This window comes from Diabrotica virgifera, chromosome 4 (genome assembly GCF_917563875.1).
Source record: "Diabrotica virgifera virgifera chromosome 4, PGI_DIABVI_V3a".
NCBI classification, from domain to species: domain Eukaryota; kingdom Metazoa; phylum Arthropoda; class Insecta; order Coleoptera; family Chrysomelidae; genus Diabrotica; species Diabrotica virgifera.
In genome coordinates, this window is record NC_065446.1 from 168,666,174 (window position 1) to 168,738,262 (window position 72,089).

The following is a 72,089-nucleotide window of genomic DNA, read 5'->3' on the forward strand; positions in this document are numbered from 1 at the left end:
AGAGTAAAGTACATATATATTTCACAATATCGAAAAGCGTTATTAAGAAAAGTTATTTGGAATTAACAATTATGTTATTTTATGCAATTATATTCTTCTAATTGAAAAAAAAAATAAAAAATTTAAAAATTCTTCTCAAATTATTATCGATATCCTTGGATATCCTACGGATATCTTGTTTAAAAATAGTCCTAGAATTTTTTACAAAATACCATTTTAAAGTAAAGTACACAAGCTTTCTTTTTATGTAACAATGTATATACCTAAATGTACAAGAAGAAAAATGTACACTAAATCTAGTAAAAAAATTGTTAATAGCTTAACGGTGTCTAGTCGGAAAAACTTTGATGGATGGGAACACTGGAACAGGGGAAGTTTTAATTGTGGAACGTGATAATTGTAGAACGTGTCATCCTGACAAGTTTATGATTGTGAAAACTAGCAGGTTGTTTTTAAGTTTATTCAATAGCAAATTTTATATTTATAATATGTGAATAAATGTTTTTCCGACAAATATGTTGGGGATTTTAATAAGTCCGACACGTAGAACGTAGAAAATGTCAAATGACAGGAATTAAGTTGGTGGTAAATAGCAGTTTCATTTTTGCATGAGAGTTTAATGAAAGGGTAACAAATCAATTGGAAGTTCTCTCCGACAAAGTACATGGGACGTTTTCGTATTCTGACGTTCCAGACCTGTAACCTGTTCCACAATTAAAACTTTCGCGGTTGCAGTGTTCCCATATATCAAAGTTTGTCCGACTAGACACTGTTAAGCTATTAACAAATTTTCAGCTTGCCATTAATCAACTTTTTTTTGATACGCGGTATCCAGGCCTAACGACTCCGTGACTATCTGGTGTAAATGTCACCACCTTACTTAAAAATTTATTGACGGATTCGTTGTAAATTATTTATCCATTTCCGGCTACAACTCTTAAAACATGGAGATATGATGTTATGAATTTGTATTTACTAGTAGACAAGACGAAAACGGCGGGTTCGTTGAAAAAAATATTCCCATGAGATTTTTTTGCATAATCACATTCGTGAGATATCCTAAAATAAGGTTCAAGAAGTCGCCCACGCGAAAAGTGGTCCAAATTTTTTAAACAATTTTTTTATTCAAATTTCAAAAATCAGTATTTTTGACCCGGATATTTTTTTTAGTTTTTTTGGATCATTTCGGACAAAAAGGTTTCTTATAATTTTTCTCTAAAGTTGGTCGTTTTGGAGCTATAAGCAATTTAAAATTGAAAAAACGAAAAATTCCGATTTTCAAGGCTTAATAACTCGGTTAAAAGTTATTATTATAAAAGTCAGAAAGTGACTAGGTCAAAGTTCAAAGCCATCCCTAAAAGATTCTGAAGAAACTTTTGTCATTATTTTATTAATAAGATGTTATTTTTAAGTAATAAAAATGAGCGCCATGCACGTATTAGGCAGCCGTCAATGGTGAGTGCGAAAGAGATACCATTCAGGCAGTCCAATCGTGCATATTACTCGCACTCACATTTAAAGGCGCGTCAATACGATCTTATCGATTATTGTTAATAATTAAAAATAACAGCTTAATAATAAATTAATGACACAAATTTCTTCATGATCATGTAGGGGGGGGGGGGGGGCTTTAAACTTTCATTGAGTCACTTTCTGACTTTCATAATAATAATTTTTAACCGAGTTATTAAGTCTTAAAAATGGCCATTTTAGCGTTTTTAAAATTTTAAATTGCTCATAACTCAAAAACGATCAACTTAAGAGATTATTTAATTCATAGGAGATTCTGACCAATAGAAAGCTACAGAAATCTGAATTAAATCGATAATTTTTGATAATCTCCCGTCGTTAAGTATATTACGTCAGATGCCCTTCGTTGCTACGAAAAAATACATTCAGTGACATTAATGACAATTAATGTTTTAAAAATTATAAAAGTGATGACTTTCAATCGTCAAGTATTTATAAAAACTGTGTGTTTAATGGTACTTACATAAATAAATTACAATAAAATTTTGGTTTTGAACAGTTTTATTCATGAAATAATCGCCACAAATTAATATAGAATTTTTGCTCTCGTGACATTTTGACATAATTTCACTCGCCTTCGGCTCGTGAAATTAAAACTGTCAAAGTGTCACTCGGGAAAAATTCAATAATTTCAGAGCTCTTGTGCAATTATTATTATCTTGTGTACCACTGAAAATTAAAATCCGGACCGAAAATATTAATTTTTACAATTTACTAAAAAAATTGTTTAAAAAAATTTTAACTTCGCATGGGCGACTTCTTGAACTTTATTCTGGGGTGCCTCGAGAATGTGATTATGCAAAAAAAATCCATTGGGAATATGTTTTCCAACGAACCCGCCGTTTTCTCCTTGTCTATAGCGTCTGTTCCAATATATAAGATATTGCTTTAAATTGAAACCATAAAATAATAAATATTTATTTATTACTTATTTTATAAATAATAAAATCAAGGTGAAATATTTAATCTGAAATTTGTTTTAGAAATCGCATTATATTTTCCGGAAGTTGTTTGTCTGTGGCATTTGCGTACCTGTTTAATCATTATCTATAATATTGCAACTTTAGAGAAAACAATATTTATTATTTAAGTATACGAATATAATATAAGAAAAACAGTAATTTTAACGTTACTATTATACAGGGTGATTGATTAGTGGGGTAAAGCTCGATAGATCTGCTATAGTAATAGATAGCAATAAAAGTTAATAACAAAAATTGTAGCCAACTTTGAGTTTCACATTTTAAAATTAATTAGAATGTTAGAGGGTGTTCGATAACATCATGGCAGACCAAATTTATGTTTTTTTTTAAATGGAACACCCTATATTTTATCTTATATTCGAAATTTTCCTAACTTCCCCATTACAAAAATATAAAGGTCTGTTATGTTATACAGGGTATGTTCGACGCCCAAATCGGATATCGTTGTCAACATACAAAATATATTGCCAATATTTATGAGTTGCGTTCCTGGGACGACTTTGCTGAAAGATAGTTCACTCGATTACATGAAATCAACCCCAACTCAAGAATATCTGCCACAAAAAAATAACAGGTATTTTGTATTTTGACAACGACCTACGATTTGGGCGTCGAAACGTTAATAAAATAAGTTTTTCAATTTAGTTGTGGTTTATTTCCCAATCAAAATAGTTAATTAAAAACCACCTCATCCAGTTCACTTTGACACGTTGTAAAATATTAATTGTGATAAATGTCACTGAATGTTTATTTACAAAGATTTGAATTTTGTATGTGAGTATTAAAAATTAATCTTTCGAACATCACACGATAGTAAGAATAAATAAGAAAATAATGCTCCAGTTTGTTGCTCAAACTTGTTTCCATTCGGCAATATTGACTCGAGCCCTGCGGGCTCTCGTGTCTATTGCCAGTAACAAGTTTTCGAAAAATTGTCGCATTATTAATTTCAATTTATTCTGACTCTCTTGTGATATTAATGTTGATAATTTTTTCAGATAATATCCCGTCATTAAGTAGCGTGACATATTATGTCATTCGTTGCTACGCAAAAATAACCATTCAGTGACATTAACCCGGGAGTAGTCGCGCTCACTTCTGTAACGTGAATAGTCGCGTGTTAGATTTCATCTCACAATACGAATTTAAATAGGAATTTACAACAAATTTTTATTTTATAGTATTTTTATATACTTGCTATGTTAGAAATATTATTTCTAACAATTATTAAAGCTATTTTTCTCTCCCCAAAGCCATAAAATCCACAAAAAGAAAAAAAAATAACTACGCATTACTACACCCTTCCTCGAGGCACTTAGAAAATTTTTTCAAAATTGCAAAATTTTTCATCAAGTTATCGCTAAAAAGGATAAAATGTGAGATTCTATCTAACGGCGCGACTACTCGCGGGTTAATGACAATTAATTTTTTTAGAACTTGTCAAAGAAAACACCATGAGCATGTTTAGCAAATATCGAGCCGAACATATCAATAAAATATAAGTTAAAATTATTTAAAATGACAGTTTTATTGACAAGATAATCTTACCGTATTACACTCGAGTTCTTAAAAATATAATATTTATGGATTATTGTCGAAGGTCGACATGATCAACCGAAAAATAAGATGAATTTGGTGATTTTTCAAGTGACATTACTGGGTGTGAATCTGTCTTTTGAGTTTACTCCTCCTGGTTTAACATCAGGGTCAGGGTACAGTTTCATTATAAAAATTAACAATATTTTCTTAAACTATAAGCGCTTATAATAAAAATAAAATATAATATAAATAGTACGTTTTTTAACGGTAAAATATTGTAAAACCTCTAAATTTTAAAGAACCGCTTGGATTGACATGAAATTTGGCATACACATAGCTAACAAGTCAAAGAAAAAAAGTGATATTGTGCCGATATGTGCTTTTGCCCCGGGGATGGTTTTCACCCCCTGCTGGGGGTGAAAAAATATTCGTCCAAAGTAAGTCCGGAAATGGATAAACTGACTAATTTTAAGTAACTTTTGTTCTATAGAGTTTTTTCGCTAAGTCAATACTCTTCGGATTATTTGCCAGTGAATATGTTCATTTTTCAACAAAATAACCACGCTTTTAGAAGGTTTTTCGCAAATAACTAAAATATTAATACTGCAGTCACTGAAGGTGAATATGAGCTATTACCTCCGATTTCGTTGAACCTCCATCGATTTGCACGAAAATTGGTGAGTGGTTATATATCTCAAGGAACAAAGGTGACATGGTGCCAACTTGCGCTTTTACCCTGGGGGTGGATGCCACCCCTCCTCGAGGGTGAAAATTATTTAATAAAAAATAACCCCACAATTCGATAGAGCGACAAATTATAAGCAAAATTTGTTATATAAAGTTATTAAAATAAATCAAAACTTTTTGAGTTATTAAAGATCAAAAATTTTAATTTTTCGTGAGAAAAATGCATGTTTTTAACCGATTTTTCATAAATAACTCAAAAACTATAAGTTTTTACAAAAAAGTTATTATTGTCAAAATTGAGGCTAATAAAAAATCAAATAAATTACTTACTAGAAAAATCTTTCATTGTTAACTGAAAGTGAGTTATAGGTAATTGAATGTATATTTCTTTCGTCGAGTACCCAAATCTAAGTATTCAAGCTTAAATACCGGGAAAATGATGCATTTTATAACATAAATTTATTAAACATTTCTCAAAGCTCATTGAAATATCTATCCAATAAGTTCTCGAACAAGTTGATAGCATTAAAGTTTATGCACCAAAAATGTTTCAAAATGTATCTTTTAAAAAATTTTCTAAAAAATGTTATTGTTTTTTTTTGTAAATAACTCCGTTAAATTTTAAAGCAGCAAGTTCACCTAATAACTGGTTAAAATATTATTCCAAGAGCTATTAAAAAACGTCAAAATAATAATTTATACCTCTTACTTTTTTTTAAATAAAAGGTTAAATGGCCCCGGTTACATGGTTCTCGCAGCAAAATTGAAATTTTAAACGGTTCTATCTCGGTTATTTTTTACTCTACGAAAACAGTAAAATAGGTAAAGTATCTGTTACAGAAAAAACTAAAATTTAGTTATTTATCATTTTTTACGTTTATTGAGTATTTTTGGAGTTATTATCAAAAGAAAATGAAAAGTACGATAATTCTAAAAATTCTGATTTTTTTAAATTATAACTTTTTTTCAAAAATATGCATTCTAAACCGGTCAAATTTGTTGAAATAATTAACTATGATAACATAAAGAAATTATTGTGAGGATTACTACAAATTTTAATATTTGCGGAAGTGGCGTATGTTTAGTTTTTAACTTTTTCCTAAAAATATCGAAAGGGTTCTCTTATTTTCATCATAACTTGCTTAATTTTGATGGTATTAACTTCTACTGAAGCTCATTTGATAGGTATTCCGAAGTACTTTGACAAGTGTTTAACAAGTATATTCTATAAAATGCATCGTTTTCCCGTTATGTAAGCTTGAATACTTAGATTTGAGTACTCGTCGAAAAAAAATATACATTCAATTACCCATAACTCACTTTAAAATAACATTAGTTTAGTTCTTTATGTAGGAAGTGTATTAAATTTTTTGTTATCTTTAATTTTGGTAATAATAGCTTTTTTACAAAAGCTTATAGTTTTTGAGTAATACGTGAAAAACAGCTTTAAAACATGCATTTTTTTAAGAAAAAATAAAATATTTGATATTTAATAACTCAAAAAGTATTGATTTATGTTATTAACTTTATTATTAACAAATTTTGCTTAGAAGTTGCCCCTCTATCGATTTCTGGTATTATTTTTAATCAAAAAATTTCACCCTCGAGAAGGGGTGGCAACCACCCCCAGGAAAAAAGCGCAAGTTAACATCATGTCACCTTTGTTCCTTGAAGTATCTTCTAACTACTTACCAATTTTCATGAAAATCAATGAAGGTTCAACGAAATCGGAGGTGAAAACCTTCAGTGATTCCACTATAAGTATTTTGTCGAAAACACATTTTTAGCAAAAATATAGCGCGTAAAAATTTTTAAAAAATGTTGTATATACCACATCTCTATATCTAGTACAAGCAGAGTTATAGCTAGTTTAAAATAGGTTCATATTCGTCAAATTCCAAATGGAATACTTTAACGTGAAATAACCAAAAATGAAGCAGCTTTCGGGGAAAAATCATTACAACTTATTTAAATTGTTTAAAAAAAGCTTCATTTTTGTTTTGTAAAAAAAATTTCTAGCCTCAAAAGTAAACCAGTTACGCTCAAAATAAAGTTAGTCCCTTTTTTTTGGTAAAAAAATCGGGAAAATCACCCCCTAATTAGTATCTTAAATTAACTTAATCGTAACGACTTCACAAGTTTCTTGACTCTTGTATGTATTGTTTATACGATCTGTAAGTTTCATCGGTTCAAAGTCCTTATTTTTGAAAGGGCTGTAGTTAAAAGGGGTTGAACGAGTCACTGATCACGAATGTATGTAAATGTAGAAACACTATAATATTAATAAATTTTTGTCTAACAGAAAAACAAAAAAATACATGATATTCAGAAAAGCAGTGCTGACTTTTTTTGTTTTTCGAAATTTTTGGTATCTCTAACAATTTTTAAGTTATTTTGAAGAAGACCATATTTTTCAAAATAAAAATTTTTTAAAATTTTATTTTAAAACCAAATTTTTTCAAAAATAAGCACTTTGAATCGATGAAACTTACAGATCATATAAACACAACATAACTAAAATAATTTTTGGAGCGGTAACGATTAGTTTCATTTAAGTTGCTAATTAGGGGGTGGTCTTCTCGATTTCTTTTTGCCAAAACAAAAGGGACCAACTATATTTTGAGCGTAACTTGCTTAAATTGAATGCTACAATTTTTTTATAAAAACAAAAATAAAGCTTTTTTAAACACTTTAAAAGTTGTAACGGATTTTCCCCAAAAAGTGCTTAATTTTTTGGATATATCACTTCGAAATATTCTATTTGGAATTTGGTGAATATGAATATATTTTTCATTGGCTATAACTCTGGCTCTACGAGGTCCAGAGACCTAACGCCTACACGATTTTTTTACTTTTTTACATGCTTAAGTTTTGCTAAGAACGTTTTTTTTTCTATTAAATACTTACTTTTTGAGTTATTTGCGAAAAACCGTCTAAAAATGTAGTTATTTTGTTGAAAAATGAACATATTCACTCGCAAATAACTCGAAAAATGTTGACTTGGCGAAAAAGCTCTATAGAACAAAAGTTCCTTAAAATTAGTCAGTTTGTCCATTTCCGGACTTATTTTGGACATATATTTTTTCACCCCCAACAGGGGGTGAAAGTCACCCCCAGGGCAAAAGCACACATCGGCACAATATCACTTTTTTTCTTTGACATGTAAGCTATGCTTATGCCGAATTTCATGTCAATCCAAGCGGTTCTTTAAAATTTAGAGCAAAAACCGTAAAAGAATGTACTAAAAGTATTTATGGATATTATAGTATAACCCTAGAATGCAAAACATGAGTGTAAGAGACTCAAGCGTACATTTACATCTTCGTAAAATGTGAATAAATCCATTCCAATCATTGCCTATTTAGTAATACGTTTTTGACATGTATGACTGTTTTTTAGTATATAAAAATATAAAAAGTAGGCACAAAAAAACAAAAAAAAAATAATTTCCATTCATACCTCTATAATGCACACAATGAGTCCGAGAGACACTTATCGAATTAATTCGATTTTTTATCGAATTATTCGATATAATTTATCCGAAAATTCTTCGAGTGGTGATGCTATGAACTTGAATCAAAATAATTCAACAATTGAAACAGCAGGTACATCATTTATTGACAGAAACAATTTTGAATGAAGATCCACGCCTCCTTTGAAAGGAAGAACAAAAATTCACAACCTACCTATATCGTTTCACGGCTGGACCGAAAGTAAGAAACGAAATGTTGTCTCCGAAAAATGCTTAGGATAAATTTGTGACTGCTGAAATGGTTGAAGAAATAACAGTATGTACCAATAAAGCAGCCAACCGAGTATTGGAGGCCAAGGGAAAGGTATGGCCAAAAATTGAAAAAGACAAAATTAACGCATTTTTTGTCCTGCTGTTACTGGCTGGTGTCGAGAAGAACTGGGATACCCCTGTGAGAGAGCTGTTTTTAGATAAATCATCAAACCCACCGTATAAAGCTGCACTGGCAGTAAATTGTTTTGAAAATATAAGACGATTCATCCAATTTGACGACCGACGAACGCGTTCAACTAGGTTGGAAACTGGCTAATTTACTTACTATGTCCGATATGTATGGGAGTTGTTTGTGAAACAGTGCCGAACAGTAGTTATGGTACTAGAATTGAATGTAGCCATTGACGAACAGTTACTTGCATTTAGAGGTCGTTGTAATTTTATTTAATACATGACATCGAAACCTGCAAAATACGGCATTAAATTTTTTTGGCTTTGTGAAAGTGAAACAGGATATTATGCAGTTGATGGACAGATATATTTAGATCGTCAACCTGGTGAAAATATTCAACAAAAGTAGGGAAAACGTTGTACGGTCCTTTACCGTTTCCATCAAAAATTCTGGTCGCAACTTGTCAACTGACAACTTTTTTACTAGCATCCCTTTAGCACAGCATTTACTGTCTATAGGAATAAGTTGTGCTGGGATATTACGAAAAAATAAGAAAGAGATTTCCTACGAATTTCAAGTTTCAAAAGAAAGATGCGTTTTTTCCTCTATTTTTCGGTTCAATGATAATTTGACTTTGGTAAGTTACATGCCAAAGAAAAATAAAGCTGCCATTCTTCTTAGTTCAGTGCACCATGATCAATATGTAGAGATTGAGAGTCTAGCAAAGAAGCCCGAAATTATAAAATTTTACAACAAAACAAAAGGTGGGGTTGATCAAATGGACCAGATGATCGGTAAATATACGGTAAAGCGTCAAACTAGACGTTGGTCTCTTGCCGTTTGGTACAACAATATGGATGTAGCAGCTCTTAATGCGTTCCTCCTCTATACAAATAAAAATAAAAATTTTGCTAGAGAAAAAACAAATAAAAGATATTTTGTCAAAGATTTAGTAAATGAGTTAGTTTTACCATTTATGAAAGGAAGGGCTGGAAACCCTAAACTTACCAAAAACTATCCGAAGACATATGGGTAATTTTATCGAGATGCCTCAAGAAAATTTAGGGATAGATTTGGCTCATAGAAAGAAAAAGAGATGTTCCAAGTGCCCCTCACACATTAGAAGAATGAGCACACAAATTTGTCAGAAGTGTAAGTGTCCAATTTGCAAATAACAGAGTGTTTTAATATGCAAGAATTGTGTTGAGTAGTTCCTTGCCAGGAACTTTTAAAAACATTTATTATTTGTTTAAGCTTATATGAAATATATTTATGCCTAAAATATTATATCATTATAAATAAAAAATGTTAAATAAATATTAGACAACCATCATTAACCTTTAACTACCCGCGCATCAAGTTATAACATAACTACACGCGTGGCGTACTTTATACGCCACAAAAAAATACACTTAAAAACAGCGGATTGTTTTTTTTTTTTAAATACACTTAGTTTTTTGTTATAAACCTTATTCGGCATGAGTGAATACTTGGAGTTCCTTCTCAGTAAGCCAATTGGGATTTATAACTGGAATCATGGAATAACTGGCTTCCATGATAAATAAAATTACTAATAAAAATTTTTTTGAAATGTAATTTTTTACAGGAGAAAAAGTATTCTTTATAAAGAAAAATATATTTTGTGCCATAATGACTAAAAAACAATTGCAATATGTACTCATATTACGACTTATATCAATATAATCGTGGCGTATTCTGTCCACCACCGGAAACAACAAATAATAAACTGTAAATTACGACCTTCCCAGAACGCCGATTCTAACGAAACTAAAACCAAATTGTAAAGCACATTCCAGTGATAGGTTAGAGAGATAAACAAGATCAAAAATTAAATTTTTAAATATATTTGCAGTAGAATTCTTATATCTGGCGTACAAAATACGCCAGCGCGTGTAGTTAAAGGTTAAAGAAAATATATATTTTAGTAACAAAGCGAGTCTGCGAGACTCATGTTATGCCATATAGTCCAGGAACCGAAGCTTTTCACCTCGCAATTTTTACAAAATCGGTCGAATTGCTTCAAAATTTAAGAATATGTAAGTAGTGGACAGTCCAAGGATCAAAATCTATATGATGCCGAAAGGCGCTCTTACCATGGCGGTGGTTGCCACTCCATCTCGGGATTGGAAATTTTTTATTATATTTTGACCGCAAAAGTTAATAAAAACGTTCATTCTAAGCAAAAAATATTCTATATGTTTTTTTGATAAAATTAATATTTTTTCGGTTTATTCGCTATCGAAAGTGTTAGTTTTATATCTAAAAAATCAATGTTTTTCGATGATATACTCATTTACGATTCACTCAATTTTTGCCATAGAAAAAATTTTTTCAAACCAAATTCTTGGGAATTAAATAACCTACAATTTTATATTTAAATATTTTTTCGTATCTCTGATACTAGTCTTTTTATTTTGAGGAAAATGGCATTTTTTAACAAACTACAGAAATTCGTTATTGGCTTTTAACTCCAGTCTTTAAAAACCAATGACTATAAGCCAGTAAAACTACTAGAATCTATTAAAAATACATAAATAAAGAAGACTGAATAAGAACAATGACTAAGAACACCGCTAACTTACATAATTGTGCTTCCAATTGGATTTCTCTATTTTTTTTTAAATATATTGATTTTTAACCGTAACTTTTTTATTTTTAATCTTAGAAACTTTGGTAAAAAAGAATTTTGTAGACTTTTAAAAGATCTATAAGGCCATTAATATTAAATCCTTTTAAAAATCTCCGTCGCAAAAAGAGGTGACTATGAATGGGTTAGTAAAGTTGGTTTTTGCATGTTATTACAAGTTTTAATTGTTTTTATCTCACCATATATCTCACATATTATATAAAATTTTTGCAAACCATGTTCTTGGGAATAAAATAAGCTACAATTTCATATTTAAACATTTTTTCGTATCTCTGAGGCTAGTCTTTCTATTCTGAAGAAAGGGTGTTTTTCACCAAACTACAAACATTCGTTATTCGCTTTTAACTCCATTTTTTTAAAAAGTAATGATTACGAGGTTGATTACAATCACTTTTTCGCTGAAAAAAATAAGGACTGACATTCTTTTCATTATATGTCACTTAATTTTTGGGCTAGAGACTTTTTTTGTATATCTGGAGATATGTTATTAAATACTTTTTTCTACGAGAGTGCAAAAATGTCTACTTTCGCGCACGCATTTTAGTTTAGAAAGTTTCACTTTTCCGCACGCGTGTTACTTTTCCGCACGCGGTTTTTACTTTTCCGCACGCGTGTTGATTTAGATATGTTAATATGGCATTAAAGCAATTATAATACATGTAATAAACTAATATTTAGATATTATTTACTAATTTATTTCAAATATATCGTATTGTGTTCCTATTTTAATGAAATTAACGCGACAATTCGATGAAATAAAATTATTTTGACATAATATTCGAAAGTCAAATCGGTAGACAATAACAGTCGTTTTGAATCATCGTCATGGAAACCAAGATCGTCGTCATGCTAACTAATTATATTGAAAGTTTGGTTTTGAGAACCTTGTCAAAGAATTAATTTGTGTATGTATTTTCATATTAATTAAATTAATTGATTAAGATTTGGTAATTTTTTAAAGACTCTTAGAAAAAATATTGTTCCTAACTCTTGCAGAAAGTCTCTTTTCCGCACTCGACTGCTTGCCGAACTCCCGCTTCGCGTCGTTCGGCAAACTGCAGTCGGGTGCGGAAAAGAATGACTTTCTGCACTTGTTAGGAAAATAACTATAAATTAAGTTGAACAAGTTATCCTCAAAAAATGCATAGTTTATCCGTCTTTTGACTTTGAAACTACAATATTTAGCATTTGACGAAGAAGAACTAACATAATAAATTATATCTCGATTACTATTGGTCTTAAAAATACTTAAAAAACCGGTTTGTTTATTTTTTCAAAAGGTACCTACATTTTTGTTAAATAAAGTTTTTTTGATGAAACGAAAACTTTTGAGTTATTAGCAGAAAACTGATTAAAAACATTGATTTTTTCGATATAAAACTAACACTTTCGATAGCGAATAAATCGAAAACTATTAATTTTATCAAAAAAATGTATAAAACATTTTTTGCTTAGAATGAATGTTTTTACCAACTTTTGCGGTCAAAATAAAAAAAAAATTCCACCCCCGAGATGGGGCGGCAACCTCCCCCATGGTATAAGCGCCTTTCAGCATCATATAAATTTTTCTCCTTGGACTATCCACTACTTATTCTCAAATTTTCAAGCAAATCGATCCATTCTGTAAAAATTGCGAGGCTTTATCCTATTTTAAGCTTCATTACTTGGACTAATAACGTAGAAATATTTGCTTATGTATCCTAGGGATAAAAAAACCCGTACCAAAAATATTAACAGAAAAAAAAAAGTGGTACTGTAGGCAGTAGATACTGTGTAGACTAGCGCGAAGCTCCATACTACGCTTTCTATATTTTTAACATTTTAATAATATATAAAAATCAAATAAAATAATTTTATATACCTAAGGTTTTATTGTAAGGTCCGATGAGTTTATTATTAGCCAAAGTTTTTTTAAGCGGTAATACTGATAATAAAACTAGCAACTTAATTAGTCAACTAGATTTATTTTATTAATTTTCAAATAGACAGAGAAATATGTTGCAGGATTGGGTTTAAATATTTAAGAATAAGTAAGTGTTATCAAAAATGTTGAGCAAAATTAAATTTAAAACAAATACAGGTTGACCATGTTTAGATAAAGAATAAAATATAAATATGGCTGCTGGAGCAATGCCTATGTACAATGGCTGCGACTATGTACAATTAGCTAGTCAAATTTAATGCAGCAAAGGCTTTACCTCCGTGACTGTGTTGGTCGTCGCCCTGAAAGGCAGGGTCTTCTGACATTGTTGTCACAAATGGTAACATTGCTCACCCCTCCTCTCAAAAATCCTACTTCTCAAATGTTATGTATTTCCGACCTTTTTATATGCAATGAAGGCGTCGACAATATCCGCAACATTGAGAAAATAGTAGATGTCTTCGAAATACGGGCTTACCGACCGTGACATATATTGCGAATATATTGGACCGAGCACGTGACCAACGAGAATGTACTACTCCGGATGTGCAAGAAGGGAGTGGTAGGAAAAGTATAAAAAAGTATAAAAACTATAAAGAAAAGAACGTTGGAACTTGGGTCACGTTATCAGGCACAGTAAATACAGAGTACTTCAGCTAATTATCCAAGGAAAAATAGCAAAAGGGGTCCAGGGAGGAGGTCACTCGTGGCTCCAAAACTTGCAGCAATGGTCACCGGCAAACTATTTAGATACGCCGTAAACAGAGTCAAAATAGCCACGTTAATTACCAACTTTCGAAACGGACAAGTTAAATGAAAAAGGGAGAAGACATAGAAGGAAGATCAGGAATCTCGAGGTAGAAATTACGAAAATGAGACGGCGCTGACACTTTGTTTATTTTTCACATAGTCAGCTATTTATAATAATAACAGCTGTCACGGAGAATCCTAGAATGGAGACCAAAGAACCCCACCAGAAACATGGGAATATAGGAAGTGGTAGACAAACAATGGACTAGATTGGCGCAAGATACAAAAAGATGGAAGTAATTGGGAGAGACCTATATTCAAAAGTGGATGAAAAATGGTTGACGAATAGAGAAGAGCAGTTAGAAATATATTATTTTTAGTTTCGAATTTCAACTCCTAAATCGTTTTTAATATAAACAAGCTGAAAATATGAGCATTATCATAACGAAAACTTTGTTTATTTACGTATTTTAATTCATAATATGGAAAATCGCTATTATGAAAAGTTGTTTAGAATTAATAATTATGTTTTAATGTGCAATTATATCATTCTAATTTAAATGTTATGAACTATAAACGTACTTTACTCTTGATCGATATTCATAATTTTTGACATACCTCGTATAAAATTAACAAAATTTTTATATGATGGTTGCGTCATAAATATTAGAACATTAAGAGCTTTTTATGAAGAATAACTTTTCTTCGTCAAATTAACAATAAAAGAGTTATAAATGAAAATGTTGTTGGTATCCATAATTTGAGAAAAATCTTTAAATATTTTTTTCCATTATAGACAAGGCGAAAACGGCGGGTTCGAAGGGAAAAATATTCCCATGAGATTTTGTTCCATAATCACATTCGTGAGATATCCCAGAATAAGGTTTAAGAAGTCGCCCACGTGAAAAGTGGGCCAATTTTTTTTTAACAATTTATTTTTTAATCAAATTGTAAGAATCGATATTTTTGGCCCGAACAATTTTTTCTTTAATTTTTTGGACCATTCTGGACAAAAAAGGTCTTTTATAATTTTTCTCTAAAGTTGATCGTTTTCGACTTATAAGCAATTTAAAATTGAAAAAAACGAAAAATGGCGATTTTCAAGGCTTAATAACTCGGTTATAACAAGTTATTATTATGAAAGTCAATATATGACTAAATCAAAGTTTAAAGCCCCCCCTACAAGATCCTGAAGAAATTTTTGTCATTATTTTATTACTAAGCTGTTATTTTAAAGTAATAATAATAAGCGCCATGCACGTGTGCGGCCGCTGTAAATTCTGAGTGCGAGAGAGAAGCCATTCCAGCAGTCCAATTGTGCATCTTACTCGCACTCACATTTACAGCAGCATCAATACGATCTAACCGCTCAATGTTATTAATTAAAAATAACAGTTTAGTAGTAACTTAATGACACAGATTTCTTCAGGATCATGTAGCGGCGACTTTAAACTTTGATTTTGTCACTTTCTGACTTTTATAATAATAATTTTTAACCGAGTTATTAAGTCTTAAAAATGGCCATTTTCGCGTTTTTCAAATTTTAAATTGATTATAACTCGAAAAAGATCAACTTTAGAGAAAAATTATAAGAGACCTTTTTTGTCCAGAATGTTCCAAAAATCCTAAAAAAAATTATTTCGGTCCAAAAATATTGACTTTTGCAATTTGATAAAAAAAATTGTTAAAAAAATTGGCCCACTTTTCACGTGGGCGACTTCTTGAACCTTATTCTGGGATATCTCACTAATGTGATTATGCAAAAATATCTCATGGGAATATTTTTCCCAACGAACCCGCCGTTTCTGCCTTGTCTATTAGAAAGATGTAATTGCCATAACAGATCATAATTTTTTATTCGAAACAATATTATTTTATATAGTCGGTTCGCTAAACTCAGACACAACTGGCTAGTGATTTTAGTCAATAATTTTGCCAATTTGGGAAAAATATAATTACTAAATAGTTAACAAGTACTAAATAATTAGTAATTTTGCCAATTTTAGCGAACCGACAATAATAACAATTTTCATTTCATAACAAATGGAACAGTCCATTTATCATTGAAGGGGAGGCCATATACTCATATAAACATTTTTAAAGCTGTTAATAAAAATAAATTATTGCTTTTAAAATATACTTAAATTGTATTTTTTAACATCTTATTTTTATTTTATATAATAATTAAATTCACTATCAAATGGCATTGATATTTTATTAATTCTTAATTTAAAATTTAGTTTGACATTCACGAAGTGTCAAACTCAAATGTAAATAACCTATGCTTTGCTTAACAAATCGAGATTAAAAACAAGCTGAAAAAGCGAGCATTATCATAACGAAAACTTTGTTTATTTATGTATATAAATTCATAAAATGGAAAATTATTATTGCGAAAAGTTGTTTAAAATTAAAAATTATGTTTCAATTGGCAATTAAATCATTCTAATCTAAATGTTGTAAAATATAAAGATACTTTACTCAAAATTCATAATTTTTATATACCTCGTATTAAATTAATAAAATTTTATATGTGATGGTTGCATCATAAATCTTAGACCATGAAGATCTTTTTATGAAGAATAACTTTTCTTCGTCAAATTAAAATGCAAGAGTTATAAATGAAAATGATGATTTAAAATAAACTTTATTTTCGTTTTCAGCACCATCAAAACCTTAAGTTAGACGAAAATTAACCATTCACCACACCGTGGTCAGTATCTTTAGAAATAAGCGTTATTTTAAGAGTGCCACTCCTCTATAAAGTCACATAACTTGTTTCTTATTGCGTACTTTGACTTGAAATTTTCCAAAAAACTTCTTCATGAATTGTACTTTATATGTTGGTAAAAATTATAAACTAAAGTTTGTCACTCACTTTTTTAAGTGAAACATGAAACTAACGAAATCTGACGACAAAATGTTTAAAAATTAACAACTCCTCTTTTAATTTATTTAAACAGTCTGAATAAAGCACATTGGTATTTAAATAATTCAAGTATAACACAGTAAAATTTTCAGAAAGAGATATTGACAGCGAGCAAAGATACAGCGAGGTAAAGTCGAAAAATCAATCAAATTGATTTTTCGCATTTTTGCATAAAATTTTATTTTTTAACATGTACCACAAAGTCTAGATAAAAATAAACTTCATATTCAGATTCGGCGTTATCGTAAATATAAAGAATCACCAAAATTGGTCATTTATCTTAAAGTTGATTTTCGTGGTCAGTATAACGTGATTTTAGGAGTTGCTACCGCTCGCCTAATAATGAAACAGTCTCTTTATCAATAAAGGGGAGGCCGTATACTCGTACAAACCTTTGTTGTTAATACATTATTATTATTGCTTTCAAAATATACTCAAATTGTATTTTTAAACATCTTATTTATTTCATGTAATAATTAAATTCAGTATAACATGTCATTTATCTTTTATTAATAGCTAATTTAAAATTTATTTTGACATTCACGAAGTGTCAAACTTAAATGTAAATACCAAATATCCTATGCTCTTCTTAACAAATTCAGATTTAAACTAGCCTACTTACTAATAGCAACGATTTCAGATGACGCTTAGTGTGGCGAAAGAAAATAAAAGGATTGTGACGTCACATTTTAGACTTTGAGGTCGGTTATCTCAAAGATGGTTAGAGATATCGAAATGCAGTTTTCAGATTTGAATTCAGAAGACAAAACTACATAAGAGTCCATCGGTAAAGGGGCTCTAGGTAGTGGTGTAGTGGAGCCGGAGCGGTCCGGAGCGTCGCTCCGGCACAGCTTTTGAAGGGGGAGCGGCGCTCCGGCTACGATTTTTTCAATCGAATTTTTTATATAGGACAAAAATAGATCTGAAATTGTTTTATTTAGAAAATATTGTTTTGTCCTTTACTAAGTAATTTTTACACGTTAGTTATCGTGGTTAATCAGTTAAGGCATACGCAGCTACGATTAGGTAGTTCGTAATTGTAAGCGCAAAAGTTGAGCGAGCGACTGGCAGACGGGATAGTTGATGGATAGACATGATAGACATCTCAGCGGTCCGCGCCCAGCACTACCGTGTCCGTGTCACCACAACCCTCCCCCCACCACGGAAGGAGGAATAGCCACAACAATATTGAAATATTGTGTCCTTCTTATCTCTCGCCTCTCCCCCTCGATTTCTCTCTAGCTCACTCGACGCTCCGATCACCCGCGCCCCGCCCGAGGAGCGGTAGCGGAGCGAGCTGGCCCTGTACACTGTAGACTGGAGCGATACACACGGCAGTGAGAGCGGCAACAGACTGAGTCGCCGGAGTCGCTTCCCCCACCACTGAAATCCACTCCGTAGCTACTGCGCATCTCCAGCCCACCCGGCCATGCTAATCCTGCTCAGTTGTAGTTGCGTCTCGTCTGCTTTGCATAGTGCACGTGCACTGTATATTAATTTAGTGTTTCTGCTCCAATTATTACGTTACGTGTCGCGGATACCTACTGGAAGAGGTGAAATAGTTTTAATAGTTGTGTTATCTTTGCCCAACGTCCAAATCTGTTGACATAAGCTACCTGTAGTATCGCTATGGATAACTCTAAACCTAAACAAAAAACTTTAACCTCATTTTTTAGTGCGTCGGTGAAACGTGAACTAAACACGTTAGGCCTACCTAAAGGAACCAAGCAAGATAAATCCAATGTTGTTTCGGTTGATGAATTAGCGATTGGAAACTCTTTAAATAAAAACGAACAAATAAGTGAACCCAGCACATCAACGAATAAGGAAAAAGAAACAAAATGGCCTGACGTTTGGACAGAAGAGATGTGGACTCGTAAGAAGGAAACTTATCCTTGGATAGATTGCAAAGAAGGTAAATTAGGCTGCAAAGTTTGTTTTGAAGTCACAACTATGGGTGCTTTTAAGAAAGAACACGTTTCTTTAAGTCATGAGTGGCGCACATTTCAAGTTAGCTGTTACGGCTCAAACCGAACTAACCAGCTCAAATCACTTAGAAAAAAAATTATAGAGCACAAACAGTCCAAAGCACATAGTACTGCTCAGACCATTGTTGAATCCTCTCATAAAAATCCTATTACGCAATTAGTTGATTCTGCAAATACAGCTCACATGGAATCAACTAAAGCTATTTTTAGGTCAGCTTACTACATAGCTAAGAACGACCGACCATATAACGATCATTTCGGTTTATTAGAACTTCAAAAACTAAATGGAGTAGATATCGGTGTAGGCCTTCATTCAAGATACAGTGCTGTAGAAATTATTGATCATATATCAAAAGAGATGAAGTTAAGAATATTGAATAAGGTTAAGGAAGTTTGTGGGAAAATTTCTATCATTATTGATGAATCCAACAGCATAAGTTCAAAGTCAGTACTCATAATTTATTTGAAGTGTGAAATAAGTAAAGAAAAGTCCCCTAACATTTTGTTCTTAGATCTAGTTGAACTTCCTGATCAAAGGGCCGAATCTGTTTTTAACAGTACACTTAAGTGCCTTGAACAATATGGGTTTGACAATGGTTATTTAAAACAGAACTTAGTTTCTTTCACAAGTGACGGGGCTAGTGTTATGTTAGGGAAACACTCAGGAGTGGCAAAGAGGTTTTCAACTTTGTACCCTGATATAATCGTTTGGCACTGTTTAAATCACAGATTGGAATTGGCTATTGGGGACGCAGTCAGCGAAGTGGCCGGAGTGAATCATTTCCAGATATTTATGGACAAACTGTACTCGCTGTACAGCGCCTCTCCAAAAAACAAGCGTGAGTTAAAAGACTGTGCACAAGAACTTGACATTCAGATGAACAAAATCGGAAGAGTGTTGAGCACAAGATGGGTAGCCAGTAGCTTTCGTACCGTTTCGGCTGTGTGGTTTGGCTTTCAAGTTTTGGCAAACCATTTCTCTAAAGCCATAAACGATCCTGACAGAACATCGACTGAAAAAAGCAAATATAGTGGTTTATTAAATAGGCTAACATCTCAGAGTTTCCTACTAAACTTGGCCTTTATGTTTGACATTCTTGCTGAATTGGCTTTGTTATCAGAGAGCTTAGAGAATAGAAAAACTTCTATTGTGTATGCAGACAAACTGATAAACAGATCCGTAAGATATTTAGAGCACTTAAAGGAGAAGCCAGGCACGAAAGTTCTGGAAGCACAAATCGCCATAAAAGAAGGAAATTTTGCATCAGTTGTGTTAAAAACTAATCCAAAAATTGTATCGTTCAATGGACAGCAACTTATTTCTAGTGTTATAGATAACCTAAAGCAAAGAATGTTTGTCACCACATTTGATGGGGAAGCCCAATATGAAGATCTTATAAACTCTTTTAAAGTATTAGAACCTGAGTATTGGCCAACCTGCATTCCACCAAGTTTTGGTCAAACTCAAGTAGAGCAACTGTGCAAGAGATTTAAATTGAACGTCAACAAAGCTGTCTCTGCCTACAGAGACTATTTGGACAACAGCCGACAAGTGCCTGATGGATTGCAAGAACTGTTAAACTGCACTAAAATAATACCTTGCAGCTCAGCTGATTGTGAACGGGGTTTCAGTTGTATGAACAATATGGTTACACCATCAAGAAACGCTTTGACTGTTGCTCATGTATCATCATTGATGTTCATAAAAATCCAAGGTCCACCTCTCCAAGAATGGCAGCCTGAGACGTACGTCACTAAATGGCTGAGGAGCCACCGGTCTGCAGACGATTCCAGGACAAGAGTTGCAGAAAACCCAAAAAAGAACGCAAAGAAGGATGCATTTTGGCACTTACTTTGAGTATGTATGTTATAATTAATCTGATGTATTTATTATATGTATTTTGTTAAATACACAAGTTATTTGTACTGTATGTAGTTTTTTCAAATAATTCTTAATTTTTTTGGCACAGATTATAATGTTTGTGTGTGTTAAATAATAAAAAATATATATACTAATGTAACTTGTGGGTGTATTTTTTCACAATAATAAATTAGTACTACTGAAAATGAAAACTTAGTCATTTACAATATTTGCCTAACTTACACCAGTGTTTTTTTAATTTTTGTCAGTAAGGCTTCCAACTTAAATTATAGAGTTTTTAAGGTAGATTATTATGGTTTGATACCTTAAAAACAGTTTTTAAGGTATCAAACTGTAATAATCTACCTTAAGAAAGTCTTACCATATTTTAAAGTTAAAATTATTCTTTGGAGGAGAATGTGTAGGAGGCCCTACTGTAACTACTATCACTCTAAAAGATCATTAATTAGTTTAATTATTAAACTTTTCAAAACATTTGCCAAAGGGCCTTAAAACTCACGATTTGGGTAGTAGGCTAATTTTCAAAAATTTTCCGGTAGAGGTATAGCTCCGGCACAGCTAATTTTACCACTACACCACTAGCTCTAGGTATTACAGGAGCGGCGACGCAATAACACACACACTTTGTGAATATTTTAACGAAAAGTTTTCGTTGAAAATTATAAAAAATTTGTTTTTTTCACTATACTATACTGTATTTTAAATAATTCTTCCAATTTAGCTCTGAGTACGGATCTGGATTTAGGAATTTTATATCTACTAAAAAGTACTAGCGACATCACTTAAAAATTAAAATAAGTCAAAATGGCTCTCGAAGCACTACCGACATTGTATGGATACTACACGGATGGTGGTATCACCGCTGGGCTGTCTGATAAACAGCCCTATTTTACACTTAATAATAAGAATATTACCATATACAGTGGCGCTTTTTACTATTTTCGGGTTCCAAGAGCCTATTGGAGGGATAGATTAAGGAAAATGAGGGCGGCTGGACTTAATACCGTAGAAACTTATGTACCCTGGAATTTACACGAACCACAGTCAGGTGAGTTTATAGTTATTATTTAAGTAGTAAAGTACTAAAAACCAGTCGTATAATAAATCGTTTAAGAGAAAGATAAGGTACTGTGTGTCTTCAAGCACTTTTATGATAGGAAATAAAGGTCAAATTGTAGAAAAATTAAAACACGATTTTATCTTATTATCTTGTAAAAATAAATTTATGTACAGAGAGGTTCAAAATTATAGAATTAATTCATTTTTTCGAGAAATGTCACTTTCGAGGAAAATCCCGAGACAGGTTGATTTCTATTTTACTTTTAAGAGTTAAACTTGTATTTTATTTATTATTGAATATTTCGCGACAGGCATGGGATAACAACACAAAATTTGGTAAGCGGGGTTTTTGGGACAAGAAATATAAATTCGCCACCAAAAATTATGTATTACTCAGAGGGCACCATATATGTATTTCAGCGCTCACTTAGTACGTTCAATTTTTTATCCCCCTCACTGCATACTTTTATCAAAACTTTTATTCTCTTAATATTTTTGCTTAAAAAGATATACTACATTCATGTCGCTAAACTCAACTGTTTTCGAGATAAACGTATTTTAATTCTACGATACAACATCATTGGAGTTATACCCGAAAAATAACTTAAAACCATAATAATTATGGCAGTTCTCATATTTATGTCATTGCATTGCAAATTCCATTTAAAGAAATTTGCGATACATTTTTGGAAATTTTTATGATTTAAACTTATTTTTTGGGTGTAACTAGAATGATAATATTTGCAAAAAATTATGTTGCCTCGCAGGTTTAAAATGCGTTTATCTCGAAAACAGTTAAGTTTAGCGAGATGAATGTAGTATACCTTTTTAAGTATAAATATTAAGTGAATAAAAATTTTGATTGAAAAAGTATGTAGAGTGGGAAATAAAAAAAACTGAACGTATTAAGTGAGCACTGAAAGACGTATGTGGCGCCATCTGGGTAATACATTATTTTTGGTGGCGAATTTAGATTTTTCGTCCCAAAAACTCCCGCTTACCAAATTTCGTGTTAGTATCCCACCGCTGTTAGGAAATATTCAAGAATAAATAAAATAAATGTTTAACTTTGACACCCTGTATTTCGGTTATTATCAACTTTTGTACTAAGGTGAGTTAGCTTAGAACGACCTATTTTAACCTCAGAAATCTAAGGTTAAGCCATGGCCCATTCTTTACCAAACACCCTGTATACAGGGTGTCCATAAATTCTCCTTACACAATGAAGAATGAAGACCATAGATTCCTCAGATAATTTTAACACAACTTAACTCAATTCACCTAGTCCGAAAATGCTTCCTAGGTGAGCTTAAGCTCTTTGAAGATGGCGTCTTGTAATTAGTTTTTTAAATACCTCCAGAACTCTTCTATTTAGAAAAACAAAAACTGGTACGCCTATTGATCTTCCAGAGATACATCGATTCGATCAGTTGCAAATTTCTATTGCACATAGCTGGTTCGACTTTCCATTTTAACCCTTAAATACTAACACACCGTCTCTCAGACGGCATCGCTTATTGAAAGTGGGATATTTCCCTTCCAGAAAATTTTGAAGGTCACCCGTTTATAACTTTTCAAGTGGGTTGTTATTTAGTGGTGTGGAATTCAAAGTGTGGTTGTTGTTATTCAAAAGATATTTAGATTCAAAGTGTGATTTGCCGCAGTTGGTCAAAAAGTTCAAATAAGGGGATAAGGACTAGGAGGAAACTCTTTTGAAATGGCTTGATAAGGTAGAAGACAACATAAGCGAAACGGGATCAATTTGTAATGAAAATGTTGCCACTGACTACCATTGCTACACTGTACAAATTTAATGCCTGTCAGTATTTTTTTGTTTTAACATTTTTTAAAAACTTTTTTATTTTCATGTTTATTTCTCTTTGTTTAACTCGATTATAAATTTTTATCAAGATTCTTTAATTTGTTTCATTTTTATCACACTTTTTTCAGGAATAAAAAGTCACACAAACAAACCTTCCATTCTTGTTATAATGTTTTTTATTGTAATAAATCTAGAAAAACTAGATCAATTATTGTATTTTTTAGATAAGTAATGCTTTCAATTAGTCATCGAAATATTTTTTTGCATTAAACTATTTAACAAAGAAAAATAACCAGTAAAATGTTAAACCCGTCTGTCAGGCGGTTAGTTAGTGTTTACGTCATTGATTTAAGATGTTAGTACTTAACCCGCCAGTGGTCGCTATATGAGATTTTCTCTCACGGTTTCAGAAAATTGCGCACAACTTTTTTCTGGGAAATTATACGCGCTGTATTTCCTTCTAGTCTCCTAACTATCCTCCCTCGACAACCTAATAGACTCGCCCGCTCAGATAGTGACTCAGTTTTCTTAGTATCACCATATTGTTGAGTCAGTGCGCTTTATGTGAGAGATTCTCTCATCAAGCGACCACCGGCGTCACCAACTGTGTATAAAAATTAATTTTATTTTTCCCCTTAAAACCTAAAATAATATCCTTTATGATGTAATAGCGCCGTAGATGTGGTCGATGATATGAAAATCCTTTATTCTGTTTCACTGGTTAGTTGTAGATGGTCACTTACCGTATATTTTCAATGTTAAATATTGGCGGCATCAATAGTCAATAGTTTTATATAAAGATAATAATAATAAAACAGAAAAACGTTGTGTCTTTTTAAAGCAAATGGCTTTATCGTTGATGAAACCTCATCTTTTTTCTAAAATTTTGTAAGGAAAGGCAAAAGTTTGATATGTGAGAGAAAATCTCACGCGCGGCCACTCGCGTAACAACCTACCTAGCGACCAATGCCGGGTTAAGGGTTAAGCACTTTTGACACTAGATTATTAAATTGTGAGGCATTTTAGTACTAAAAGATAGTCTTGCTTTAGTCAGTAGAAGACACCGTTTTCTAGAAAAATCGCTTTGAAAATTTTTCGGTTTTTTAATTGAAAAAAAAATTTCAAACATAAAACTATTTAGAAAAACGAAAACTATGAGTACGTTTATTTATCTTCCAGAGATGAATCGAGTTCGTGACTTTCGAATTTCTAATACCGGTCATATGCGTCCGTTTTGGGTAGGTCAACGGTTATTTTATCGCATATCTATTTTGTCTTTAATTTTTAAGCATTTTGACAATAGACTACTAAATTATGAGGTGTTCCAGTACTAAAAGTTTCTCTTGCTTTCAGTCGATAAAATACACCAATTTTCATTGTTTTTTGTCAAACTAAGTTTTTTTAAACTTTTTTTTAAATTCAACAATTTTAAAATCGATTTTTCTAGAAAACGGTGTATCCTACCGACTTAAAGAAAGAGTACCTTTGAATACTAGAATACCTCATAATTTAATAATTAACTCACAAGGTACTTCAGTGAAATGAGAAGTGAAAGGGGTAAAATATTAGTTATTCATGAAAATTATAAATTTTGTTTTCATCGCCTAGTACCATCCGGAGAAAGCAGGTGGAGATGTGTTAAAAAATCATGTAAAGCCTTTATTTTAACCAACGGAGAAGGCCAGTAGCGACTTTTATGTTCTGGGAGTTTAAATCATAATGATGATAAATTGAACGAAAATGTTATAGAAAGACAAAAAGTGTCTGTCAGTGCCAAAAAGAAAGCAGTAGAAGTCAATGCCAACCTTACCCAAAAATGTAAGAGAAGTGCATTCAGCATTAGATGTTTTAAAGCCAGTTACTAATAAAAGTGAAAGTTTTGTTTTGGAAAATAATATTTTCTACAACATTATTATTTTTGGGACCCAAACTAACTTGTCCAGACAGAAATATTGTATGTAGATGGAACTAGTGCTAATCATTTCATTCGCACTTAAAAAATTCATTTTATCAAAGTCATCCCTCATTGTATATTTTCGTCAATGTTCTTTTACAATGTCAAACTGAAACTTACATCAAGATTAATAGTGTTAACATTCCATTTAAATTTTAGAACAGTGTATCTAAAAAAGGCATATCTATTTAAAAGACCAAATTTGTAAATACCAACACAAATCCATAAGTACCCTTGAGTTTGTAAAGTTAGTGTCATTCTACTATTCCTGATTATGTTAATAATAAATTCTATACATACATTTTTGTTTATGAATTACTACTTGTAATATTAGTTGTAGATTTTTTTTAAACAATAAATAACGTCTTTTGTTAACAAAATACAATATTTTTTTATGTATTTATCATCTGGGCCGAATTTGGTATATTATACCTTTGCATAGAAATTTTGGTCCTGTGCTCAATTTCGTACACATTAACGGTTTGTTACCTGACTCTGGGCCCAATTTCGAATCGCCCCTTTATCTCTGGAAGATAAAGAGGCGTACTACTTTTCGTTTTTCTAAATACAAGCGTTATGGAGATACTTCAAAAAGATACGCCATCTTCAAAGAGCTCTAGGTGCCTTATACTGCAGTCATAGAAGGTGGTTATGAGCTATAGAGCTTTTCAGTCACAGTCATTTGTTTCGAGCTTCTGTCATAATATTATGTCGTATAATCTGTGTATATTAATATTATACACAGATTATACAACGTATAACAAGAGGTTGAAACAAATGACAATCGATGAAAAGCCCTGTTACCTCCGATTTCGCTGAACCTCCATTGATTTTTACGAAAATTGGTCAGTGGTTAGAGGATACCTCAAGAAACAAAGGTAACATAGTGTTAACTTGCATTTTCTGCGTTTTAGTGGTGAAATACACCCCTTTCTTAAAAATTATTTTTTAAATTTTTGAAAGTGCACTCACTAAAGGTTTTTACCTCCGATTTCGTTATACCTTCATCCATTTTTATGAAAATTGATGAGTAGTTAGAGAATATCTCAAGAAACAAATGTGATATGGTGCCAACTTGCGCTTGTTGCAGTATAGAGGTGAAATCCACCCTTTTTTAATTTTTGATATATATCTGAAAGTACAGTCACTGAAGGTTTTTACCTCCGATTTCGTTGAATCTACATCTGTTTTAATACAAATTGGTGAGTAGTTAGATACCTCAAGAAACAAAAGTTATATGTTGCCAACTTCCGCTTTTTTCATTTTATGGGTGAAATCCACCCTTTTGAAGTTATACTTCTTTAGGCGCGTTTGGGGGTAAATGTATATCGCACACCTAGTTCAATAGTGCCACAAGTGCAAAACACAATATTCTCGAGAAATGAGCAAAACGTTTTGTAGTAAATGCGTTATGCCCTGTAAATAATTTATTTTGAGAGTGACTGGCTTCAAAATTACAATTTAGGTAGTAAATTATACACTTATTGGCTAGATCTTATTACAATTTGTTAAAAATAAAACGTTATTATTGTTTTGATAGTTATGGCGATATTGCATTGTGAAGAAAGTCATTTATAAAACAATACTTAGGAGATACGGCGGCAATATAATGAAAAAATCAATTGATTTTTGTAGTTGTGGCCGTATTGAATTATACCGGTTGTATTGTGGCAGTGTATATTATCGCCACATCTCTCTTGATTTTTGCAGTTGTGGCCGTATTGAACGTATTGAATTACATCGGTTGTATTGTGGCAGTGTATATTATCGCCACATCTCCCAGTTATGGCCGTATTGCATTTTCAAAACCTCCAAAAACCCTACAGTGAAATACCGAAGTAACTTACTTTATACTTATCCAAACAATATTTTAGTTCAGGCTGTATTGCATTAGATGGGCCATTATATAGGCAATATTTTACAGCCTTAACCCAAAATTCGAATTTTTTGCAGTTGTGGCACAATTGAACTAGGTGTGCGATATGTGCGCGAAATCATCAAAAGTCTTGGTCCTGGGCGCAGCTGAAAATTTATACGTGCTCTGATTGGGTAATTACAATGACCTGTTAATAATTGTTCAATATGTCCATTATGGGTAAACAAATGTTGTGTATATTACTTTTTATTGTTGTGAGGACAATGACAAAAGCAAGATTATAATTGTAGTGACTTTTTAAATAGTTTTTAAAAGCAACAGGTATGTAATTGTAAATGTTGTAGTATTTTAATAAAAAATTACATAGGTACCTACCTAATTGGAAAATGTAAAATGTTTAACCTTTAACTACACGCGCTGGCGTATTTTGTACGCCGGATATAAAAATTCGACTGCAAATATATTTAAAAATTGTTTTTTAGTCATTGTGGTACAAAATATATTTTTCATTATAAACAATACTTTTTCTCCTGTAAAAAGTCACATTTTAAAAACTTTTTTATTAGTAATTTTATTTATCATGGAATCCAGTTATTCCGTGACTCCAGTTATAAATCCCAATTGGCTTACTGAGAAGGAACTCCAAGTATTCACTGATGCCAAATAAGGTTTATAACAAACAACAAAGTGTGTTTTTTCAAAAAAAAACAAATCCGCTGTTTTTAAGTGTATTTTCTTGTGGCGTTTAAAGTACGCCACGCGTGTAGTTATGCTATAACTTGATGCGCGGGTAGTTAAAGGTTAAATGTACATACCTAGTACGTAATGCTTTGATTTACATAATTTGATTACCAACAAAATTTCTACCAAAATTCATCTAATATATTATTTTCTTATTCTCTGTTTTGTTGTATTTTAATATTTTCCACAAAAATCAAACTAATTTCATTAAATTCATAACTGTCAAACGTTTACAACGTTCTGTTCGTCTATATTCCGACATAACGGCTGTAGCTAAAATCTAAGATGCTTGGATTTCAAATCAAACCGCCGTAATAGACGCGGGTTCGATCCCCAATGCAACTTTTTATTTTTTTATTTTTTTTTTATCCATTTTATGGTTGTAAGTATATTTCGTATAAAAATTTTTTTTAGAAAATACGTATTTGGTTAAATTTTTGCAAATAATAAAATTATTGTTCAGAAATCATTTGCGGCATTTTTTAATGTGTTTGTGAGTGTTTTATCTTTTTTTTTGGTATTGTTTTAATAAATATTTTTAAATTATTTTAAATTAAATTTAAATAACTGTAAAATAACTTTGATATTCTTTTTTCATTTCCAACTTTTAAAATTTAATTTGATCAATTAATTATTAACAAGCCAAACTAAAGCTAAGAACACTGCAATATGTACTGATTCGATGTCCTCCATTGACTCAATTAAAAATATATATTCTCAACATCCATTATTTCACGCTATACACGAAGCAACAAACCGTCTCATTTCTTCTGGATGGAACAAAAATAACGTTAATCTGGACTACTTCACATGTTGGAATTTCAGGCAATGAGACCGCCGATACTGCTGCAAAACAAGCAATTACAGCCAAATCAGACATCAAATTCATTCAACTAGCATTAGATTTAAAACCACTCTTCAGGTCTCAAAACAAAAATCCTGGCAAAACCAATGGAAGAGATCAACCTCGAATTTATAAAAAATACAACCTACTGTCGAGACCTTTCAACTACCTAACCTAAGCAAAAGAGACAAGTTAGTCATTTGCAGGCTGAGAATTAGTCACACACGGTTGACACATGGACACCTCATGGCTTCAGAGAAATCACCTGTTTGTGAAAAGTGTAGTGAATCGTTAACTGTTCAACATTTCTCACTCACTGTACCGGGTATAAAAAAGAACAAAATAAAATACTCTATACAAGGTCTTACGAATGTGATCCTCAGTGAATTGAAACATGTTCAGAGTGTACTTGACTTTCTTCGAGGAACAATAATATTTATTATAAAATTTAACGTTTCTTTTTTATTTTACTCTCTATTGTAAACTATAATTTAATAACTTATGTAACAAAACTGGCCCAGTGTCAATAACCTTGTAGTTGACACAATAAACTAAAAAAATAATCATCAATAAGTTATGTTAAAATAAGACAACCAAACCTTAAAATTTAATTTTAAATATGTATTTCCGTAGGTATTTTAAAAAACATCTAATTTTGCAGTTTATTTTGTTTAATAAAAAAGTATTAAGTACTCACTTTTGGAGTAGAACTTTTTAATATGTTTTTTATTATACATTTTTTAATCAAACTGTAAAAAATTATATCCTGTTTGATTTTTTCCGTAAGTACTACAAAAAGTTATATAAATACTCCTAAAATACTGTATGCTTGGTGCTGACTTTGTTCAAGCCTTCGTCAAAACCTTGCCTAAAGAATAACTCCAATGATGTTTCTGAGATTATCTTTGTCGTTGTTAATACCTGAAATCGGTACAGTCACATCATCTTTATTGTTGGCTGGTAGACGGGACTTATCACAAGTGGCTTTCATTGTTTAAGCCTGTTTCACAAGATTTTCTACTACGATTTTTCTAGCTTTTTGAAAATTATTTTCAGATAAAAATACTGTTTCTTGGTTGCTAACTTGTTCAATGTTATTATTACTAATAACGTTACAAACGTCACATCTTTGATATTTTATTTTTAAATAATTATTTTACTTTATTTTCTTTAATATTTCATTAACAATAATTTTCTTCTATTGGTTTTACCAGTTTTATTCTTTAAAATCTCGTTGGCGCCCCCTTTGATTATCCTCTTTGATTACCCTCTTTTATTATCCTCTTTTATTGCCCTCATTTATTATCTTCTATTTAATATATCTGTTTTCATCTAACATCTAAATCATCATACTGAACATACCCTGTGTATTGCTACTCTGTAAGTGTCTGTGTTCCAATACGGAACATGCCTGTACTGAACTAGTACTTGGTTGTCATTTCAAAAGTCGCACTGTCATGAAAGTGTCACTTCATCCCTTCCAGAAGACACAAAATGGAAGGGAAAATTATTCCTTAAATAGGCATGTAACATTTTTATTTCAACAATCAACTCTCTTGGGGTAAGAATATTACGTATCATATTTTAATTACATTTCTACATGCATACCTAGCTTCTTATAACATTATTTCTAAATTTTTTATATCTAACCTCCAATGTCAAAAGCATGGTTTCTGATATTTTAGTTTTAAATATATTATCTTTTTAATTTATATGTATGCACGTTTAGTAATCAAAATTTTAACTATCCTCCTCATCTAAATTCCATTTAATTTACCCTTGCCCTCTACTAGTTTCTGAATACTATTTGGCAAAGGTACAATTTGGTTATTAACTTCTTGATTGTTGATATGTGTGTTTTTATCTAGTTTTTGGGATGAAGATCAACCTATCTCCCTTCGGGAGCTTCAAGCCATTCTCATCACCAGTGATGGAACTACAAAGGCAGGACTTCATGGATAAATCGTCTAGACTACAGCACCCAACATCTTCATCTGCAGGGGCCTAGGGCCGAACATCCGCCCAGGCCTACAAGCAGTCTACAGAAGAACCATACGACATCAATAAGTTACCATCAATACCAAAAGCCATAAGTATAATCCAGAATTGTTAGTTCTTGGCAATAATTTGAATATATTTGTTAATGCAATTTTACAAGTCATATTTTTATTATATTATTATGAACAATAAACATGATTAGTTAAAAATACTGTTTTGTTTGCTTCCATTCTAAATTTTCAGAGTTCATTTCTAAGATTAGGACAAGACGAACACATACCTGAGTGACTGAGCTAAGCTAAGGGTGTAACGATGGCTATCTTGGATGATTGAGGTAATATTTTCGGATATTATTTCAATTAGCTGGGGTAGTCCATCGCCTATTTCGTTTCATCTTATCTTATGCAATTATCCCTTATTACCTTCCTTAACTCATCTTCATCCAAAATTTCATTTAATTATGATTTCTTACTCCTACTAGGGTTCTATTCCAAATAATGCCTTGTGGTAAAATGTGGCAAAATTAGAAAAACATTTTATTTACTTATCCTAGTTTTTCTTTTCAATTGACAAATAGGTACTACAGGGTGTTTGGTAAAGAATGAGCCGTAGTTTAACCTTAGATTCCTGAGCTAAAAATAGGTCCATTTAAGCTAACTTACCTTAGTACAAAAGTTGATAATAACCGACATACAGGGTGTCAAAGTAAAACTTTCATTTTATTTATTTTTGAATATTTCCTGATATGCATGGTACAACAACACGAAATTTGGTAAGTGGTGCTAGTATTGTACAATCTACTAAATTATGTTTCTGGCTGGTACCAGAGGCCTACGCCGGGGGAACGTGAATGGATGACCCTTCCCAAATTCCACGCCACTGGCGGAATTGCTATTTTAGTGCAAGTTTTTGATCCTCCAATACTGTCTACGTAAAAAACATTTTCATTCGTAACGTAAAACCATTAGTTTTCGAGATATTTGAAGCTAAAAACGAAGAAGCATAACACATTAATCAAAATAAGTGCGCCTTTTCATTTTTAACTTCAAATATCTTGAAAACTAATGACTTTATCGTTACGATTAAAGAGTATATTATTTGCATAGAAAGTATTGGAGAATCTAAAAATTATGCTAAAATAGCAGTTTCATCAGTGGCGTAGAATTTGAGAAGGTTCAACAATTCACTTTCCCCTGTCAAACGCCTCTGGTAGTAGCCAGAAAAGATTATTTAACATAATTTAGTAGGGTCTACGGTGCCTACACTTTCTGCCAAGTATCATACGGATATGCCAAATTATCTTATAGTGTTCTTTTTTTTTTAATAATTTATTATTAAAAAGTTATTTTATTTTAATATTAAAAAATTTTAGCAAATGTTTACCTAATTACTATTGTTCCATTTAATTTCAATATCTCCAACAAATCAAATTAAAACACTTTTAAAATCACACCACAACTAATACACAACTGACCAATTCTGGTTTAGGAAAATTGCACAACCAATCTTACATCTATTAGTTCTTGAACATCCAGAACAACATCTAATAATCCCAACTAAATTAAAATATACACTATTAATTAAAAATATTATAAAAATAACATCACTTTATATATAGCTAACAATTTTTTTGGTTTCACGGTTTAATGTCGTGTTTCCTTACTAATCCCCTCAAGATCCTGCCAATTATTTTGTTTTGTTAATGCATTACATTCAAATCTGTCCCTCTACCATCTCTCCCTTTAGCATAATATAGAGTAAAAGTATGATATTGAATACTACTATATTCTTCCCTTATACCGGAAAGTAAGTGTATATTTTATACTTATACTTAACATACTTTTGTTGCCACTACATTTGAATGCGTGCATGTATGTGAGTATGAGGGTTGTAAACCATATTTACGTACATGTTAGTATTTATATGTATGCATAAATATATATACTTTAATATTGGCTTGATCATTACCCTTTGATTTCAACCAGACCACTTAACTAACTCTGGTTTTTTGTTATTTGTAGCATTTAATTTTACTTTTACCGTGACCTGAAGATGCTGTGAATATTGTAGACAGCGAAACCGGTCGTCAGTTGTAAAATAAATTGTTTGTGAGAACGTCTCTCTTTTCTTTACTACAATAGTATGGACTCACACATGCAACCCATTGATTTTTTTAATAATTTATTCTTTATTTAAAACTTTAAGAAATATTTGTGCCCGTTACTATAAAACTATTTGACATATCCTTATGGTACTCGGCAGAAAGTGTAGCTATTTTACATCCTACTAAATTATGTTAAATAATCGTTTGTGGTTAATACCAGAGGCGTACGACAGGGGAAAGTGAATGGTTGACCCTTTCTAAATTCTACGCTACTGATGAAACTGCTATTTTAGCATAATTTTTAGATTCTTCAATACCTTCTTTGCAAATAATATACTCTTCATTCGTAACGATAAAGTCATTAGTTTTCGAGATATTTGAAGTTAAAAATGAAAAGGCACGCTTATTTTGATTAATGAATATGCTCCTTCGTTTTTAGCTTCAAATATCTCGAAAACTATCGTTACTATGGCTTTATCGTTACGAATGAAGAGTATGTTTTTTACATAGAAAGTATTGGAGAATAAAAAAATTGCAAATAAAATAGCAATTCCGCCAGTGGCGTAGAATTTGGGAAGGGTCAACCATTCACGGTCCCCCGTCGTACGCCTCTGGTAGTAGCCAGAAACGTTTGTTTAACATAATTTAGTAGATTGTACAATACTAGCACCACTCACCAAATTTCGTGTTGTTGTCCCATGCCTGTCAGGAAATATTCAAAATAAATAAAATAACAGTTTAACTTTGACACCTTGTATTTAATTTATTATCAACTTTTGTACTAAGGTAAGTTAGCTTAAATCGACCTATTTTAACCTCAGAAATCTAAGGTTGAGCTATGGCCCATTCTTACCAAACACCCTGTATTTTATAACAGACAAACAAAACATCTATTACTATAATACAGTTATTTATAATGTTAATATTTTTAGGTGTATATGATTTTGGAAATGGTGGCTCAGACTTTGAGGATTTTCTTCATGTAGAAGAATTTCTGAAATTCGCGAAAGAGGAGGATCTCTTTGCTCTTGTTCGACCAGGTCCGTACATATGCTCAGAATGGGAGTTTGGAGGATTACCTAGCTGGATACTAAGAAACACTTCATCAGTGAGAAACTCCAAAGATCAAAATTACTTAAGTTACATTAAGAGATATTTTAACATTTTGTTACCATTATTAGCTCTTTTGCAATTTCAAATGGGAGGCCCAATTATCGGATTTCAAATTGAAAATGAATATGGAAATACTGGAAATGATGATGTTGAATACCTAAAATACATTCAACAAATTTTTGAAGACAATAATCTGATTGAATTGTACTTTACTTCTGATTCACCTAGTGTAAATGGACGTGGTGCTATTCCGGGTATTTTGCAAACTGCCAATTTTAATTCTAATCCAAAGTGGCAACTAGACAAGCTTAACCAACTTCAATATAATAAACCCACAATGGCTATGGAGTTTTATACAGGCTGGTTCGATCATTGGTTGGAAGATCATCATACCGTAAGCTCTCAACAATTTAAAAGTCTTCTAGAAGAAATTTTAGATTATCCTTCTTCCGTTAACCAGTACATGTTTGTAGGTAAGTAAAATTAAAGATAGTCACTATTAAAGCACAGCTGTTCTTTATACCTGACATAACTTTTACTTTTTTAGATTTTACTTGACAATTCTTTTATGTCTCGCCAGTTTTCCGTTTAAAATTTTTATACTTTTTCTTCATAAGGTTCTGATGCTGATGTCTTGTGGCATGTTCAAGCTAAGTACTATGTTCATATGGCATTAGCCACAGCTTGTTTGTAAAGAAAATTATAGTATTACCTAAAAATACTGACGTTTTGATTTCCAATTCAAAAACGGTCCTCAAAGAAAGATTAAAAAATAATTTTGTTAAAAGCTTTGTGTAACCGCAAAATTGTTATTATCGAGATTATGTCACAACACAGCTCAAAATAAATTCGAGGTTTAAACATACTTGCCTTGGTGGTTGTAAGCAACAGCCAGTTTGGGCGAGAAAGCTTTCAGCGTGGAAGTTTTTATGCCTTACGCTTACGATACATCAAATTGTGATGATTATTCTGTGTGTTTATGGAAAATTATAATGTGTTATGTGGTTCTGTGTTCGTAATAATGAGTTTTTGTGTGAAATTATAAATTGACTTATATATGTATTGTTTGTTGCCTATGTTTAGTGTGTGTACGTAGACGTGCGTTTTACGTTTTGTTATCCTCTTAGTCTGTTCTTTAACGGTAAAATATTGCAAAACCTCTAAATTTTAAAGAACCGCTTGGATTACCATGAAATTTGGCATACACATAGCTAACAAGTCAAAGAAAAAAAGTGATATTGTGCCGATATGTGCTTTTGCCCTGGGGGTGGTTTTCGCCCCCTCTTGGGGGTGAAAAAATATTCGTCCAAAGAAAGTCAGAAAATGGATAAACTGGCTAATTTTAAGTAACTTTTGTTCTATAGAGTTTTTTCAGTAAGTCAATACTTTTTGAGTTATTTGGCAGTGAATATGTTCATCTTTTCAACAAAATAACCACGCTTTTAGAAGGTTCTTCGCAAATAACTCAAATATTAAGTATTTTGTCGAAAAAACGTTTCTAGCGAAAATATAGCCTGCTAAAAACTAAAAAAATGGTGTATATATCACGTCTCCGCACCTAGTAGAAGCAGAGTTATAGCTAATGAAAAATAGGTTCATATTCGTCAAATTCCAAATGGAATACTTTAACGTGAAATAACCAAAAATGAAGCACATTTCGGGGAAAACTCATTGCAACTTATTTAAAGAGTTTAAAAAAAGCTTCATTTTAGTTTTATAAAAAAAATTTCTAGCATCAAAATTAAACAAGTTACACTCAAAATAAAGTTAGTCCCTTTTGGTTTTGGTAAAAAATCGAGAAAATCACCCCCTAATTAGTATCTTAAATGAACTTAATCGTTACGACTTCACAAGTTTCTTGACTCCCGTATATATTGTTTATATGATCTGTAAGTTTCATCGGTTCAAAATTCTTATTATTGAAAGGGCTCTAGTTAAAAGTAGTTGAACGAGTCACTGATCACGAATGTATGCAAATTTAGAAACACCAAATCTTAATCTATTTTTGTCTAGCAGAAAAACAAAAAAACACATGATATTCAGAAAAGCAAATCTGACTTTTTTTGTTTTCGAGATTTTTGGTATCTCTAACAATTTTTAAGTTATTTTGAAAAAAACATATTTTTCAAAATTTAAATTTTTAAAAATTTTATTTTGAAACCAAATTTTTTCAAAAATAAGCACTTTCAATCGGTGAAACTTACAGATCATATAAACACAACATAAGTAAAATAACTTGTGGAGCGGTAACGATTAATTTCATTTAAGTTGCTAATTAGGGGGTGGTCTTCCCGATTTTTTTTGCAAAAACAAAAGGGACCAACTTTATTTTGAGCGTAACTTGCTTAAATTTAATGCTAGAAACTTTTTGTAAAAACAGAAATAAAGCTTTTTTTAAACAATTTAAAAAAATTATAATAGGTTTTCCCCAAAAAGTGCTTAATTTTTTGGATATTTCACGTCGAAATATTCTATTTGAAATTTGGTGAATATGAATCTATTTTTCATTGGCTATAACTCTGGTTCTACGAGATCCAGAGACCTAACGCGTACACAATTTTTTTTACTTTTTTATACGCTATATTTCTGCTAAGAACGTTTTTTCGACAAAATACTAACTTTTTAGTAATTTGCGAAAAACCGTCTAAAAATGTGGTTATTTTGCTGAAAAATGAACATATTCACTCGCAAATAACTCGAAAAGTGTTGACTTGGCGAAAAAGCTCTATAGAACAAAAGTTACTTAAAATTAGTCAGTTTACCCATTTCCGGACTTATTTTGGACATATATTTTTTCACCCCAAAGAGGGGGTGAAAGTCACCCCCAGGGCAAAAGCACACATCGGCACAATATCACTTTTTTCTTTGACATGTAAGCTATACGTATGCCAAATTTCATGTCAATCCAAGCGGTTCTTTAAAATTTAGAGCAAAAACCGTGAAAGAATGCTGTTTTTGATAGAAAGAACATACCAATTATAAAGGAAAAGGTATGATCTTTCGGTATAACAATCTCCTCAATGTTTCTATTTTACCAATTTAAGAATTTTCTTATTAGCTTGTTCACACGGTGTTATAACATGTCTTTTTACATGTTTTTTCGTCTAGAGTACTTTTTTGAAGATAAGTTTGCTTATTAAAACGTTATGATTCCCGGGAGTTAGCTGTATACCATAAGAGTTAAAAAACTTTAATATCGAAGTAAAAACTTCTGTTGTAATTGATATAATTCAACACAAAGTTTTTACACATAATATAGTTATGTCGGGACTTTCGGGCTTTTTTCTCTGACATAAGTAACACCGACCTTGTTCCGTAGCTCTGTTAGCTCCAAGTGGAATACCAGAAACGTCCAATTCAGGATTTGACTTCATCATTTGCACCCAACAGTCATTTTTGCAAAAAATCACGTAAACGTAAAGCGTTTTAGATGCTGCAAATGGGGTAATGTGTTTAGAATTACATTTAATGCGAATAAAAAAATGGATAAAAATAAAAAAAATTATCAAAAAAGTTAGGTGAGAAAAACGAGGCCTGGGGTGCAGCTGCACCCCGCACCGCCTTACGAGGGTTAAATATGATAAACATAATAAGTAGCACAATCTTCTTCTTCTTCTTCACTTGTCATCTCCGCGACGGAGGTTGCCAATCATCATGGCTATTCTGATCTTAGATGCTGCTGCTCTGAAAAGTTCGGTTAATGTGCATCCTTACCATTCCCTCAAGTTACGCAACCACGAGATTAGTCTTCTTCCTACACTTCTCTTGCCCTGGATTTTCCCCTGTATAATCAACTGAAGTATGTTGTATCAATATTTCCAGTCTTTTATTGACTCTTCTCATGACTTAGTTGTTTGTTATATGCTCGGTCCATGATATCTTCAGGATTCTTCTATACACCCACAGTTCAAATGCTTCCAACTTTTTAGTAGTCGATGCGTTAAGTGTCCAATGCTTCCATCCCGTAAAGCAGAGTCGATAAAATATAACACCTTGCCAGCCTAACTCTCAAGTCTAATTTCAGTTCTCTTGCACAAAGTACCTTTCTCATTTTATTGAAGTTTGTTATTGCTTTCTCTATTCGAACTTTGATTTCTTTGGAGTAATCGTTTGTGTGATTAATTATTGTGCCAAAATAGTTGTAGTTTTCTACTTTGTTCTAAAGTTTTACCTCTAATTGTCAGGATTTCATCATTATTTTGGGTTTTTGATATCCTCATAAATTTAGTTTTCTTGATGTTTATTGATAATCCATATTCTTCTCCATACTCAACTATCTTGTTCATTAGCTTTTGGAGGTCTTTGTAGCATGTAGCATGTAGCACAATAAATCAGGTTAAAACAATATAAAATTTGAAATATACAGTGCATCCATAAAGTGAGGAAACGGACTATTATCTCATGAGTCATGACTTAATTATTTTCAGAGTTGAAGCTCCGAGAGGTCAATTTTTATTTTTAAATTATGATTTTTTGACGTATATGCCATAATAGTGACGTCATCGATTTGGGCGTGATAATGCCATCAATGATTTTTTTAAATAGGAATAGGGGTCGTGTGGTAGCTCGTTTCAAAGGTTATTTAATTCTCTATTCAGTAATATAAATATTAACATCATTATATATACAGGGTGCCAAAAAAATATTTTTGAATTAAATTAATTGCAGCAAAAAGAAAAATATAATATGTAACTTATTAAACTCAAAATACATTATACTGCTATGAGGAAAGAGAAAAAAATATTCATTTCACAAATAAACATTGCTTTTCGCTTAAATTAAATGCTCAAACTGCTAAGAGGCAGGTGTTTGGAATTTAATTTAAGCGAAAGGCAATGTTTATTTACGAAATAAACATTTTTTTTATATTATTTGGCACCAGTAAAATCTATTTTACGTTAAATAAATTACATACATTCTTCTTTTGGCGTCAATTAATTTAATTCAAAAATGATTTTTTGGCCACCCTGTATAAGTAATGATGTTAGTTTTTATATTACTTAGTAGAGAATTAAATCACCTTTAAAATGAGCTACCACACGATCGCTATTCCCATTTAAAAAATCATCGATGATGTCATTACGCCCAAATCGATGACGTCACTATTATGGGATATACGTCAAAAAATCAACATTTAAAAATAAAAATCGACCTGTCAGAGCTTTATCTCTGAAAATAGTTAGGTCATGAGATAATAGACCGTTTCCACACTTTATGAATGCACTGTATAAGCGAAATCGAATAATCTAGCTATTAAAGCTTTATAAAAGTAGTAATTCTGGAGTTTTATTTACTTTTTTTAGGTATACAAATTTAAGCAACTATATAATCATGATGTCACAAAAATTTCTTGTTTGTTCCATCAGAAATGATTTTCATTTCTTTTTACAAAGGAGAACATTCTTAGTATTTTTGATATCACTGGGGATAAAATTGTATATTTTCGGGGCTAGGAATAAAAAACTTCTTTGACAGAAGGATTTTGTCATTTCCGGGAACATATAGAGTTGTTTTCCTCTAGTATCATGTTCATGTGAAGGTAACTTACTGTCTGTTTTCATGGTGTGGTATTTTGAAGACACACAAAGAAAGTGTAACTGCTTCAAGTCAAATATATTTCTCTCAATATATAATCTACCAGTAGAGTAAATGTACGGTTTGGACATAATAATTTTCAGAAATCTTCTTTGTATGGTTTCTAGTGGGAGATTGTGTGTTTTCAGGGCGCTTCCTCAAGCTAGTATACCGTACCGGAGATGACTTTCTACCAGTCCGTAATAGAGTGTGCGAAGGTATATATTAGGTATGTAGTCGAGGAAATGAAGCTGGAAAAATGACAAAACCTCGCAATTTTTTCGTCCAGCATCGATTTGTACAAAAATTTGTGATTAGGCCCATTTCGCCCTGTAGTTCATTTTCTATATGGAGACGTTGTACGCTTTTGGTTTTTTAAGGGTGAAAACCACCCCTAATTGTAAAAAATTATAACATAATATTTTAAACTTTAATATTGTCAACGTCTGCTTCTTATTAGTTACATAATGATTGTTTTATGCTTTAGGATATAATATCATAATATTTCAACCCTTAAAAACTACCCTTAATAATATTCCAATTTTTATAAGTAGACAATTTAATAGATCTATACAGAAAAAAAGTAGAATTAAAGAATTACAAAAACATTTATTTGCACAAAAATACGAATTTACAAATATATGAAAATACACATACTTTACATACGAATAGTTTTTTAGTCATCCAGTGTACGAACCGGCTCTGTGGTATTATTTAGGTACAGTGAAAATGATCTATAAGGGGGCTATTCGAATTTTTCGAAAAAAAATTAGTTTTATAAACATAGCTCCTTCACTTTTGGCGATAAAAAGATTTTCAATAAACGTTTTGTAGGATTTTTAGAGAGTAAAAGCTACAATTTAGTAGTCTACCATTTTTTTCGTATCTCCAGTATTTTCGGAGATATGTTGAAGAAAATGATAAAAAATGCAAAATTGCAAAAAATCAATTTTTCGTTTAACACCAATTTTTCCAAAATTAGGTCTTTTAAATAGGTGAAACTTCTTGGGTGTATTGATAATATAAATATAAAAGCAATAACAGAAAGATGAAGACCAATTTTTAGTTACAAGGGTAGGTAAGGGGTTGTTTTCACTGTTTTTTCGTAGAGAAAAATAGGTACCGACTTTTTCTTGATCATAAATTGCTCAATTTTAATGCTTGAAACTTTTTATTATTTTTTTGAAAGATCTTATTGTATGCTTGAAAAAACATCATGTAAGTTTTCCTGGAAAAATGCAAAGTTTTCCCGTTATTTGGCTTTGATTATTTCAAACTATGCATTTAACATGCCGTATCTCGGTTTGTATTGGTCGTAAACATGTTGTAAAAACAGTTTCGTTTGTGTTACTAAACGATACAACTTTGATATTTACAGTTCTTTTTGAAAAAAGTCATATTTTTCGAGTTTTTCTCAAAAAACCCTCTAAAAAGTCGATATTTCCGTCGAAAAACTGTTACTTTCAACCACAAATAACTCGAAAAATATTAGTTTGACGAAGAAAATGTAAAAAATATTTTCTTCCTAGAATTAATTTTTACATCGATTTACATGGTGAAAATTTAATAAAAAATTCCCACCCCCGACATGGGGTGGCAACTACCCCCAAGGTTTTAGCGTACAGTAGCATGATATAGAAAATGATCCTTGAGCTATTCCCTATTTTCTGTGAAAATTTCAAGTAAATCCATGCTGGACGAAAAAATTGCGAGCCAAAATGCTTCATTTCCTCAACTAATGTGTTTTCTGAGATACTTAAATTTATATAGGGTAAACTGTAGCATTATAATGATATATTTTTAATGTGAGAGTACCATTTTAGGTGTGTGTCTATAATAACATTTGTGGCAGGTTTAATATGAAAATTTTGTTTACTGTGTGATATTTAACGGAGTTTTAAAAGATCAGTGGCCAAGTTACAGTTAAATATTGGAAGATAAACAGTTTTCTTAAAATTGATTGTTAGTATTTCGTAGTTAAATCATTATTTTATTAGTTGTAGATCAGTTTCTGCTTTTGTTTTTAAGTCATAGTAGGTCTCAGCATCATACATAATAACAGTATCATTAGCAAACCCAATTATATGCCCTGTACTGTGCAATGCAAATAATCCATTTATATTTAGATTAAACAGAACAGGACCCAATACCGTTCCCTGTGGCACTCCGTATGTTATACCTCTTTGCCTGCTTATTATTTCGCTTATTATTTATTATTATATGTATATATTAAAATAAGCAAGTCTTCTACTGCTGGCGCCGCTTCTCACATCCTAATTTCTAGAGTTTTCTGTCAAAGCAATCTTTAGTTTTTAGACATCTGACGGTCAGTGTATCTTCGACATCTTCTCTCCAGGATCGTATTGGTCTACTTCGATTTCTTTTAGTGGACATTTCTCTATTTTTTTGGCCATCTATTTTGAGGCATTCTCTGAAGCTGCTCGTACAAGTTAAGTCTTTTGGCCTTGATGGTGTCTATTACATCTAGATCAATTTCTATGTATCTCCTAATATTTTCGTTTCTAACCATATCAGGCCTAGTGGGCCGGTAAAATCGTCTCTAATAGTTCATTTACATGCCCCAAATTTTTGATTTGTTTCTTTGGTATATTTTCCCGAGTTCGGCGCAGTACAACCCAATACTTTTTATTTTTTTTTTGTTTTTAACCCTCGTAAGGCGATGCTTAGATTCTTACGTAAACAACGGTGCGGGGTGCATGTGCACCCCATCTGTATATCCATTTTTTTTATATGTGAACGTCGGGAAAATTAATTTGAAAGATAATTAGGACTTATTAATTATCGTACGAAACATAATTTTACAAAAAAGTACTCATTTATTCTTAAAAAAAATATTATCGTCGCAAGACAAACACATGAAATTTTTCACAGAATGAGTAACATAAAGTTTTTAAACAAAATACAGTAGTTATGCCGGGACTTCCGGTCTGTTTTCTCTGACATAAGTAACACCGACCTTGTCCCGTAGCTCTGTTAGCTCCAGGTGGAACATCAGAAACGTCCAATTCAGGATACGATGTTTTCATCATTTGCACCCAAAAGTCATTTTTTCAAAAAAGCACGTAAACACAAAGGGTTTTGAATGCTGTTATGGGTGAAATAAGTTTAGAATTGAATTTTATTCGAATAAAAAAATTGACAAAAATCAAAAAAAAATTATTAAAAAAGATAGGTGAGAAAAACGAGGTCTATGGTGCACCTGCACCCCGCACCGCCTTACGAGGGTTAAAAAAATTATTATCGTTGCAAGACAAACAGGAAATTTTTCACAGAGTGAGCAACACAAAGTTTTTACACAAAATACAGTAATGCCGGGACTTTCGGCCTTTTGTCTCTGACATAAGTAATACCGACCTTTTCCCTTAGGTTAGTTAGCTCCAAGTGGAACATCAGAAACGTCCAATTCGCACACCTAGATGTAAACTACTGTAACTCAAAATACCTTATTTTTCAGAAATTGACAAAAACTGATTTTAGCTAATGTAAGGCAGATATAAAAAAAAATTGATAGTATTATAAAGATAATGGTTTTTAGTCCGTACTTAAGGTACTCATTTTTTAATTAATGTGTTCAAATTTAAATAATATGGAGATTTTTAGTTACTCCAGTTTCATACTAGAAGTACGCACTATTTTTGCACAGTATCTCAAGTTAGTTTACTTTACTTGAACAAAAAAGAGTAACATTACTTTTTACTCTAACAAAATCTTCAAATTTCTTAGTGTTTTGAGTTCTTGTAATTATACTTACCGAATAATCTGAAGTACACTGATATTTATTTATGCCCTAGTGATGGAATGAAAACATAGGTGGTTAGTTTAAATCAAAAGTTATAATTTTGTCTTATTACAAAAGTTAACACAAATACATTAGCCTATTAATAATCTTAACTACTACATACTGTAAAATTATTTTATAGTTATTATTTATTTTACTTTTATAATGGATTTTTTTTTGTTTTACAAGATATTTTTATAATAACACTCGTAGTAAGATCTGGGTATAAGATTTTTTTCCACAAGTTCTTTGATATCCTTCTTTTTTGCATCTGACAAAGTATTTTTTACAGTATATGCCTTTATCAGTCCACTGGAAAAGTCAACATTAGTTTCCGCCATTTGTCTAGTGGATTTTTTTTGTGTACAAAACATTTTTTAAAGTTTGTTTCCGCAAATAATGTTTTATAATAGAAAGTGTTAGGACTTTCCTGTTCCATTTTAAGAACTTTAATGTCATGCCACCTAACTTGATTGTTTTCTTCATCCAAATTGAAATTATTTCCTCAACTTTCCTGCAGCGATTTCAAATCATAAAACTGGTCATGTGTCAATTCATGCACTTTGTATGCAGGGCCAGTTTTTTTGGCAGCCCTAATCAAAGTCGTATACTGCTGTGGGATGATAATAGGACCTGACTTAAGATGCCATTTTACTTGCTTTTCGATCACACTGTGAACGTTGTCCCCTTCATTTTGCGAATGACCCCGTATTAAAAATTTGTGCGTTATAGATTTTACTCTCATATTGGACACAGCGTAGGCATAAGCAGTCAATAAATACTTGTTCTTTTGCTGCCCACAGCAGTTATCTGAGTAAAATATCAGATCTATATCTTCATCGGAATGCTGATCTAACTGTGATTGAATAAAAGCCAATACACAACTACCGATTTCAACCGCTCCACGTTTCCCTTCCGTTTCATCCCAAAAATAACAGTCCACATTCTTTGCCTGTAAATCACTTATAGTGAAATTGAAACAATTAATTCTAGACTTGTAAAAGAATAGGGATACTCGCCCTTTAGGAATTTGCATTACTGCTTGGAGATCATAAACCACCACAATAGCATCAGTCCGCTTTTTGTCATTCTCTTTTTCAATTCGAGCCAGTTCCTTTTCTGTTAAATGATTTTCATAGGCTTCCGAAATTTTGAGTTTACTTTCTTCATCTGCATTTTTGTAGTTTTCGTATAAGTCGCACAAATCTTTTTTCGGTCGATAGAAGCCAATGTTGAATTGAAAATTAAATATGCGCTGAAATGTCGAGCTTGTAGCGAATGGCATGTTACTTGCTTGGCGAAGTTCTTTATAATCGCGGTAAATATCTGATAAAGATCTGTCGCACTGAATGTATTCCCGTGAAGTTTGAGCACGGAGATAATGCGATTCAATCCTTGGAATAGTGTTGATAAATTGAACAACACTTTCAGTAATTACAGGGTCTATGGTGGGTTGATTTCCGTGCTTTCCTCTTTGTTCTCCTTCTATAAATCCACATTCTGTCTTTTTGGTAAGTGCTGTTTTAATTGCTTGATCACTTAAGTCAAGTGTGGCCTTAAAAAAGGTTTTACAGACACGAATTCGTGAGTTGTTCACTACAAAATAAAAGGCTGCGTTTAGAGCCCGGTACTTAATCGTACTTACGTACCTATACTTGGGCTTTATTTCTTGTGAATGTCTCACTATAAACTCTCTCTGTCGCTGAAGGTCCCCAAGTCTCCAAAATGCATCAAACAATTTTTGGCGATCTGTGATTTCGAGTTTGGTACTGCAATTCCATCTGCATTTTTCTCCACAAGGCGGGCGAATTTGTCGTGCAGGAACTTGTTTCTTAGATTTAGATCTAGATTGGTAAGCTTTTCCCGAATTTCTAAGGCTCTTTGTGTAATTAATTTTCCACCCTTCTGGTTTTCTTAACCTCTTCTTTCCTTTCTTCTCTTCCTGGTCATGTGCCAAATCTTGAATTGCTCTCAACGTCGGACCATCGCAGATATTGGTTGCATCTTGTAGTATGTGACTAGTAGTATTATCATCACTATCAGAAGAAGAGCTACTACTAAAGCTGGAAGAAGTAGTCAAACTCGATGAAGAGGGACAGCTACGAGATCGCGTTGTTTGTAATTGAGGTAAATCAGCTTCACGATAATTGTAGTTCGGATCAGCGTCTGAGTCGTCTACATCACTTTCGTTACTATGGATCGTTGAGACATAGTAATGCTTTGGAATTTTTTTTACAGCGTTTGGCACATGAATATTGCTAGTTGGATTGTGAATAGGCAGTACCATTGTATCCAAAACAGGAACAGGGGAAGACTCGCTAATAATCGGAGACACATCGTTAGCTTTTTTTGAAGAGTTTGTCACATCCTGTACGCCAGTTGAAATACATTGAGTAGGTAAATCAATTCTATACATACCAGGAACAGAAAATACAGATTCACTTATGACCGAAGGGTCAGCATCAGTTAACATTGGATTTATATTCTCTTCATTATTGACTTGGCTGCTTACTGGTATATGCAGAACAGCTGCACGCTGTTGTTCTGCTTCTTTTTTCAAAATTTCTAATATTTTGCTTCCACGGCCTGTCATTTTCCTAAAAAAACAGAAAAGTTTATTAATATTACCAAAATATTCATGTAAAGTAGTGCAACTCAAAAAACATTATTTTGTCACAAAGTTATTTATGCATCTTACGTAGGGTCAAAGCTATAGTTCAAAATGTCACAATTAATTCCTTTTGATTGCGAAAATTGACAAATTTCAAAAGACTAACTGAATAAATGAAGGAAAAATTTTATTCATCTAAACTACTGTAACTCTGAAAGCAATAATTTTCTCACGATAAGTAAAGTAATTTGAAATATCCCAAAAAAATTTATCATATATATCCACCAAAATCAGTACAACTTAAAATAATATCAAATCACTATTTAAATCGCCAAAGAAATGTTCATGTAAACTACATTAACTTGAAATAGAAAATGTTACTTACCACATATTTTTCACGTAAAGTGCTGTAACTCAAATTCAGCGAGTTTACTATCGACATCCACTTACGGTGACTGGAGGATAACTGAAAATGGCGTACCTAGTAATACTCGAACCGCCCGGTTTAAAATCTTTCAACTAAAGTGACGTTTAGCGTAATCTCTCGGAAACTATTCAAGGTATTGTTACGTGGGTTTTATTTACGTATAGATCTTCAGGTCAAGAATTTGAAAATTTTGTTAAGTCGAAATGGTCAAATTTTGAGTTAACGCAGTTTACATCTAGGAGTGCGAATTCAGGATATAGTTCTGTCGCCGGTGGGGGTACAACGGCCCCCTTAATTCAGATAGACTTACCCAAGTTTTTTTTTATGTATTTTGACCCGCAGAACACGAAGTTTTTGGGTAACAGTCGATCCGGATGTCGATAAGATTGTTATAAACAAAGAACTTGAGGAATCAAATAACAGCGATTTTTCGCAAATCAAAACATTTTTTTGTATTTTTTGGGTCATTCTGAGCAAAAATTGTTTTTAAAAGTTTTTTCGTAGGATGCATAGTTTTCGACATAAACGCGGTTCAACTTTCAAAAAATCGAAAAATTGCAATTTTTGAACCCGAATAACTTTTGATTGACAAATAAAATAGCAATTCTGCTTACTGCATTTGAAAGTTCAAGTCAAATTCTATCGGTTTTGATTATTTTCATTGCTAAAAATTAATTTTTTTATTGTTAAACAAAGCTATAAACACATAGTGATTGAATGATGTTTTCAATGCATTTCTCATTTGAAATCGAACGAGTACACGCGCATACATAAATCAATTTCTACTAGTCCAGAAAGCCACTGCGCATCCGCTAGGAAAAATATTCTAACTCGGATTTTTTGCACAATCTTACTCAAAAAGGACTCCTTTTAACAAATTTGCATGTTGCCAGTACCAAAAGGTGGTAAAAAATTTTTTAAACGTTTTTTTTTGTTTTTTTCCTAAAATTATTTTTTTTTGCATTGAAAAAAGTTTTTTAGTTTTTTTGGATCATTCCAAACCGAAAAGGTCTTTACTGACTTTTCTCTAAAAATGATAGTTTTTGACATATAAGCGATTAAAAATTGAAAAATTGCGAAATCGGCCATTTTTAACCCTCGAAAACTATGTGAAAAACTGAAAATTTTAATGTTGCCAAGGTAGGTAGATATTCTTTAAACATCGATTGATGAAATTCCGAAGAGTTTTTTGCAATGGAATATTCAAAACTCCTTTGTTTTTTAATTGCTAATCAAGCGTGCGCGACACTATTTTCCACCGACAGTATGGTGCAAATGAAAGGAGTAAATTCGTTATTTCGTAAACCGGAGACTTTAGGGAAAAATCCCGAAAGAGGTCGATTTTTATTTTTAAGTTATGATATTGTGGCATACATGGTATAGTAGTGACGTCATCCTTCTGGGCGTGATGAAGTAATCGATGATTTTTTTAAATGAGAATAGGGGTCGTGTGGTAGCTCATTTGAAAGGTTCTTCAATTCTCTATTCAGTAATGTAAACATTTACATAATTATTTAGACAGGATGTCCTTCTACTTCTTTTTTTGTCAAATAATTTAATTTAATAAAAAAATTATGGACACCCTGTATAAATAATTATATAAATGTTTATATTGCTGAATAGAGAATTGAAGAACCTTTCAAATGAGCTAACACACGATCCCTATTATCATTTAAAAACATCACGATTACGTGATCACATCCAGATGGATGACGTCACTAGTATACCATATATGCCACAATATCCTAACTTAAGAATAAAAATCGACCTGTTTCGGGATTTTTCCGTAAAATCGCCGGTTTACGAAATAACGAATTTATTCCTTTCATTTACACCATACTGTCGGTGGAAAATAGTGTCGCGCACGCTTGATAAGCAATTAAAAAACAAAGGAGTTTTGAATATTGCATTGCAAAAAACTCTTCGGAATTTCATCAATCGATGTTTAAAGAATATCCACCTGCTTTGGCAACATTCAAATTTTCAGTTTTTCACATAGTTTTTGAGGGTTAAAAATGGCCGATTTCGCAATTTTTCAATTTTTAATCGCTTATATGTCAAAAACTATAATTTTTAGAGAAAAGTCAGTAAAGACCTTTTCTGGTTGGAATGATCCAAAAAACCCAAAAAAACATTTTTTAATGCAAAAAAAATAATTTTAGGAAAAAAACAAAAAAAAAACGTTTAAAAAATTTTTTACCATCTTTGGGTCCTGGCAACATGCAAATTTATTAAAAGGAGTCCTTTTTGAGTAAGATTGTGCAAAAAATCCGAATTAGAATATTTTTCCTAGCGGATGCGCAGTGGCTTTCTGGACTATACGTAGATTACGTACATTAAAATGCATGCATTGGGCACGGGAAACACTATGTGTTTATAGCTTTGTTTAACAAATAAAAACCTAATTTTTAGCAATGCAAATAATCAAAACCGATAGAATTTAACTTGATCTTTCAAAGACAGTAAGCAGAATTGCTATTTTATTTTTTAATCAAAAGTTATTCAGGTTAAAATTTGCACTTTTTCGATTTTTTGAAAGTTCAACCGCGTTTATCTCGAAAACTGGGCATCTTACGAAAAAACTTTACGAAAAAAAAGACCATTTTTGCTGAAAACACAAAAAATTCAAAAAAATGTTTCGTTTTGCGAAAAATGGCTGTTATGTAATTCCTCAAGTTCTTTGTTTATAACAACTTTATCGACATCCGGATCAACTGTTACCCAAAAAATTCGTGTTCTACGGGTCAAAATACATAAAAAACACTTGGGTAGGTCCATCTAAATTAAGGAGGCCGTGGTACCCCCTCTGGCGATAGGACTAATATGAAATTTTCATCATTTGCACCATACAGTCATTTTTTCCAAAAAATCACGAAACGCAAAGAGTTTTAAGTGCTCTAATGGATGGAATGCGTTTAGAATTGAATTTAATGCTAATAAAAAATGGACAAAAATCAAAAAAAAAATTATTAAAAAAGATAGGTGAGAAAAACGAGGTCTGGGGTGCAGCTGCACCCCGCACCGCTTACGAGGGTTAATTGTTGATTTCTTGTTTATACAACTTTCTGACAATTGTTTTATTTTTCAGGAAGTACCAACTTCGGTTTCACGAATGGAGCTAACAGTCGTAAGTCAGGTATGGACAATACTGGACTTCAACCCACTACTACAAGTTACGACTATGATTCTCCCATAACCGAATATGGCGATTACACAGAAAAATATCAAATTGTAAAGGATGCAATTGCCGCTCGTAATCCCGTTATAACCAAATTGCCCGATCAACCTAAAGTACAACCTTTGATTAAGTATGAATCCCTACAAATTGAAGGACAGTTAACTTTAGCGGACATAATAAACTCAGAAATTCAGTCAGGAGAAAATGTAATTCATCACACTGGTGATCCGATTCCAATGGAACAGTTACCAATTAATAATAATTCTGGACAAAGTTTTGGATATATTGTTTATAGACATACCCACGCTGCAGCTGGAGCTGTAAAACTAACATTGACTGGAACTGTAAGAGACACGTTGCTTGTATTAGTTAATGGAACACTTATAACACCAGTCCCTTCAAAAAAGAGCGATGTTGATGGTGTAGGGTTTTGGAGGTTAGTTAACACATCCCTAGATCTACAAACCGATACAAATACTCCTGAAACAACATACGTTATTGATGTTATAGTTGAAAATATGGGACGCAACAATTATGGAGGATTAGATCAATTTAGACAATTTAAAGGATTAGCAGACTCATTTCAAGTTAATGGCAAAAATATGACGACATTTGATATTATTCCGCTGGAATTTAAAAAATCTTGGAACAATGCTCTAAAGAACTGGCAATCTCTTACATCAACACAATCTACACCTGCTTTATACAAATTTAAACTAAATATCAATAACTATCCACAAGACACATATATAGACTCAACTCAATGGACCAAAGGTATAACGATAGTTAATGGATTTGTTATAGGAAGACATTTCTTTGTTGGTCCCCAACAAAGTTTGTACCTGCCTGCACCTTTTTTAAATAAAGGTGAAAATACAATTATCGTATTTGAGAACTATAATGCTCCCGATGAACTAACCTTTGTGGATCATCCAATTTTCCAATCACGAGGTAATAGCTACAATTCAAGAGCAATAAAGAAAATAAAAACGATTAAAATATACTCTTGCTACATTTGGTTAAGTTTGTATAGTCTTCTTAATTTTTAAATAACTTAGCAAAAGATTTATTATATGTTATATTAAATTATATATTTTTATAGATTTTATATTATATTAAAGAAAAAATTATCGATCTATCTATCAATTGCCCTTCATTATTCCAATGTTGAACGTAGGCCTCCCACTTATTTTTCCATTCGTCTCAGTTCAGTGCTAATCCTGTCCACCTGGTCCCTGCGTATCTTTTTAGGTCATCCGACAATGTCATCTGTGGTCGGACCTTTCCTCTCTTATGGTCTTAAGGTCACCAGTGAGTTATCCCTTCATTCGATCTTCCGTTTTTTTGTCTGCTGTTGTGTCCTGCTAATTTCCATTTGAGAGTAGCTGCATGTTTGTTTGAGTCTTTCACTTTGGTTTTATTTCTGATCCATCTATTTTTCTTTTTATCACTTAGTTTCATACCCAGCATCTGCCTTTCCATTTCCCTTTGCGTATTGGCCATCTTTTCCATATTTTCCTTTATGAATGTCCGTGTCTGTGCTCCATATGTAAGTACTGGTATAGTCGGTTCGCTAAACTCAGACACAACTGGCTAGTGATTTTAGTAAATTTTTTTTTCTATTTTGGCCAATTTTGCCAAAATTAGCAAAATTACTAACTCGTCATCATCATTCTCTTTGCCTTATCCCTATGCGGCTTCGGCATCCCTAATTGCATTTTTCCACACAATTCTTTCTTGGGTCATATCAATATTAATCCCCTTTACCAACATGTCCTGCCTAATCGTCTCCCCCCACGTCTTCTTTGGTCTTCCTCTCCTACTCCTTCCAGAAATCTGCACTTCAGCAATTCTTCGTATGGGGTGATTAACGTCTTGATGTTGAACATCACCAAACCATCTCAACCTATCATCTCTCAATTTTGCATCAATTGGTGCCACACCTATACTTCCCCAATATACTCATTTTTAGTTTTATCTTTTTTGTCACTTCACTCATCCATCTAAGCATTCTCATTTCCGCCACATGCATTCGTTGTTCCTCTTTCTTTTTCACTTCCCAACATTCAGTTCCATGCATCATAGCCGGCCTTATGGCTATTTTATAGAATTTTTCCTTCAACTTCATTGGAATTTTCTGTCAAACAGCACACCACTCGCTTCCTTCCACTTCATCCATCCAGCCCCAATTCTACTGCATGCATCTCCATATATTTCTCCATTACTCTGTAATACCGATCCAGCTTAAAACTTTTGCTTTTTACAATCAGTTCACCATCCAAAGATACCATATTATTTGTAGTAACTTCATCTTTAAATGAGCATTCCAAATACTCTGACTTTGTCCTACTAAGTTTTAAACCTTTTTCTTCGAGAGCTTGTCTCCACTGTTCCAGTTTTTGTCCTAAGTCTCTTTCACTATTTCCCACTAACACGACATCATCAGCGTTCATACATACATACATAAACAACATGGAATGTTACCTTGTATTTTCGCTGTTATCTGGTCCAAAACTAATGAGAATAAATACAAATAAGCACCGAGCCTTGGTGCAATCCTACTTCCACATGAAATTTATCAGTCTTTCCCACACCTGTCCTAACACTAGTCGTTACTCCCGCATACATATCCCTCACAATCTTTACATATTCACCAGGGACTCCTTTCTTATTGAGTGCCCACCACAGAATCTCTCGAGGAACTCTATCATATGCTTTCTTAAGATCAATGAATACCATATGACCGTTTGTTCCTTCACTCCTGTATTTTTCCATCAAGTGTCTTATAATGAAAATGGCATCTGTTGTTGATCTGCCCTGTATAAAGCCAAATTGATTTTCCGATATTTCGGTCTCTTCACGTATCCGTCTATCAATTACTCTTTTCCATATTTTCATGCTGTGGCTAAGCAGATTTATAGCCCTGTAGTTTGTACATTGTTGTATATCTTCCTTGTTTTTGTAGACAGGTAGTAGTATACTGCTTGTCCATTCGTCTGGCATTTGTTTAACTTCCATAATTCTATTAAATAAACCTGCTAGCCACCTTGTTCCTATCTCTCCCAATGCTCTCCGTACTTTCCCAGGAATATAATCTGGTCCTACCGCTTTTCTTTCTTTATTTTTTAAAGCGCTTGAGTCACGTCTTCGTTTGTTATTTTGGTGACCATTGCTGCTACTGTCTCCGTTGACTCCAAAGGCTGTCTGTCAAATTCTTCATTTAATAAGCTTTCAAAGTACTTTCTCCATCTCTTTATGACATCCTTTTCGTGAACTAGTATTTTATTAGTTTCATCTCGGATACATCTATTCTGATTAAAATCTTTTGCTTTCTTTGCACTCTGTTTGACTATTTTATATATCTTCTTTTCGCCTTCACTGGTATGTATCAAGTTGATCGTCGTATAGGTTTGAATACGCTTCTGCTTTGGCTATTGCTACTGCCACTTTCGCTTCCTTTTTCGCGACCATATAGTTTTGAAGATATGTGTCGGATCTGGTTTCTTGCCACTTTTTATATAATTTTTCCTTCTCTTTTATGTTTCCTTGTACTTCGTTTGACCACCACCAAGACTCTTTATCCTCAAACTTTTTTCCTGACATTTTCCCAAGTATTTCAATAGCAGTCTCTCTAATACTACTCGCCATCTTTCTCCAAATTGTATTAGGGCTTCTTTTGATATTTCAACATATTTTTTCTACTATTGTTTCCCTGAATAGACCTTCTTTCTCATCTTTTAGCATCCATTACTTGATTTTTTCTCTGCGATATTTTGGTTTAGCTTCACTTTTTACTTCGATGTCCAGAACATGCAGCACGCAGCTTATGTTGTTGGCATACTGTCTCACAACTATTAGTGCGGCCGATATGTGAAACAGTTGCACATTTAATGATACAAGCATATAATTTGGATCACATATACCACAAATATGAAGGTTCAAATTTAGATATCAGGCCATCTCAGATTTTGATTTTTAAAAAATGGCGGGCATTCAAATTGGCGACTATACATATGTGTTTAATAGTACCATAACTTTTGAACGAAACGTCCGATTTCAACCAAATTTGGTATATAGGTTCTTTTTTTTATTTACAAGATGGATGTGGTGAACCAGAAGAATCGGTTTACCAGAAATTGTGTTTTTACTGGTTGTTTATGTAAAAATGTTTTTTTTTTCAATTTTTTCCCTCTGTATATATTAATTTTTCAAAAAGGTAATACCGCAATTGAAAAACGCAAAAATATTTTGTAGAAAATATTTTGAACTTTTAAGTTATGTTAATTACCATTTAATAAATGCATAAGATATCTTCACATGTACCCTATGTGTGGCCGATTCGTGGAGATATTATAAGAATTATTGTGCATTTAATGGTAGAAGCATATAATTTGGACCACATATACTACACACATCAAGGTTCAAATTTAGATATAAGGCCATCTCAGATTTTACCTTTTACAAAAATGGCGGGCATTCAAATTGGCGACTATACATATGTGACTAATAGCACGATAGCTTTTGAACAAAAAGTCCGATTTCAACCAAATTTGATATATAGGTTCTTTTTTTGATGTGTAAGTCTTGAACCGGAAGAATCGATTTACCAGAAGTTGTGTTTTCCTGATTTTTATGTAAAAACATGTTGTTTTTTTACCGATTCTTTCACCTTGTATATATTAATTTTTTAAAAAGTTAATAAAGGCGTCGAAAAGAACGTAAAAGAATTTTCTAGGAAATATTTTGAACTCTTTAGTTATGTTAATTACCAATTACTAGATGCATAACGTATCTTCACATGTACCTATGAACCTATGTGCGGCAGATTCGTGCAAATAATATAAGAATTATGGTGCATTTAATGGTAAAAGCATATAATTTGGACAACACACACTACACATACAAAGATTCGAATTTAGATATGAGGCCATCTCAGATTTTGCCTTTTACAAAAATAGCCGGCATTCAAAATGAATCTGCCGCACATAGGTACATGTGAAGATACGTTATGCATTTATTAAATGGTAATTAACATAACTAAAAAGTTCAAAATCTTTCCTAAAAAATATTTTTATACTCTTTTCAATGACGGTATTACTTTTTTTGAAAAATTAATATATACAGGGTAAGAGAGTTGAAAAATAAAACAACATATTTTTACATAAAAAACCGTAAAACCACAACTTCTGGTAAACCGACCCTTCCAGTTTAAGACCTTGATCTTATTCATCAAAAAAGAGCCTTAATGCCAAATTTGGCTGAAATCGGACTTTTTCGGACATTTGAATGCTCGCCATTTTTGTAAAAGGCAAAATCTGAGATGGCCTCTGACTAAATTTGAACTCTTGTATGTGTAGTATATGTGGTCCAAATTATATGCTTCTACCATTAAATGCACAATAATTCTTATAATATTTGCCAGAATCTGCCACACATAGGTACATGTGAAGATACGTTATGCATTTATTAAATGGTAATTAACATAACTAAAAAGTTCAAAATATTGTCTAAAACATATTCTTACGCCCTTTTCAATAGTGGTATTACCATTTTGAAAAATTAATATATACAGGTTGAAAAAATTGAAAATACATTATTTACATAATATAAAATAGTTTTACAAAAAAACCAGGAAAAACACAACTTCTGGTAAACCGATTCTTCCAGTTCACGATATCGATCTTGTAAATAACAAAAATAACCTATGTACCAAATTTGGTTGGAATCGGACTTTTCATTCAAAAGATATCGTGCTATTAGTCACATATGTAGAGTCGCCCATTTTGAATGACCGCCATTTTTGTAAAAGTCAAAATCTGAGATGGCCTCATGTCTAAATTTGAACCTTTATATGTGCGGTATATGTGGACCAAATTATATGCTTGTATCATTAAATGTGCAATTCTTATAATATTTGCACGAATCTGCCGCACTATACATATTACCTTACAGTCCTTGCATTCACGTATGTTTTCTTTCCTAATCATGAAATAATCTATTTGGGATTGATGTTGTCCACTTTTGTACGTAATAAAATCAGTGGCGGCGCCTGGTGTAAAATATTGGGGGTGCACACATAATGTTAACATATAAAAAACCTTGAGACCCTATTTCCGTAGGTAAAGGTTTTTGAGTGTCTTCAAATTGTAAAAATCAAAGGACCTTATTAAAAATTACAACAAATAATGTATTTTATTAACTTAAAATATTATTTTAGTGTTTAAATGTTACAAGCAAGTTTTGTAACGAAAGTCAGTCGCCTGTTATTTTTTAGATAAATTATTCACAAACAAATTCAGTAAAATTTGGGATTTCTTGAATCATTTTTGTTTATTGAAAACATTGCGAGTGCAGTTAATCGATCCTGGCCCATAGCTATTCTAGGGAAAGTTTTGATACGTTTCAATACAGAGAGACATCGTTCTGTATCTTCAGTTGTCACTGGCATCGTAACAAGTACATAATTGGAGAATTCCAATCTGGAATTCCAACTGGATAGTTAAAATCGTATCTTCTATTTTATTCATTATGCTTCCTCTTCTCCAAATATGTGCTTCACACCTACACAATTTGTAAGTTTTTACACAAATCTCCATTTCAAATAATCATTTATAATCCCGACGTTTGCACTTTGGTACAATCTTAATTAACAAATTTGGTTTCGGCATTTTTAATTTTTCTTCTAAATATAATAAAGAAAATTTAATTGATTTTAAATATTCCACGCTAACATTTACGTCCACAAATCCTTCCATTCTTAATATAGTTCCGAAATTCGAAGTTCATGAAAGCAAAATTTAAACATACGTGTGCCGTGCACGTTGAAAACACCAAAGATCATGCCATAAGATCACATCAACTTGTGATCCTCTGGCTATCTAAAATTGTGGGCTATAGCAGGTAACGGGGTGGGTGGTGAGTCGTATGAAAAGTCATTGGGATAGGAACCACTGTGAGAGCGGTGAACGCGGGGTTCTATCTAAGGCCTCGCATCCGTGAACTTTCTCCTTTGAAATAGAATAAAAATAATTAAATGTTACCTATTAGATACTTATAAACTCCTTGGATCTGTTATTTGGAATTTCAATTACTGTATAGTTAGATTAGAATGTTATTTATAGAATGATAAATATTACATATATGAATGTTGGTGTGAAAATAATTTTGGGGGTTCACGTGCACATGTGCACTTATGGAGAAACCGCCACTGAATAAGATGAGTTTCTCTCTTTTTAAAGAATGTGTTAACAATCGCCATATCCAGTGATGTTGCTAATTCAAGCATATCATCTCCAGCTTCATTTGTAGTTTCAAAGACTAATCCCCCATATACTGCTCCGTATCCTGCCTTGGCTTGGCCTACATGTGCACTGAAATCACCTCCTATTATGACTTTCTTCTCTGACGGAATATCACTCAGGACGTCTCCTAATTGGTCATAGGAAGCTCTTCTTTCATTCTCACCCAGACTTGTTTAGTAACTAGTTTAGTTTAACTATAAATAGTTTAACTATTTAGTTATTATTTTTTTGTCAATTGTACCAAATTGGCAAAATTCCTTACTAAAATCACTAGCAAAAATCAAAAAACGAAGAAAAAAATAGAAGTCTTTCTTCATTTTTTGACATTTTGATTATTTAAACAATGTTTCGAACCTTTTTGGATGGAAGGATAACTCAATTATTATTTCCAAAGAATTTTCAAAATATCTATTAGACAAGTTCATCAAAAATTATCCATTATTCTTTAATCAAATAAAATAAGAAAATGGATTAACAGTTTTATATGCTGATCTAAATATTTTCGGAAGGTGGGATAAGTTACAAAATATGTTTAATTTTATATACTGCAATTCATTAGGTATAACAAACTGTTACCGAAATTAATAAATTATTTTGCTCAAATGTGGGCAAATTCTTTAAATCATTCGTTTCTCCGTAATCTCATTCGTTTTCCAGCAGTGGAAGTATACGGATGTATGTTTTGATTTGTTTTCTTGTGTTTACAAGTTTTGTTATTTGTTTTGATTTAATAAAAGGTTTGATTTAATAAAATAGAGGTTCATCTGCAGGGTACCAGGTTTCTCCCATATGCTAATCTGACGCGCTCGAGTAACTGCAAGAATCCCCGCTTGGGCTAGCACAGCTAGTATTCACAACATATAATTGTGTTGTGAATACTAGCTGTGGTAGGGGAGCCCAAGCGGGGATTTTTGCAGTTACTCGAGCGCGTCAGATTAGCATATGGGAGAAACCTGGTACCCTGCAGATGAACCTCTACCATATATTGGCTCTTAACACAGGGGAGTTCGTTAAGGGGGGCCCGAAAAAAAAATCTATCCTTAAAAATACTCGAAATTGTCAGATTAAGATAAGGTAAGTTAAGTACATGCAAAAGAGTGTATATTTCAAAAATCTGACGATTTGGAAATGGGTGAGTCCCAAAATTTCACAAGAAATAAGCGAATATGTCGCGAAATAAATGACAGATCGAAAAACTAAAAAATATGTGCTCAATATATTTTAGAAATCTATCGAATGATACCAAACACGACTTCCCAAGGAGAGGGGTGGGGGGTAAATTTAATATTTTAAATACGAATCCCGCGATATTTCGCGAAATGAACATCAGATCGAAAAACTGTAAAATACACTTATTCGACACTTTTAAAAAATCTATCGAATGGCACCAAACACGACTCCCCGAGGAGGTGGGGTGGGGGGTTACTTTAAAATCTTAAATAGAAGCCCCATTTTTTATTGCAGATTTGGATTCCTTACGTAAAAATAAGTAACTTTTATTCGAAACATTTTTTCGAATTATGGATAGATGGCGTTATAATCGGAAAAAACGATTATTGGAAATGGAAAATTAAATTAAAAAATGGCAAGCGCCCACTAAAATGGAAAATTTTACTTAACTTTTTTTGGTTTTAGGACCTACTCTTCACAACCCGATAGGTCCCCATAACGCTCGAGTGACTACACATTTAGCATACTTTGCTCCCCTACCACTGTAAGTGTTTCAATTTTTATTACCATCATCACATCGACCTAGTTAATTTTTGCACATCTAACCTTGAAAATGACGTATACTTGTGAACATTGTCTTACACAATATTCTGACTCGGATAAATACAACCAGTTAAGATGTAATGGAGATTGCCAAAGAAACTTCTGTATGAAATGTACAAAATTAAACAAGACCATCACTAAAGCCCTATTGGACCAAAATTCTTCTCATCTTAGATTCTTTTTTACTGTATGTGACTCTCCAAGTTTAAATTATTTAAATGACAAAATTACAAATTTATCAAAAAATCAAATACCTTTGGAGAACTTTGAGGCCTTAATTCAAGTTACTAAAAAACTAAATGACAATTTGCCTGTTTTCATCGAGACTTATGACCTATTAACTAAAAATGACGGCAAACTGGACTACCTTACGAAAAAAATTGACGAGATCCAAAAACTAAACAACCTGCTGAATCCTGAAAAGGTTTTAAAATCTGTAAGGCACTTGGAACACGACATTTTTAATATATCGTCAGTTTTTTTCGGCTATTCTTCAGATGAGACTGTCAAGGTTGAAATCCAAGACACAAATTCAACTGAGATTAGGTTGGGATTAGAAAGGCTCTCTTCACATATCGGTGAAATTTCAAATCAAATGAGCAGTCTTACAAAAAATCTATCTACTATAACAACTAAAAAAGAGATATTGAAGAAAAATACATCTTATGCCACCGCAAGTACCCAAACTGAAGAGCCCCGACATCTCGAACCAAGTCCAGAGCAAAATACAAAAATTACAGAAGATAAATGTAACTTTGTAGTTATTAGTAACTTGACCCCAACGTACACCCCTATACAAGTTGTTCACTATATCAAAGAGAAGCTAGGCATTAAGGAATATATTAGATGTTACGCAATCCTTAAAGATGCCGACACAACAACTGGCTCTTAGTTCAAAATAGGTATAAAATCTAGAACAGCTATTAACCTATTATTTAATTAGGAAATTTGGCCACCTGGTGTTAACATCAAATGGTCTATAGAATCTTCCAATTCTGAACCAACGCTTTCATCTGAATCACATAAGAATCCGAAGAATCTCAGAAGTCCTGTCACCCATGAAAATCCAATTACCAATTTTCGCAAGAACAAAGATGAAGTAGAAAACATAAACATACGTACAGACAAGCAGGCCATCTAAGTTTGTAAATCTAAGAATCCGTTCCATTCGCCTGTAAATTTCATTAAGAAGGATACTTTAGAACCTTCGATAAATCTGGATCCTTTGACCCCACCAAGAGTTATATTAACCAATAACTCGAATAGTCGATATCTCCTAGCCAGATTAAGGGAACCGGATATCTTAAAAGCCATTAAACTTCATCTTGCTTATCTACACGACCAACCAGCTTCAGTGTTTTACGATGGATTTACCAATACAAGTGATAAACTCTTTTTGGCTTCCGAGGGATTTCCCACTAAGACTGAACATCTACGACGAATTCTGCTGGAATTTAACAATGCCTATGGGATTGGTCCAGATGAGGTGGAAGCTGATCTTGATGCTTACAGATCCTTTCTCACTTCTGAAAGAATTATACACCTTCAAAATTCAAGGGAATGTCACCGAAATTACTATTCCGCTGCCTCACCAAAACGAAATTTTTAAACATCACGACGTGTTCTGAGGGACTAGAAACCTCAAATTGTTTTAGTGATAACAACTTTAGCATGCTCCTGATTAATATTCGTTCTATAAGATACAAAACTGATAAATTATTTTTGTTCCTAGAGGAATTAGGATTTCCCCCGAGAGTTGCGATTACAGAGCACTGGCTGGAAGTCAACGAGCCTTTTTTTGTAGAAAAATACACCACAATTGCTAGGTATGATCGTCCAAGCTCAGCTTACGGAGGCACCCTAATTCTATCTACTACCAATGATTTTTCTTCGGTAACAAAATATGACTTTCTGCTAAGTGAAGCCTTCTTTGAGTTTTCGTTAATTGACAATAAGAATCTTAATCTTTATATTATTTGCATTTATAGATCACCTAACTCTTCCGTGGAACTATTTTTTCAGAACCTGCTTAATTTGTTAGATGACCTGCCCCACAAAAGTAGAAAAATTTTATGCGGGGAATTTAACATTGATTATGCTGCTGCTAGTGCTACACAAATATCCTTGGTCAACATATTTGAATCGTATGGTCTAACAATGCACGTTGATTCTCCTAAAAGGACTACAAAAACTTCATCTACCATAATTGATTATACTGTCTCAGATTTTTCACCCCTTGATGTCCACTCTACAATTATTAATGCTGGACTATCTGATCATGAAGCAGTTTATACGAAGTTTAATATCTTGAGCAAACCCCCCTCGAAAACCCGACGTTTAGGCAAGATTTTTTCCACCCGGAACTTTCGTAATCTCCAAAATTTTTGCTTAACCTCTGAGTGGCGCTTTCCTGCTATGGACGTGGATAATAATTTCTGTGCTTTTTTGGATAAGTTTCTCTGTATATTCAATAAAGCATTTCCTTTAATTGCAATTAAGCCAAAACATCGCAAACCCTGGACTACTAAAGGTATCCGAATATCTTCCAATAATATGCGTTCTCTTCTCTATATCAGGAAATTTACTACCAACGTCTCTATCACTGAATATATCACCAAGTACAGGGCAACCTATCTTAAACTTATAAAATCTGTTAAAAAAGACTACTACCATAACCGTTTGGGAAGCTCAAAAAGTGTTACAAAAGAAACTTGGTCCATAATAAACGATCTTCGAAATAAAACCCACACTGCTAAAACAATTTCCCTTCCAGACCCTGAAAATCTAAATGAATACTTTGTTAATGTGAGTAAAAATATTACATCAACTATTTTGGCATAAAAAGATCCCATTGCTTATCTCCCTAATTCAAGAAAGGTCTCGAATTCATTCTTTATAAAACCAGTCGATAAATCTGAACTGATCCAAACAATCAATAGTATCAAAAGCAAATCCTCCTGTAGTACTGATGGTCTATCGATAAAAAATTTTTCTAATCTCCCAGAAAATGTGTTAGAAGTCCTCATCTCACTAATTAATGAATCCTTTGAGAAAGGTAAATTTCCAGAGTGCCTGAAGACAGCCATCATTATTCCTCTTCATAAGGGTGGTAAAATATCTAATACCTGTAATTATAGACCTATTGCACTACTACCGGTACTCTCCAAAATTATTGAGAGACTCATAAAAGCCCGATTTATGTCCTTTCTAGTTGAAAACAACATTTTATCACAAAATCAGTTCCGCTTTTTAAATAATAAATGCACCACTGATGCCATCTTTTCTGTACTACATGAGGTTTATCAAGCACTGAACAATAATCTTCACACTGCCACCGTTTTTTGTGACTACGTCAAAGCTTTTGATTGTGTGAATCATAACATTTTAATAAGAAAACTAAATTTCTACGGAATTCGAGGTATTTCTTTAGCTTGGTTCCAATCTTACTTGGATGATAGGAAACAACTGGTTAGAGCAAATGATACAGACTCTAGTCTCAAAAACATTGTATGTGGGGTACCTCAAGGTTCAGTATTGGGTCCTCTACTTTTCCTTATCTTTATTAATGACATCACTAGTTTAAAAATCGATGGAAAAATCTTTATTTTTGCTGATGATACCAGTAACACTTGGAGCAACTCAAATATTGCAACTCTTCATGCTACTATAACTTCTGATCTACTTACAATAAAAGCCTGGTCTGACTCTAATTTACTCTCGTTTAACGTAGATAAAACAGTAGCATTGTCTTATAAAGGAGTCCTTCAACCCTTACCTCTTAATAACAGCCAGATCGGTACCGTTGATTCTGTAAAATTTCTTGGTATTTTTTTAGACAGCAACCTTAAATGGTCCCACAATATCGATTTGTTAAGGAAGAAACTATCCTCAGCTTGCTATGCTATAAGATCTGTTTCGAATGAACTTAATTTAGCATCTTCCAAAATAACATATTTTTCTTTGTTCGAGTCACATCTTCGTTATGGTCTTCCTTTTTGGGGTTCTGGTACAGCTGCCCAATTCGATGTTAGTTTCAAATTACAGAAAAGAGCAATTAGATATCTGTTTGGCCTCAGAAGAACAACACATTGCAGAAGTTACTTCAAAGATCACATAATTTTAACCCTTCCATCTTTGTATATTTTAGAAACTGTTTGCTTAATTCGTAAACATCTACATGTCTTACCACCAAGACATAATCATGACTACTTCACGAGAAATTCTACGTTTGACGTCTATAGTCCTGTCCTCTGAGTTAGTAAAGAAATCTATATTATATTCCGCAAAAAAACTTTACAATCATCTCCCTCTACAACTTAAATCTGCAGCATCTTTCCCCAAATTCCGTAAACTGACAAAAGCCTACCTATCTGAAAGACCATATTATTCAGTAGAAGATTTTCTTAATCAATAACTAAGAAATTACAGTACCCTTTGCACAAGTAGTATTTTTATTATCATTTTTTTGTCTATATTTGGGTGTCATATGCAGCAGCTTAACTTTTAAACTTATTAATTACTAGGTATACTATGCATTTGCAATTTACTTAAATTTGTCAATTGATTACTTCTGTTTAACTTCATTATTATTGTTGTTATTGTAAATATATTGACGATTTATGTAATTTTAGTAAATTGAATTGTTATTTTTTTGTTTTCTTGGCTTTTTATAAGCTTTGTCGATAAAATTGTACAATTTTTCGTGACAATAAAGCATATTAATTTCTATTCTATTCTATTCTAAATGAACGGGATTTCTCTTGTCTCAAAAGAGTCAAAACGTATTGTCAAAATACCATGAAACAAGAGAGAATGTCAAAATTGTATCAAATGTCAATAGAAAAAAACTTTTAAAACCTCTCCAAAACAATAATAAATTTTACAATGACGTTATAACCCATTTTGCTACTTCGAAACAACATAGACTAGAGTTAATTTATAAACAGGTAGAGGTTCTAAATTTATAGGAAAAAACCAACAAAACAACAAAAATTAAAAAAATAAAAAAAAACCAAAAATCTTCTATGAAATTGAAGCCTTTTAATTAGATGGCATACCTATCTGAGGAGACAAAACCTTGCCGACCCTGTCCCTAAAGCCACGAGCCGCCACTGGTAGACAGGGCTGTGTACTTTCACCATTACTATTTAATATATACTCTAAAGAGTTATTTACACAAGCACTTAATAACTGCAGAGAAAGGATCAAGATGGCAAAACATTATTGACTTCCAAGTCAGTGAAGTACCTAGTTGTGATCCTGGATTCTAAACTGACATGAAAGGAACATCTGGACGCCAAGTTGAAGAAGGACGCTGCAGCTTACTGGGCGTGCAGAAGAGCTTTCGGAGCCAAATGGGGTCTGCAGCGGAAAGTTCTACATTGGATATACCAATCCATGATAAAGCCTATAACGACGTATGCGGCAATAGTGTAACGGCCCCGGGCTAGACTGTCTTCAGTAAACGTCCAGTTGGCTCATCTACAGCGGTTGGCATGCGCTGGCATCTCAGGGGCCATGACGACCACTCCCACAGCAGCTCTTGAGGTTCTGCTGGATTTACCTCCTCAAAATCTCATTGTAGAGCACGAAGCCATGATGGCAGCCTATCGTCTCAACTGCTCTAGATACTGGTTAGAAACAAATGGGCGGATGAGCCATTAAGATATTTGGAGACAGGCTATCGAGTGTTGTCCTGTGCATTTTATGGTACAGGACAGCATGGCCCCTCAAATTGAGTTCTCGTCCTGCTGGTTCAATTTGTTACGGATTTTTATGCAACCTTCACAATTCATTTATACAGGGTGCCCCGAAAAGATTCGTTATAAATTAAACCACAGATTCTGGGTTCAAAACTAGATTGATTGAACCTCACTTACCTATATACAATAGTGCACACAAAAAAAGTTACAGCCCTTTGAAGTTACAAAATAAAAATCGATTTTTTTTCATATATCGAAAACTCTTAGAGATTTTTTATGTAAAATGGACATGTGGCATACTTATGGCAGCAACATCTTAAAAAAAAATAAAGTGAAATTTGTGCACCCCATAAAAATTTTATAGGGGTTTTGTTCCCTTCAACCCCCCAAACTTCTGTGTACGTTCCAATTAAATTATTATTGTCGCACCACTAGTTAAACAAAATATTTTCAAAACTTTTTTGCCTCTTAGTACTTTTTCGATAAGCCAGTGTTTATCGAGATATTTTGAATATTTTTTGAATCCACCACATACTTGTATATGGTTAACTACGATTGTAGACCTGTTAATAATATAATCTGAAAATTTATTTATAATTTACATTTTTAGGTATATTTTAAAAAAGAAGCCGAATCTTGATAAAAGGTGACTTATCAAAAAAATACTAAGAGGCAAAAATTTTTCAAAAACACTGTGTTTAACTTATGGTACCACAATAATAGTTTAATTGGAACGTACACAAACATTTGGGGGGTTTAAAGGAACAAAACCCCATAAAATATTTATGCAAATATATTGAAAATGAAGCCGCATCTCGATAAAAATTGGCTTATCAAAAAAATATTAGGAGGCAAAAAAGTTTTTAAAACGTTGTGTTTAACTAATGGTACCACAATAATAAATTAATTAGAACGTACACATAAGTTTGGGGGGTTTAAGGGAGTAAAACCCTCATTAAATTTTTGTGTGATTGACAAATGTCACTATAATTTTGTTTGAAGATGTTCCTGCCATAAGAATGATACACGTCCATTTTCAATAAAAAATCTGTAATAGTTTTCGATATATTGAAAAAAATCGATTTTCATTTTGTAACTTCAAAGGGCTGTAACTATTTTTATGAGCACATTTGTACTAAGGTAGGTTAGGTTCAATCGAACTATTTTTGACCCCAGAATGTATGGTATAATTTATGACCAATCTTTTCGGGACGCCCTGTATATATTAAACTGAACGATATTTAAATACTTTAAAATCCACTGGTTACGCCCAGGCTAGTCCTTTAAAATAGTAAACATTTCCATCCAAACTTACAATTTATTTCTCACTCTAAAACACTCCGTTACGGTGTGAATACAGAATTACAGAATATTATAATAAACAAATAGTTGATTTCATAATTGATTATTAATAATAATTATTATTTAAAAAACAATAATAAACAGAAGTTAGGTATTCTTCTTTTAATTGTGTGGATTACTTAGTAGTTTTAAATCGGTTCGCTTCGTATGTAACATCGATGCGGATTGGCGAACATTGATTGTGAGATTCCGTGCATGGTTCTGTAATTATTTGAAGGTTATCAATAAACCTATTTTACGGATGTTTGAGATCGTCGTAATGGTTGTGTTATTCTTTTTTTACTCATGTTTTTGGACATCGGTTCTTGTCATGTGACTAAATCAATTGGTGGTTCCGTGTTTCGATGTCTCGTTCTGGGTTATGGCTGGAATGACAATAAGAGAGAGACTGTTGACATCCTGTTTTTCATTCCTGATTGATATTCCGGTCGGAGAAAGAGTTTTCCAGAACCCAAGTCCATCAGAAAAATTATACACTGGTTTTATGAAAAATCATCGTATAATTAGGCGTAGGCTAAACACGGATATTTATACGCCATAATATTTGTGTAAACTGATAAAAATTTAGACCTAGTCACAGGACATAATTTCTAAGGGTAAGCATGTTAAATACATTTTCTTTATAAGTATTACGTTGATAATATCGATATATCAGTATCACACTGCACCAACTCAAAATTTTTCAAGATTGAGATAAGTATGAGGAAATGGTTAAATTATGTTTATTTATCAGTTTCAAATAACACCATCTCAAAATTACTACCCCATTGTAAAAATTTTGACTTGTCAACATGCAGAATCGAAAAATTTTTTACAACGTCGTAGTTTCATACCGCATCACTTTGAGTTGTGCATAATGAAACTTGATCGGTACCACTGTTGTCAGCTACTAACTCAAAATGGTCTGTGAAAGCTGCTTGCACTGACCGTTGATAAATTAAATGTTCAGAAAAATTTAGTGATACAGAAAGAGAAGAACTGTTAAATAACTACTGGGGTCTTGGTGATTTAAATAAGCAGAGAGATTTTATAGTTAACAATGTAATGCCGGTTAAGCCAAAATATCAATATAAGAAAGAAGAGAGTCATAGAAGCGAAAATATAGCTTATTACTTTGAGACAAGAAATGAAAAAATTAGAGTATGTAAAGTTTTCTTAATGAACACTTTAAACATTTCGAATAGGATAATAATTAGAGTTCGGGAAATATGCAAAATGCATATTAAGTGCATATTTGCATATTTTGGATAAATTTTATAAGTGCATATGCATTTATGCACTTAAACGATACCAACAGAAAAAATTTTAAAGAGAAATGAGAAGTCTCAGATCTAAACAATAAATCTGAAAATTCTCGTGGAACCACTTTCTGGTGACATCCTGAATCTATGCCTGTTACAATTTATAAGGCAAGGAGACGACGAATAAAGGAGACGAAGGTGACTCTACAATATGCAGTCACATTTTGTTAGTGAAAAAATTTTGTTATTTTTAAGTGATGCATTAAAATAGCCATATGACCAAAGGTGGAAAACATTTAAAAATATTTTTTTCAAATTTGTTACTTGTTTAGCACACGCTTTAAGCAAAGTAGCAGAATCTGTAAAGACAGAATTTCCAATGGTCAATACCCTTGTATCAAATAAAAAAAAAATTAAAAGCCCTTCTGCGAAAACAGATGTATAAATATCGTTTACCCAATGTGCCTTTACCATCTAAACCTGCGGTAACTAGATGGGGAGCATGGTTAAATTCTGTAAATCTCATAACCGATAATTTTGAGTGAACTAGAAACGTCATTTGTAGCTTCGATGTAGATGAAACCAACAAAATGTATCAAAAATTCTGCACGGTGTTAAAGAAAAATGAAGGATATCAAAAAATAACTCAAATAAATAGTGTTATTAAGATGGGGAAATATGAAGATAATTTAATTTTATAGGTAGAACCTTCAATTATAGAATATTTTAAGATTGTTCCTTTATCTTCATGTGAAGTAGAAAGAAGTTTTTCCGTGTGTAAACAATTATTATCAGATAAACGGCTTAGTTTTTTTGTAGAAAATTTAGAGAAACATTTAGTAACGTATAGTTTTAATTGTAATAATAATAAAATAAAGAATGATGATGATGGTAAATAGAAAGAATAAATGAATAGATAATGATGTAAGTAATAGAAATTTCAATAAATATTTTTAGCATAAAATAAAAAGATAGTGTTTTTTATTTAGCTTAAATGCCTCGACAGCTAAGGCCATTGCAATAAAATAAATAATTAAATACCTTTAAAGCAAGGATTACTGAGTTTTTATTTATATGCATTAAATGCATAAAAGCATATTTTGGTGCATATTTCAACTGTTTTTGTGCATATTGGCATGCATATTTTAGGGTTTTTTAAGTGCATATTTCCCGAGCTCTAATAATAATAAAAAAGCATGCAGAGCAATTAAAAAAAAACAGAGCTAGGGTTTGCACAGAATGACAATCGAGGAGGAAAAAAAATGCTGGGCGACCGAGCGTACTAGATGATGAAAAGGAATTCGTGAGGTCCCACATCAAATCTTTTCCAGTAATTGACTCTCATTATTGCGGAGCAAGAAAAAACTAATCTCTAAACTTAGCCACCATGTACAGACTGTTAAAAGAAAAATGAAGAGGAGAACTGAAAATTCCCGTAAAACTCCATTATTACACCAAGATCTTCAACAGGGAATTTAATATTGCCTTTTTTCAGCCAAAAAAAAAACCAGTGTTGTAAAATATATTACAACTTATGTATGATGCACATATCGAAGAAAAAATTCAGAGCCGGTTAGAGAAGGAGTTAAATATCAAGAATTCAAAGGAAGATGACAGTAGTGTAGTTTGTTGCTTTCATCTCCCAAGTTGTATTATCACTACCAAATGGAGATCGAAGTGATTTTCTTTTTACATGAGACGCCTATAGTGTTACAACTTCACTATATTTGATATTTCTTACAAACATTGCTATAGTTTTTTGTGGCACGAACGTATCGCAAGCAGAGGTGTCTTTGACAGTATCTAAAGAACCATGAGACTGAGAACTTAATATGAGCACATATTTTACTCCGATAATTTCCTGGGTCAAAACAAAAACAAGTTCATTGCTTGCTTGTTTTTATATTGCTGTCAAAACTTAGCAATATAAAGCATAACCCACAAATGCTTAGTAGTTGGACATTCTCAAAATGAAGGTGATGCGATGCATGCCCTCATAGAAAAAGAAAAAAAGAAGATTTTTAAAGGAAACCCGCTCTATATTTTAGCGAAAATGGTACCGATAATTATTAGCCTGGCTAAGAAAACTTCCAATAAAAATATCGGAAAAAAAGGAAAGGCAGAATTTACAAAACAGTCATCAGACAAATAATGAAATACGCGGCAGAAACACGACCCGACACAGAGACAACAAAAGGATTGCTCGAAACAGCGGAGATGAAAACCCCTCGAAAAATCGATGGTAAGACTCTATGGGACAGAACTAGAAGTACAGATATACGACAGAGATGCAAGGTGGATAACGTTAATAACGGGATAAGAAAAGAAACAGAAGAATAGAATGGAATGACCACATAAGCTGAATGACAACAAATATAGTAGTCAGGACAGCGAGAGACGGTTCCCCAATAGGAAGACGATCAGTGGGGAGACCACTAAAACGATGGAAAACGACAACTTGCTAGAGGCACATTGAAAAAACAGACAGATTCATGTCTATACAAAAAGAAGAAGAAGAAGACAAGAAGAAAACTGGACGGTCTGGCACGCTACAGAAGAAATTGCGGATGAAGCCGGAGACAAAATAAAATGGAGCGAAATACAAATTTTAAGAGTTGAGAAAAACAAGCCACACTAAATAATGTAAAAGAAGTCTTATTTTGACGAAAATTATAATGTCATAAATATTCGATAAAACAGAACGAGCTTGGCTTATGAAGAACCATCTCTCATCCTCTCCAATAAATCTTCAGTTTTTCCAGAACTTACCACCTTCCACAGCTGTCGCTGTTGAAGAAAGTGGCAATTCAGAATTATTTTGATTTTGTTATATTTTTTCATAAGAAGAAAATAATAATGATTTTATAAGAAAAAAATACTTAAATAATTTTATTTGATTTCTATACTAATACCATATACACAATGCACTAACTGCTAAAAAATCATGTGTCGACAGTTTCATAGTGCACCAACTCTAAAAAAAATCTGAATTCTTTAAAAAAAAATTAATCAAAAATCATCATCTAAAAGAACCATAAAATAAACATCCAATTCTAAAATTTTGTTCTATTTGGAAAACAAATGGACTATTTACAACAGATTAAAAATATTTGCTCCCAGAATAAAGTTGATTTGTGAAGAACTATGTTTTTTGAGTTGGTGCACTCTGATACTGATGTATCGATATAATCAATAGTTTTGGTCGTTGTTGTACGCTTGGACTAATGTCCTCTGTCTTTCCTAGGCTTTCCCAACATTGTCAGCAATTGAGAAAAGAAATCGTATCAAACTTTTCGTGTGGCCACCTAACACCTCAGGCCAATTTCGTGAGGACATACCTTGGGGACTATTAGCTGGCCGCTGCCCAACATCTAGTAACCACCTACATAGCACCTTTAGTGTAACCAGCGTCACCACCACTGAAACACCCACCTACTAGACCAGTAACCAAGAACAGAGGCCCATAATTCGGTATCAATAAATCAATTATAATCTCTATTTTATATATACCATAACATATCCTATACATTGTCTATATGGTTCTCCTCAGAGGCTTTTTTTAGTGTGACGCAAGTGACAGAAAAAAAGGCACGTCCGTAATAGATACACATGTATAACAGTTATTCCAGTCGTTAATAGATGGCGCTATAATCAAAAAAATATTTAGGTTTACCGATTTACTGATTATTTACCTATTACATATCTATACGACTATAATTTAAAGTTCTTTATATTTATAATTCTAATAATATATGATTTTAAGAATTTAGAGAATCATATCTAGGGGAGTGCAATTAGAACGAAAACATGCATTGTTTCGGAAAAATTCAAACAAGCTTATATTTTTCTAAAACTTTTTTTGTTAGTTTATATACATGTTAAAGTAAAAAGTTCTACTCGCAGATTTGGCCGCTAGTTGTTTATTCATTGTTAAAACAATAACAATTGTTTTTATAAATGATTTTAAAAATATCGTTAAATTCATCATTTTACTTTGATCAAATATGTTTCTATTTTGTTTTTGATTATGCTGAATCCGAATATGGCATTACAATTTAAAAATTCTTATTCAGAAGCTCTTATACAGTGTGTCTGCTCTGCGTAGATAGGAACCACATGGAAAACTTTTTTATTATCAATTTTACGAAAAAAAGTTATGTATTCTTAATAAAATAATCTGGATAGTCAAAAATCTAAAACTCAATTACCAGATATCAAATTTTATCAATTTTGTACGAGTTATGTCAAAAATAAGAATTTCGTTAAAGAGTAAAGTACCATTATATTCCAGAATATCAAAAAATGCTATAATGAAAAGTTGTTTGAAATTAGAAACTTTGTCTAAATATACAATTACATCATTCTAATCGAAAAAAAAATTTCAATTTTTTCTCAAATTACGGATACTTATCCTCATTTTATTACAATTATGATAAATATTTTATCATCACTTTTACGAAAAAAGTTATTCTTCATAAAATGCTCTTCCTGGTCTAAAATCTAAGATACAACCATCAGATATCAAACTCTTTACATTTTATACGGTATGTAAAAAATATGACTTTTTCTTAAGAGTTAAGTGTTTTTATTATTCACAATATTTTAATTAGAAGGACGTAATTGAACGCTAAAACAATTTTTTTAATTCCAAACAACTTTTCTTAATAACAATTTTCGATATTGTGAAATGTAAAGGTACTGTACTCCTGACTGAAATTCATATTTTTTGACATACCTCGTATAACATTAATTAAATTTGATATTTGATGATTGTATCTTAGACTAAAAATACGATGCAGAGTATTTTATAAAGAAT

The 72,089-nt window shown here is 32.3% G+C and overlaps 2 protein-coding genes across 2 annotated transcripts; both read left to right on the forward strand.

Annotated features, from left to right (window-relative positions):
• Positions 1–18,553: 18,553 nt before the first annotated feature.
• Positions 18,554–20,770, forward strand: LOC126883734 (E3 SUMO-protein ligase KIAA1586-like). The gene has a single exon (XM_050649397.1). The coding sequence runs from the start codon at positions 18,554–18,556 to the stop codon at positions 20,768–20,770; it is 2,217 nt and encodes a 738-aa protein (XP_050505354.1).
• An 817-nt stretch (positions 20,771–21,587) lies between these two features.
• Positions 21,588–51,026, forward strand: LOC126884014 (beta-galactosidase-1-like protein 2). The gene is made up of 3 exons (XM_050649789.1): positions 21,588–21,842; positions 34,125–34,778; positions 49,805–51,026. The coding sequence occupies exons 1-3, from the start codon at positions 21,599–21,601 to the stop codon at positions 50,941–50,943; spliced, it is 2,037 nt and encodes a 678-aa protein (XP_050505746.1). The 5' UTR covers positions 21,588–21,598; the 3' UTR covers positions 50,944–51,026.
• The last annotated feature ends 21,063 nt before the right edge of the window (positions 51,027–72,089 follow it).

Bases quoted from the DNA above. Each gene is read 5' to 3' on its own strand.
- LOC126883734 (XM_050649397.1), top strand. From the start codon at position 18,554: ATGGATAACTCTAAACCTAAACAAAAAACTTTAACCTCATTTTTTAGT.
- LOC126884014 (XM_050649789.1), top strand. From the start codon at position 21,599: ATGGCTCTCGAAGCACTACCGACATTGTATGGATACTACACGGATGGT. The intron at 21,843-34,124 runs GTGAGTTTATAG...TAATATTTTTAG, and splicing joins TTTACACGAACCACAGTCAG to GTGTATATGATTTTGGAAAT. The intron at 34,779-49,804 runs GTAAGTAAAATT...TTTATTTTTCAG, and splicing joins TAACCAGTACATGTTTGTAG to GAAGTACCAACTTCGGTTTC.